The 72089-nt window shown below is 39.5% G+C and overlaps 1 protein-coding gene and 2 long non-coding RNA genes across 3 annotated transcripts; 2 read left to right on the top strand and 1 right to left on the bottom strand.

Moving 5' to 3' along the window:
- Positions 1–24601: 24601 nt before the first annotated feature.
- On the top strand, positions 24602–30444 carry LOC307151194. The gene is made up of 3 exons (XR_013819844.1): positions 24602–25549; positions 27782–28988; positions 29069–30444. It is a non-coding gene; the product is annotated as an uncharacterized lncRNA (long non-coding RNA).
- Positions 30445–33471: 3027 nt separating this feature from the next.
- LOC307151159 (uncharacterized protein) lies at positions 33472–38976 on the top strand. Its single transcript, XM_079859029.1, has 2 exons — positions 33472–37423; positions 37945–38976. Exons 1-2 carry the CDS (start codon positions 36041–36043, stop codon positions 38446–38448), a joined length of 1887 nt encoding a protein of 628 aa, XP_079715155.1. The 5' UTR covers positions 33472–36040; the 3' UTR covers positions 38449–38976.
- A 3939-nt stretch (positions 38977–42915) lies between these two features.
- On the bottom strand, positions 42916–43191 carry LOC307151191. Its single transcript, XR_013819841.1, has 3 exons — positions 43159–43191; positions 43017–43088; positions 42916–42940 (listed from the first exon to the last, which is right to left on the bottom strand). It is a non-coding gene; the product is annotated as an uncharacterized lncRNA (long non-coding RNA).
- Between the last annotated feature and the right edge of the window lie 28898 nt (positions 43192–72089).

Here is a 72089-nt window from a genome sequence, read left to right as displayed (position 1 = left end):
CGTTTTTTTAGCAAAAAAGAAAACGCTGGCAGCGTTCGGGTACAAATAGCAGCCGAGCGCGTCTTTTGTTGCTATAACAACAGCTGCAACAGTAGCCTAGTGCTGTGTGATGCAAAAAATGTCGAGAAAGAGAAAGTTGGCTCTTGCGATGGCTTTTGAAGTTACCGGGGAGGAGAATGTCGGTTCACAAAGACGTTTGTGGGTGCACGACATTATACGGGAAAGGAAACTGTATGGAGCTCCTTGTGCTCCGAAACAAGGACGATAAGTTTATCTACCGGCACCGTCTCCATTTTTTCTTGTTATTCTTGTTGTTATGGAAACGACAGGTCTCACTACTCGCTTGTCATTGGTCAGCTGTCAAAAAGGCGCTTGACGTAGGGCGTTCTTTTCATAAAAGTTGAACTTTTTTCAACTTAAAAAGACGCTCTGAGCTGCAGAAAAAGACGCCGGCGGTGGCGTCTAAAAAAGCGCTCAGGACTTTTTTGAAAAAACGGTTTACTCCATAGGGTTATAATGTAGAACAGACGCTGGTAGTTCGAAAAAAGACGCTAAGTGTGAACATAGCCTTAAGGTGTTTTTCATCCATGAAGTCATGAATGAAAGACTTTGAGCTTGTGTTAGTTCCTGATAATTCATGAGATTCACACTTGCCATAGTGTTACCATGTTTTGAATATGTATTTTATTTTTATTTTTTTAAAGATCATTGCATGAAGGACAAATATCACAGCAGGAGGGAGGAGCATGAACAACCTGGTAAAAGCACACAATCATATAAAGAAAGAACACTGTACTAGGGAATTCTCTAGATCAATCATTTTAGCTGGTTTTATAGTAAAGGAGGATTTTTTGCTAGAGATTTACAGTTTCCACTTAAATGTGTAGAATAATTTATGAAATGTTTGAGTATGTTCCATCAGAACCTTTATTCTGAGCCATTCTATTCATACCACAGGAATGAAGAAAGCTAGGCGGCCTGTTGTGAACCCTACAGGCACCTCAGATGGTATGAGCATCTACCTCACTCAGCCAGCATATCCATTAAGGTTTGATTCAATTCATGCAGACCAAGCAATACTACTGTTTGTTATAGTGTTTTATTTGTCTATTCACAGATATTGAGACTTCCTTTGGAGGCTCATCTCAAGGTATGATGAGAATACTACTAGTATAATGAGAACTACTTATCTATATTGGCCTGTCATGATAACTTTTTGTTGGTCGATATATTGCCCCTTAAAATAATTGTGATAAGTGATATTATTGTCATTTTAAGACCATTTTATGCCAGTGAATGTAAAATAATAATATAACAGCATAATAATGCAAGAAGGCCACACACTTTCAATTAATAAACAAACATTTAATTCATAAATGATTTAGATCATGAAAATGAAGTGTCCAAATATTAGATACCTTAAAAAACTTGAATAATAGTAAAAAAAAAAAATAATAATAGTAAATCCACATTTTCTTACAAATAGAAAAAAGACAAATGGACGAAGAACTGTTATGGAGATTTTTCCATCTACAGATTTTTCCTTTTTTTATGTTTTATGTTATGTTTTATGTTATTGTGTTTTTTATGTAAATATAAATGGTGATGTATTGCATTGGCAAAAATTGAGATCATGTACATTTATTGTGCGATAAGTCGATATATTGATTATCGTGACAGGGTGGGATGCAGCGATTATAGATTTTGGCTGTACGATTATAGTCTGAGGAATAATCACGGTTTCACAGTTATCACAGTAATTATTATTCATTAATTCATTTTAAAACACTATTAGTTAAAACAAATAATAGTCCATTTCCAGTCCTGCAATAATTTTACACTGAAAATATATAACAGAATAATGAATAAATAAATAAATAAATAAATAAAAATAAGAATAAAAAATAATAGTATTTGTCTGTATAAAATCTTAGCTAAATATTAGCTAAGTATTTCCCTATTAAAGAGGACAAATGTAGTTAAATGCACTTTAAGTTGTGATCAACTATATTACAAAATTGTTTGGTATTTTCATTTTTTTTGGACCAGAGTAGAAACATTGAAAATAAAAAAGCTCTAACTGGCTTTTGACTTAACAATATAGCCTCCTTTTGAAAATGAATAATGCAGTACAGTGAAAATAAATAAAAAGAAACACATCTCTGGTATTGAATATTAGCAAGCTATACATATCCTTTTGGAACAAAACAAGGAGTCAAAAGCTGCAGGACCCACATACAACATGGCCCTCAAATTGCACACTTATCTTCAGTCCTTTCTGTTCATATTATAGTGCAGAAATGTAAGCATGTTCACATTCTCAGTGCTCAGTCTTGACCTCTGAACTTTAAGCTAGCGCACAGTTGGAAAAACTTTTAGTTGCAGCAGTTTTATTCCGTGCAGAAGAAACGCTGTGTTGAGAAGCCTTAACGATTAATTAACCGTGACGAATTAAAGCACGGTTAATAGTGAAATCAGTTTATCGTTGCATCCCTAGTGACAGGCCTAAATCTATATTAGGAAATAAGCAACCATGTAGTCAGGTCTTTAATTTTATTCTTTTATTTACAATTTGATATTTGATGTATGAGGAATGTAACATTGGGCCAACAGTTAAAACCAATTTTACTCTTACGGATTAGTGACCTATACAACAAGACTTGACTAAAGACAAGGGTTGGTAAGAGTGTGGCTGGTTGGGAGAAGAGGGAGAGGAGCTCTGGCCATCATAGTGTTCAACCCAGGGTTCAGGAACCTGTTTTCCTCTTTTGTAGGGAATCATGAAAATTCTGCTGAAAAAAATCTGGATGATGCTAAAAGGAAGCAGAAACAAGCCTGGTCTCCAACTGAAATTGCAGCAGTACAGAGGCATTTCCGCGACCACATAGCAAGGGGTAAACTCGCCACTAAAATTGAATGCCAGCAGTGCAAGAATGCTGAGCATCCAGCTTTGGCTACTCGCACGCTCCAAAACATTAGGGATTTTGTCAGGAATCGCGGCTTAACCCTAAAAAAGAAACAGTCTCATTAGGTGTTTTTGTTTTTTACTTTTTGTTTATATGTAAGCAGAATATTCTTCTGCTGTTAAAGTTTGTTCATGGATTCAGTATGCTTTCAGCAATGTTTAGTTTAGCTGTTATGCTTAGGAACAGTTAAAATATTTAAGTTGTTCTCTTTACACTTACAGTAAGAGCGTTTGTTTTTTCATTACACACAGTACACACAGGATGTTTCTTGATACACAAAATGATCTTGTGATGTAAAATATTAAGGGCAACTACAGTAATTTTGCTGTAAACAAGAACAAAATAAACTTTGCTCTTTGTTCACAGAATGTGCATACTGTTATGTCTGCACCGCTTGTTTGAATGTTGTTTCTTCGCTTAAATATGATCACCCACTCTGGGTTTTTCTGCAAACAACCGGCTAGATTTACATTATGTGTATAGATAGATAGATAGATAGATAGATAGATAGATAGATAGATAGATAGATAGATAGATAGTAGGGGTGTAACGGTTCACAAAATTCACGTTTTTTTTTATTACTTTGAGCAATTCTGGAGCTATGATTGACTAGGAGCATATAAAACAAACAGCTCCTTGGAAAAAATTAAATGTAATATTGTAGTAGGCTAGAGTTATAAACGGGTTTGTTTTAGTTCATATATCCATAGTGAATGTTGCTGATCTGTGGACAAGTTCATTCAAGGCACAATGTTTCTTCCTGGTTTCCACGTCAGCGCTGTTTGATCCGTTAATAAAGGAGAAATGTAAATGTTTATTCTGTGGAGAATTCAAATGCTTTCTTTACCGGATCTCTTATTAGCGCTGTGTAAGTAACAGTGTCGCTTGATCATGTCCGGCTCGCGCTCATAGATAATATGCTCGCGCTTATAGACAATATGCTCGCGCTGCACAGGTCCAAACTGATAAACGGTCCTTCAACCACGCAATAATGAGCAGTTTCGTTCCGTTTGCATTACGTTTGCCATTTGATGTTGGACAATGTTGTGGTCGCGCCGGCGTCTCTTACATTATGAGCGCGCTTGCCATGCGCCTACATTTGAAATAAGCAAATTTTGGTCGGCAGGAAAAATGGTACAACGAACCGTTCGGTTTGAAAATGCGTACCGAAAACCGAACCGAAAGCCAAAATGCGTACCGAAAACAGAACCGAAAGCCTCGTACCGAACGGTTCGATACGAATACGCGTATCGTTACACCCCTAATAGATAGATAGATAGATAGATAGACAGACAGACAGACAGACAGACAGACAGACAGACAGACAGACAGTCCCTTATGTCACTCCCAAATAGTACATCCTTGAATACACACTATAAAAGGTAAGGTAGCATATTTACAGCACTATACAAAAATATTTTACATACTTGCACAATACCTGCACCATGTTCTGAGTCTGATCATTGGTCCTCAAATATCAGGTATGTCCCTTTAATACACAGTCTTTACTATTGTGTATGTGTTAAACCATTAGTCCTCATATATCAGGTATGTCCCTTTAATACACAGTCTTTACTATTGTGTATGTGTTAAACCATTAGTCCTCATATATCAGGTATGTCCCTTTAATACACAGTCTTTACTATTGTGTATGTGTTAAACCATTAGTCCTCATATATCAGGTATGTCCCTTTAATACACAGTCTTTACTATTGTGTATGTGTTAAACCATTAGTCCTCATATATCAGGTATGTCCCTTTAATACACAGTCTTTACTATTGTGTATGTGTTAAGCCATTAGTCCTCATATATCAGGTATGTCCCTTTAATACACAGTCTTTACTATTTTGTATGTGTTAAACCATTAGTCCTCATATATCAGGTATGTCCCTTTAATACACAGTCTTTACTATTGTGTATGTGTTAAGCCATTAGTCCTCATATATCAGGTATGTCCCTTTAATACACAGTCTTTACTATTGTGTATGTGTTAAACCATTAGTCCTCATATATCAGGTATGTCCCTTTAATACACAGTCTTTACTATTGTGTATGTGTTAAACCATTAGTCCTCATATATCAGGTATGTCCCTTTAATACACAGTCTTTACTATTGTGTATGTGTTAAACCATTAGTCCTCATATATCAGGTATGTCCCTTTAATACACAGTCTTTACTATTGTGTATGTGTTAAACCATTAGTCCTCATATATCAGGTATGTCCCTTTAATACACAGTCTTTACTATTGTGTATGTGTTAAGCCATTAGTCCTCATATATCAGGTATGTCCCTTTAATACACAGTCTTTACTATTGTGTATGTGTTAAGCCATTAGTCCTCATATATCAGGTATGTCCCTTTAATACACAGTCTTTACTATTGTGTATGTGTTAAGCCATTAGTCCTCATATATCAGTTATGTCCCTTTAATACACAGTCTTTACTATTGTGTATGTGTTAAACCATTAGTCCTCATATATCAGGTATTTCCCTTTAATACACAGTCTTTACTATTGTGTATGTGTTAAGCCATTAGTCCTCATATATCAGGTATGTCCCTTTAATACACAGTCTTTACTATTGTGTATGTGTTAAGCCATTAGTCCTCATATATCAGGTATGTCCCTTTAATACACTCAAATGACACTTTTGTGTGTTGTATATCTAGTGTCCTCAGAAATCACTTTAGTCCTTATAATAACGTTTTGTGTCATAGGTGGGGCTTGTGTATCAAATTATAAATTGTCCTCATAATTGTGTATATTTTCAGGTTGTTACATTATAGATTGTGTTTTGTGTAAACAAACTTTAAAGTGAAATCTGTGTTGTATGGGTCAAAATAGATTTTTTGATCTTCACCACATCTCTGTACAGCAAGTGGAAAGGGGTGTCCCCCTAATACACCAACACACCTGTTTGGGCTGCAGTGTCCTGGTAATTCACAAAAACCAGTATGTGTGTGTGTGTGTGTGTGTGTGTGTGTGTGTGTGTGATCTTTCAATCTGCTGTGTTTGCTGCAACATTCAATAAAGCTTCTCAACAAGTTCACTTTGTGTCTGACAACATCATTCAACTAACAGATGAAGATGCAGGTGCTTTTCAGAAGGTTGATGTAGCAGTAAATGTCAAATAAAGCTCTTGGGGTTTGAACATGGTCTCTGGAGACAGAGCTGCTCTATTCTGAGAGGATCACAATCACTCCACCCTGACAATGCAAATGGGGTTTCTGTCTCACTATTTGATTGGTTACATGATCTGGACTGGAACACTTTCACTTCTGCAAAAGCAGGTGATGGTATTTTAAATATAAAAATATAATAAAAATAATTTAAAAAACATGATCACAAATCATCCGTTGTGACAGTAATTGTGTAAGAATGTAAAAGTTTGTGTGTCTCAAATGGAAAGCATCACGTCCAGACAGCAGAAGTGACTGAATGCAGTCTGTTCAGTTTGATTGACAGGATCATATATTACACCTAAAACATGATGATCATATTGAAACACTGACTCATTCTCTTCATAAACACAAGAGTGATGTTGATTGTAATGATATAGTGTTATTAGTGTTTGAAAATACAATCATAAATCATTATTCAAACCTGAACTAAACACTAGGGTTGGATCTAGATGGCACAGGATCAGGGGCAGATTAGCAATCGGGAATACAGGGAACAATCCCGAACAGCCGGTCCATTTCAGGCTGAACCGGACAGTGGTCAAAGAGTTTTTTTAAAAGTTTTTTTTTTGTGCGACCGGCCTGGGGTGCGTTTCCCGAAAGCATCATTGGCCAACTATGGTCGCAAGTTCATCGCAATGTCCATTGAACTCTATTGGTAACGACGGAACTTGCGACCATAGTTGGCCAACGATGCTTTCGGGAAACGCACCCCTGGCCGTGTGTGTTTCAGACCGGGCCAAACCAATACTTTCAATCTTGAGGGGGGATACGAGCAGCTTGGACTGATCCTCATTTTTCCTGACAATCGATTGGCTCAAAGGCACCGATCAAAGGAGTTTACTTTTGGTCAGGTTTGGGTTTGTGTGAATGCAACAGAGACGGACGAAAAAAATGGCGAAAAGAAGAGAAAGAAATGGGTGGGGCCGAAATAAAATGTTGGCACAAGAGGCAGCTAAATGTGCCAAATTAACAGACCTTTTCCGTAGTGAAAAGAGTGGTGTGGCAGGAGGTGCAGATGAGTAGTGATCTTGAATCTGAAACTCTCATACATATATTTTGTAATTGTAAATATTCTGAAGACTTTTGGAAGCAGGTCTCTATGATGGTTTTTGATACATTCTACAAAATAATTAGAATTGATGAGGCTATGATATTATTCTTGGACTGCAATACTGGCTCAGATATAATTGATATTAAAGTTAATAATTCTTCTTGGGAAGTTTCATATGCATAAAGCTAAAGTAATGTCTATAACACCCTTCATTTAATTTTTTTTGTAAGGATCTTAAAAATATTCTATGACTCACTGAATTCAATCACTAGAAATAAGAAGTGCATAAAAACATCTCTTATATTGAAATTTATTTTTTTTTAGAATTTAATGTTTTACTCTGTGCAGTGTAAGATCTGTTATATGTTTTCCCCAGTATCTGTTTGTCTTATGTTTGATGCATATGTTTGATATGTCTGTAAGCTTTTTTGAAAGTTGAATAAAAAATAAATAAAAAAGGAGGTGCAGATGAGGAAGGACCCATCAGCATGGACAGGACAGGTGCACGATTAGTGATGCATTTATTATACACTGAAATTATTTATATTTGCATTTAAATATAAATATATATTATATATTTATAGATATATTATAAACAGCAGTTTGCAGTGTGTCATCACACACAGACAACATCTCTATAAGCAAGGAATCTCTGTATGTCTGTATGTATATTAGCTGTTATGGTCAGTGATGGAGAGGGACAGGTTGATGATGACCTCTGCAGTCATATTGATGATGAGGAGGAGCAGGAGGAAGGAAAGCAGCAAGAGAAAGCAGAGCAGGAGGAGGAGGAGAATGGAGTACAAAAACAGTGACAGGTACAGGTACAGTGACAGTGACAGGTACAGTGACAGGTACAGTGACAGATACAGGGGCAGTGTGCAGGGCTGGGTAGGCAATCATATTAGGCACATCAATAAATCAATCAAAGCTTTATTAAGGACACACACACAAAAATAGAAAAATACAGCACAATATTACATATTTACATATAGGATAAAATGCCAATAGTTACACATACTAGATAATAACCTGACTGAAGCACAGATTGAATTAGAAAATGTATTATTCTTAGGCCGGCTACACACTGGCTGCGTGGCGTGAGCGTCTCAGCTGCGTGGCGTGTCCGTTTTTATTTCGGCTCCCATGTTAACAGGTTAGAGCTTGCACACTGCCTGCGTGACACGCGCGTCTCAGGCGCGGCTCGAGCCGCGCGGAAAACGCGTGCCTGCTAGAAATAGAACCGACGCCTATTTTTCACGCGACACGCAAGCGTCTTGGAAGCGTTTCCAGGCAAAATTGAATAGGAAAAGATGTTTATATGACATTTTGACACGAATACATATTAATAAATGTCATTTTGATGTTTGAAAGTGTCTAGGGTTTGACATAAATGCAAATATAAATGCAATTTAAAAAAATATTATTGATTTTCAAATACTGCACCTGTCAATACAGAACGAAATATTCTATAGTTTATATTGCCGTCAACACTGCCGACGTTGTCTTTGCTGCTATATATTTATGTTTAACATGAAGTATAGGCCTTACACAACTCTCTCCCCATGTCACCAATATGTCACCTAGCAGCAGCAGCGCCGCGTCAGACACGCTTCTGGTGTGCAAAGACACAGAAAACGCGACGCAGCCGCCACGCATCTGACACGCTTCAGAAACGCCACGCTCACGCCACGCAGCCAGTGTGTAGCCGGCCTTAGTCATATTTATTACTGATGTTCTTCTCATGCATATGTAGCTGTACAGTCAGTAAGCAGAGGCAGGGTCCAGCACAGGGGAAGCTGAGCCAGGGAGAGTTGAAAGTGAGGACACACACACACACACACACACACACACACACACACACACACACACACACACACACACACACACACAATCTCTATTTTATGGGACTGCATTGTAGTTTTTGAGGATCTGAGTGGGTATGTGTGAGTATTTGTAACTATTTTATCACTCCGACTGACTGTACACATGACATGCTAGTAGTTAGCAGTATATTGTGACTTTGTGTTTTTTAGGTTTAGGTTTATACTGTAGATTAGGTTTTGCTGACCTGGTTGTGTTCAGTGCAGTGGTGACTTGCTTATACAACATGAGGAGGCAGGTGTCATCCTAAAGTTTCTTGAAGGTCTTCAGCGTAATTTGATTCTCTTTGTACCATAAAAACACTGTTAGAATTAAAATAACTGCAAAAAATCCTTCTGCTCGTGCACCAAGGGCACTCGCGTAAAAGGCCTCTCCATCTTAAAGTCCCGGGCTGAATTTCAGTCCCAGTACGTCCCTGCACAGGATGATCAGTCCTTTACATGCAGTCTGTAAGCAATGACATCATTACTGCATGGCACAAGCTGATTGGCTTCTGATGATCCTGCAGCCAATGAGATTCCTTGCTCAACATTTAAATAGTCTGGTTCAATGTTTGCTGTAGGATAGTTCCTCTGAAATTCAACATCTTAGGATAATTGAACTGTGTTTTATCATTCCACACTAAACAATGTTTGATAGTCAGTAGCTTTTTATTTTACAGTCCTGTTCCCTATGTTCTTACTATGTATAGTAATTGAAATAACTGGGTAATAACTAGGTACTAACTAGGGGTGTAAGAAAAAATCGATGCACTTGAGTATCGCGATATTTTATTTTGCAATACTGTATCGATTTTCAAAAACGCAATATCTATTTTTTTAATTTTTTTTACGTCCAAAAATATTCATGGTAAGACCGTAAAACAGTGGTTCACGTTTATGTTGTTTAAATCCCTACCACTAGATAGCTATGCTGAGACGCACCACTAGTGTCCTCGCCAGGCTCGCCTATAACGGTGCGTGTCCACTGGACATTTTAGGATTGACAGCGGACCGGAGAAAGCGTTGAGAGCGACCGAGAGCGTCAAAAAGTTGGGCAGTTCCTTTATCCAAATATCAAGCGAAAAACGCAGTCGGCAGCCAATTGCTGTGAGGTTCGGGATGTGACGTCTGTCTTGAGAGTTTAAACATATGCAAATTGTGCCGGAGTTTATGCTGGATTTAGTGCGTAAATCATTTTGTTTACAAATTAGACGTTGTGCAGTTGTTATATATATGTTAAATATTTCATTTTGGATGTGTTTATTGTGATTATATTGGCTGGTTTTACAAAAGTTTATACAATTGAAAGGATATCTTTGCTTGGTGCATTTGGAAACAAAGCTTGTCTATTTCTAAATGTAATCTCGTGCATCATTCACACCAAACGCGAATAGAGCATCTGGCGCGAGTGATTTCAATGTTAAGTCAATGCAAAGACGCGTTTATGCGCGTCTGGAGGTCCTGCGGCACGAGGCGTTTAGCGCGGCGCGGTTCGCCACATTCGCGCGTCCATATCTTTTAAAATCTTTTATCACATAAAACTTGATTTCAATATGACACATTCATTTTGTTCACTTTCATCGACTTTCATTCATTTTCGTCCAGTTCACGTTGTTGTTTTGTATTGTGACTAGGGGCTATGTAGGCTACCTATTTTCTTTTATTATGGCCTACTTGAGCATATAAAAATTTGCTCACTAAGAACCTGTGAACCACAATCCCAAACTGGCAGTTTGATTTTCTGTGTACTGAATTGTTTACCTAAAGTAATCTTCTTTGACTTTTATGCACATTGTCTTTTTTAAAATATTTTTAATATATTTTACTTTAAGAAAATCCCAATATATCGCCTTATACACAGTATCGAAATATATTGCAATATATTGAATCGTGACCCATGTATCGTGATACGTATCGTATCGCCAGATTCTTGCCAATACACAGCCCTAGTACTAACCCTGAACCCATGTAGTTACCTTATATTACCCAGGACTTTTCTTAGTAGGGGAGAGCAGGGCACAACCTAACACATTTGTGACCGATCACGGAAAGTAGGGACGGTCGGTTCTGGGGCATTTTGAGTTATTCACAGATTCTGAAAGTGTAGTCTCCAAGCTTTCCAACAATGTGTAACACATGGAAATCTGATAATATTTGGAGAAGTTGTGGCCATTTGAAGGTAGGCACTCAAAAAAGCTCAAAGGGGAGAAAACAAGCCTCTAAAGATTGTTCAGTTCTCACCTCTCTCTCCTGCTGGGAGTGACAATAGAGGCTCATTTACATCTCATTTAGATAAGCCATACCCCCTGTAAAGCTGTAAAGCACAGGGGGGAGCAAAAAGGTCAGGAAAATGTGCCATCAAAGAAAAAAAATAAAATAAAGTTTGCAAACAGGTAATATATAAATAAATGTCTCTTAGCATCTACCGATAAAACTGTATAGGCAACTCTTGTGTACACTGCCTAGAGTTTATCTTATTTTTTATTCAATGTTCAAATCAAAAACAGGATGTGCTATGTGATATATATATATATATAAGTAATCTTATATAATGCAAACATAATGCAAACGTTTGCGTGTCCCTGCTTGATATACAACCACTGATGAACATAATCGTTTTGATGAGAGAAAAAAACTATACTAGAAAAAAAAACTATACAAAGGTGGATTCAAACTCAGACCCTCTGACACGGCTGGCGAAAGCTCTACCACTGGACCATTAAGATACACATTGGTTAACCCTCTGGGGTCCGAGGTGTTTTCTGGGCCCTGGAGGTGTTCTGACATTTGTGCTTTTTTCAGTTATTTATAAACATGTTAATGGCAAAGGTGTAAATTCACTCTATATAGCACAAACAGGGCTACCAAAATATGTGATCACCATGCATGTATATTTTTTTATTTTTAAGAGAATAATGCTTATGCGTGGTTATTGAAAAAATTAAAAATGAAAGTTGCTGAAATAAGACCACAAAACTCATAATAAATATGCATGAATAAGACTTTTGACTAATGGATGTTCTTCCTTCGAGTTCTGGCTTCAAAATTATTTGAAGATAGTCTTGCTTTATCGTTCACATAAAAAAATACATTGATTTAAATTGATGTAAAACAGGTTTTGCTTGGAAAGCCAATATGCGAGTGGGCGTGAACGAGGAGTGGTTTACACCTTAGAATACAATGTCCCACCCACTCTGCATAATGACTCTGCATAATGACTCTGCATAATGAGCCATTCATTCAGGTGGGACACTGACTGAGCCACAATGCAAGGACAAAAGATATATTTAGAAGAAGACTTTATTGACCATTTAAGATTTTGCTTACATCTATCTTGTAAATATGTTTTGCTATTTTATTAAAAAGGTTACAATTACAACAGTAATTACAATTTCAACAATATTTCAAGTGTAATCTTTCTTTGTAAAAAAAAAAAAGATTATGGGCCTACATTTTAGGCCTATCTATGTATTCATTAGTTTGAATATAGCCAAAATTGGAACAGCTAACATCTTAGTTGATGACTTTATTTTATATATATATAAAAATTGCTAAACAAAAGCTTATTTGATATATATATTCAGTATATTCTACAGTAAAAACTGTACTCAAATCTAGTCAACAAAATGTTGTCTTTCATATTTCGCCTGACTGTAACGTTGTTTTTATGAAATATTAGGGCATATAAATGTTAATTTGCAGTTTAATACGTATTGCTTATACAAATAGCCTACATTTTATTTCAACATATTTCAGTCGATTTTTACTCATCTCAGTATAGTAATACAGTTTGCTAAAACATCCTCATTCATTCACACACGCGATTTAAATTTAAACTGTCTTTTTGCGAACTGTGGTAAACAGCGCGCATCTCTGCCGTTCATTCATTCATAAACAGAAACCCGATTCACGTGAGAAGAAAAAAAAACTTACAGTATTCCTCAGCTCGCTCCTCGATATACCCGCACTTCTGAGGTACTTTTTTCATTATTGTTATTGCTCACAGTGCTGCGAGACGGTGTTAAAGTAATGATCTGAATAAACTGATATGTGGGCGTTCACAGGTTTGCTTGGATTGCCTCATTCATTTGCGTTTGAATAGTGCGCGCTCTCCGTAGGCGGAGTCACATTACATTTGAATTAGCTCTAATGAGGTCAACTGGAATCGCTCTCTTTTAATACAGATTTCACAACATGAGAATATTTGTTTTTATATAAATTACTTCATTTAAGAGAAGAGAATTCAAGCTTCATGCCTGTATGTCTGTTTGCCTGTTTGACTGAGTATTCGCTGAGTTATTGTTCATTTTCGGACGCGTTTCAGAATGGACGACACTGGCAGAGAGAAGGCAGAACTCGCATCACGTTTATTTTTCTTTATTTGGCAAAAAGCACAACACTTTGTTTTTATTGTGAGTATACACAAAAATAATACACATTTAACAGAATCGATTGATGTACAAAACAAGCCTAAAAGATAAAAATTAATATTTTTATTTTATTATTTTTTTGCACTCATACGGAAAAAAACGAGCCTATCGCGCCGGCGCGATAACCGACCTCAGGGGGTTAAATAGGCGGATCTATGAATTGGCACTGACAACATGTATTAGGCTGCATCTCATTAAACGACAAATTAAACCCCATGTAACCTACTATTTAAATCGATTGCTGGACATCGTAATGTTATTGGCGTCCATCTTCATTGAATTTTGAAATCAGATAGAGCCGGCCAGAGCGCTGCATAATAAGTAGTCACGCCGGCTTATTCAGTATGGAAATACACACCGACAATGACACGCCCCTACTGCGTGCTAGAATCTCCGAAAAACAAGCCGATTTCAAACTAAAAATGTACGCTTTTAAATATACCAATACTGCTATCTCAAACATGGAGAGGCTTCTTCGTGATCTCAACTAACAGATTCTGCAAAAAAAAAAACGAAAATCACCAATTTGGAAAAAAAAACCCGCTTCTTTCTCATTTTGCTTGAAAGTTGTGCTGCCGACTTGTGTCCCTGGTTTCCGTGACGGGTCACTTTTGGTTTTGGCCCAATTATTAAATTATTAAAAAAAATTGTTAAGTTAGATGAATCTTTTTTTAAACATACACATACATACACATCTAATATTTTTTTCTAGGACTTTCCATTTTCATAACGGCTACTGTAGTTGCAACACGCATTTGAAAAAGTGAGGCGCTAGAGAGCACTATTCGTTTGAATGCAAAATACAATTTCACCACTAGATGGGAGAAATTCCTACACAGTGTACCTTAAAACTATAGACTTCAATGACCCCTGTGACCATAGTCGTAAGGGTACCTCAGAAAAACAGATGTGCATTGACACTTTGAAGACACGTTGAAGGTTCGTGTCTATATTTTAAATGGTCAGCCGGGTCCGGATCGGGTCCCAATCTATTACTTCGGGTCCCGGGTCTGTTTAAAGGAACACGCTGACTTTTTGGGACTTTAGCTTATTCCCCGTATCCCCCAGAGTTAGATAAGTCCATACCAAGGTTATAATCGTTAACGAAAACTAACGAAAAAACGAAAACTAGGTGGGAAAAAACATTGCCGTTAACTGAAATAAAAATAAAAACGAGGCATTACAAAAAAACGATAACTAACTAAAACTGTAATGTGTGTTTGGCAAAACTAACTAAAATAAAATAAAATTATAGAGTAAATGTCCTTAGTTTTCGTCTTTGTCAAGGTCTTTCATTTTTTTAACGCTATTTAAAACACGCAGCATATTCGTTCAGCTGCATTTCCTTTCCCTGCTCTCCCTCTGTCTCTGTCACTAATGAGTCTATCACATGGCGCGCGCACACACACACACACACACACACACACACACACACACACACACACACACAGCCCCTCCCCTCCATGCACACCGTGTTCGTTCGACGTTGAAAGCAAGTTCGCTAAAGGTTAGTATCTCTATCTCGTGAACACCTTACAATCACACATTAAAAAGTGATATCAAAATATTTTAAATTCTGAATATAATTTTCCCAGTGTGTTAATGTCGACCCGAGAAGCGATTGCGCCTTTTTTAGAAAGTTAACTAGTCGCAAGTTTGAGGTAAAATGCACTTTTTGGTTGTGGTTGTCGATGTCAAAACACTATATAAGCTTTGATTCAAATATTAAATAATGTTATGTCATTTTTTTACTTTTACACTTAATGTTTGCTGCTTCAATCCAGATGAGTAGGCTATTGACTGTAGGGAAAGTGGGGTGAGTTGTGCCAGTTTTTACTCAAAGTGACTTTAAAGTGAGGCCATGGCAGTAATTCCTTCAACTTAACGATGTACATATATTTCAGGATGTGGTGCATCCCTGAGAACAATAACTTTGGATCTGAAATAAATTGTTTCAGAAATATAGCTTTTGGGGAAAAAGTGGTCTCATGGCACAACTTGCCCCTGATGCGGGGGAAGTTGTGCCTTTAGGGGAATACATTGGGGTAAATTGTGCCAGTATGTAATGCTTAATATAGCATTACAGTTCATAACATTAAAATATTCTGAAGTAAAACAGAATATTTTAATGTTATGAACTGTAATGCTATATGAAAGCGAGACAAATTCAATACAGAATTACTAATTTAAGGTTTATTTAGATATTGTCACCCTGGAATACCATAGCATGCGTTTTTCCTACTATGGTCAACTGCGATTTTGTATTGAACATAACTCTGGATCACAGTGTCATAGAGACAAGGGGGCGGGCTCATTTTACTCAGACGACCAATCAGTCTCTCAGGATCATTGTGAAGCTATCAAGCTACGCCCTAGCAACCATTTAGAGCACCATAGCAACACAATATATGATATTTGTGACTCATTTCAGGCAAAAAGGCTTTGGCAATAGATGCCTGTTGACATAGCGCTGTCTGTCAATTATGTAACATTTAAGAATAAAGTGACTAGGCTAATTTCTAAACATCCTATTGTGACATAGGCCACTTAGAAACGGAATAAAACTTCTCTTTAATAACAGTGCAAACTCAAAACTGAAATCAGTGTTAGCTAAATTAAACAAATAGCAGGAAGGCCTAAGTCAAACACTGATGAGGCATGCCCATCTCCTCACTTCTCAAGATTATCCCCTGTGAGTATGTAGGTCTAGGTGGTCTGGATCTGGCACAACTTAACCCAGGCCCTTTGGCACAAATCACCCCAGACCCACAAGTTTGAAAAACTAGCATGATCCAGCAGTTAAGAGCTAACATCATGCTAACTGTATAGACTCATTGTGTAGCCTACTAAAGCACTAAAACATGTGTGAAATGTTTTCAGACTTGTCTATAATTGTTCAGACACTACAATCAAAAAACCTTAATCATAGAAATTTTACTTTGAAAGGGAAAAAAGTTTTTTTGCACTAAAATGTGCTTAACTCTCATGCTCTGTCTCTCTTCTTGTAAGAGGTAAAGGAATTTAAATGGGGTGTGAATTTTTTTCTAAAATTGTATTATGTTTTTATTATTACACAATACTTTTTCTGATTTTTTCTAATCTTGCCCCTGACAAATAATCCAAATTACAAAAAAAGACTAAAACTAACACTAAAACTAATAAAAACTAAACTAAAACTAAGCTTTTTCAAAAAATAAAAAATAAACTAAACTAGCAAACCTACTTTAAAAACTAATTAAAACTAAACTGAATTTGAAAACAAAAAGTCAAAACGAAATAAAAATTAAAACTAATGAAAAATGCAAAACTATAATAACCCTGGTCCATACATACCCTTCTCATCTCCGTGCGTGCCGTAACTCTGTCTGACGCACCTAGCCTAGCTTAGCACAAACACTGGAGGTAAATGGCTCCAGCTAGTATACTGCTCCCAATGAGTGACAAAATAACGCCAACATTTTCCTTTTTACATGTTGTGATGTGTATTGTCACAGCATGTACAAATAACAAGGTCGCATGGGATACAGCCATCTTCTAACCGTATACACACTGGGAAATATATTCTCAGAAGGTGAAGCACTGCTACTTCTGCGGAGGGATTTATTCGCAGCAGCTGAGAAGCCCCGTGGTGAGGAGCCGAGACTTCGCTTAGAGTTGTAGGAAATCACTCCGCAGAAGTAGCAGTGCTTCGCCTTCTGAGAATATAGGTGCAGAGAGCACAGAGATGATAGCAAATAAATAATGCTAACGTCAGCGGCCATGGCACTAAACGAGCAATGGTTATTATAGTTCAAAAGGGCAAACAGCCAAAGTTAACTCGGGTCGAAATGCAAATCTGCAAAGTTGCATTTGTCATCTGTCACCGTGACATCAAGTGCACTTTTGAAGCTGAAATAATAAGTGGATTAAGCTTGGAATAACGAGAGGAATAACATGGATACAACTTTCTTGTCTGAGAATTGTAATGAATCACAGTCAGTCAGGTGCAAGGAAGGGAGACGACGACTACTAAAATTAGGTAAGACAAAAAGTTTCATTTTTTGCAACTTGTGTGGAATTTGTGACAATTTGGTCCAGTTGGGTCTGTGTCTTCCCGCTGGGTTCGGGTCCACCTTTTAACCCCCTGAGGTCGACAATCACGCCGGCGTGATCTGCTCGTTTTTTTTTTATATCAGTGCAAAATACTCTGTTGATTTTGATTTTACATACTTGTATTGTACATCATTCAAAACTGTTAAATGTCTTCTTTTATTTGTGTACACTCATAATAAAAACAAAATGTTGTGTTTTTCGTAAAACAAAGAAAATAAACATGATGCGCGTTCTGCCGTCTCTCTCAATGTGAAACTCATTCTGAAACGAGACAGAAAATGACCTGTAACTCAGCGAATGTTTGTCACACAGACTTGAAACGCATGTCTATACAACGCTTGGAATCTCTATTTTTAAAGTATATAAATTATATAAAAAACAAATATTCTATTTTTAAGTAATCCATACGAAAGCAGCGGCATGTACAGTTTCTCAAACGCGTCCTCATTAAATTTAATTTGAACACGCCTACGAGCGCACGAGAGATTGACATGCAAATGATCCATGCGGAGAAGCAGACCTGTAAACGCCCTCATCACCTCAAAACAAAGAAGCAGAGACTTCGTAACTTACTCCTTACTGTGTTTGAAAGACGCGCCAGAGCTTACATTGGATTTAGGCTACCTCAGAAGAAGAAGGACACGATTTGAAGACAAGAAAGATTTAAGGTAAGAAATTTTTACATATTAGTTTATGATATGTCGGATATTAACTTCAATTATATTAAACATCTGAATCTAGTCATGCCAACAAATGGAAACTCATTTTTATTTACCTTTAACAAAATATGAACAAGCCTTTGACTCAAAATATGACATTTTCACCTGCATCGTGAAACACGGATGTTGAGGAAAGAGCAGCAGAATGGTTTTGTGGTTTAGGAATATCAGCACTAACTCTTATTTCATATGAAATAAATTACTATCGATAAATGTATATTTTTAAAGTCTTTAGAAACTTTGAACTAAACATTGATATTGTGTAGTTTGTGATCCTCCATCAGCAGCTGCAGTTTCTCTCAGCTGTATCAGTGCAGTCACTGTGACGTCTGACTGACAGAGGTTTTTGTACGACTCTTTATCACTGTGTGAACACATACTGACTGTTGATCCAGTGATAACTCTGACAGTAATAATCTCCTGTATCTTCAGTCTGGACTCCACTGATGATCAGAGTAAAATCTCGTCCAGTATTTGCTGATCCACTGCCACTGAATCTAGATGGAGTTCCAGTATAACGGCTGTTTATGTAATAAATCAGGAGTTTAGGAGCTTCTCCAGGTTTCTGCTGATACCAGGCTAAGTAGCTGCTGTATATTCCTACATCTATATTACACTCTATTGTTGCTGTTTGACTCTGTTGGACAGTTTTAACTTCAGGTTGAGTCAGAGTCACTCCTCTGGATTCTGAAGAAGAGAAAAGAAAAACTATTTGTGTTTAAATCTATTATCATCATATACTTTTACAAAAACAGCAAAACCAGAGTCAGTTTTTACATCTTACCTTGAATAAACAGTGCAATGGTCCAGATGAAGATGTTGATTGTGTTCATTGCTGTAGTTTAGTCTTGTGTGATGATGAAGATTGTGTTCTGCTCTCAGTCATGAAGTGTTAAACTCACAGCACTATAAACACTCTCAGAGCACTGAAGCATGTGCTGACAATGCAAAGTGACTCTCTCTATTTAAATCATTATCCTGAAGACTGTAGATCAGTCACAAACACATTATCAAACAACTTCCTCATGATGGGAAATGCTAAGCTATTATACACACATTTCTGAAGAGTCTATTGACAGAATCATACATATTATTGATTCAATCATTATTAATATTAACATTGCACTTATTTAACAACTGACGAGGAAACTACTGATTTGAAGACATTAATATTAAATATTGATATATTAATTATATTAAGTTGTAAAACGTTTCATTCTCATATAGCTACCAGTCGTGCTTCATTAAACACACACACTTCTCAAGATTTGTTAAACATCGTTTTCTTGACAGCATTGCTTTAACTGTGTACAAACATCTGATAAACGTTTGTTTAAAAAAAGTGCAGATTCACTCGTAACCAAATGCAACATAGACGTTTCCTAATGTGTGTTTAATATTTGACAGGGGACATTTGACAGACGTACAGTACGGCAGATAAAACTCTTGAAAATACTGTACATCTTCCAGATGAAAACACATCAGATAGCCGTGTGTGTGTTGAATGTGTGCTATAATGTCATCCATTTGGCCTAAGCTTTTGTCAACACTTTACATTACACACATAAATGCTTATTTTACTAATTTACATAAAGATTTACATAACTGAAGATAATTTTTAGATTTTATATGTCTATGATGTAGTAGCCTTTTGATCACATAAATGACAGATCTAACATTAAATCTTGTTTGGATGTTACAGGGACCGATGAACACACGCACAATCAAAGGTTTTGAGTAAGTATTCTATAGAAAACAATTATTTAAAAAAACACAGTTAATGACTATGTAAATGGAGTGATTAAAATGAGTGATGTATTGTGAGCACTGAGGATGAGGAGCACAGCAGAGTCCTGGAAGTGGACGAGACCCTCCATCACTCCACCGGCCCTTATTGCCTCATCCGGCCCGATGTTGCTGTGGGCTCTTCATCCTCAGTGAGACCAGAGCCAGCGAGAGAAAGAAGACACAAGTTTGAGGACCTGATCCAGGAGAGAGCGAGAGAAGCAACAGAGAGGGAGGAGAGTCGATGGCGGGAAATGGAGGAGGAGGAACGTAGATAAAGAGAAAGACGAGAGCGAGAGGACAGACGGGAACGAGAAGACCGAAAGATAGAAGAAAGAAGACATCAAGAAGCAACTGAGAGAGAATAAAGGAGAAAGAGGGAGACCAAGGAAAGGGATGCATGATTTCTTTGCCTTCTTGAGTTTATTGTCAAAAGATAAAATACTTATTTTATAAAATGTGTTTTGATGGAAAGCATCCTCAAATCAATCACACATTTACATTTCTGTAAGCAACAAGCATCAATACTCCAAACCGCTTCTCTTTTTATTAGTGGTGGGCCGTTATCGGCGTTAACGCGCTGCGTTAACGCGAGACTCTTATCGCGCGATAAAAAAAAATATCGCCGTTAATCTATTCTCCAAGTTGGGTTGGGAGCGTTGGGAGCTAGCTCATGATGACGCAATCTACCCGCGGCCGCGAGGAACACCCGGCTGCAACGCATCATATTCGTCGTCATCTTAAGTAAACACGGCTGAAAGTGAAAGCTGGTGAAAAAGATCGGTGCAACCCTTATTTGGACTTGGTTCGGATTTAAGCCGTCCGACGTAGACTGTGTGGGGTAACAGTTCGGTAAGTTAACACACGACTAATCCGTTCTACCACCTCAAATTCAAAACGAAACATATCACTGAATACCAGCGCGCGCGTATTATTCCCAATATATCTTAGTGAGTGGTGTAGCACATAATCTCTTTTTATTAAAAGCGCCCGATTTTAAGAATCGTTGTTGTGTTTCTTTTTAACTGAAAAGACATCAGTTAGACAATATTCTAATTTTAAATTTGGGGTTTCATAAGCTCCAAGCCATAATAAACATTAGACCTAGGCCTACTTAAGTCTCTGCAGCTAGTGTACTTAAATTTTATTTATCTGCAAAATTATGTTGTATACTTACAGTTTTGCACAATATATGTTCTCAAAACTACATACACCCTTTCAAAAAAAAAAAAAAAAAAAAAAAACACATTTAGCAGTTGTTTAGCAGGGTCTGTGTAACCTGTTCTGAAATGGTTTTATTTTAATATCGTTATCGCAAGAGGCTGCAATGTATATCACAATATGGATTTTAGGCCATATCGCCCATCCCTAATTGATTGCCTATAGTAGTTGATAATAACATAGGCCTACCTAATGTTGCCTACGTACGGTAACAGTACAGTAGTAACCTTTTACAGTCTATGAGTAGAACAGCTTTCTCAAGCAGTTTGTGATGCATTTTGGAAACAGGAGATGAGCCCCTGGTCTAATGCGCCACCTGGCTTGAGAAACCCGTTCTCAAAGACTTACTTTTATAGTCATTATTTTGGTAGCACACATATTCTGAATGCCTTCGGCAGAATTCAAATGAGCCATTTTAATCTAGATTAATCTAGATTAATTTCAAAATTAATCTAGATTAATCTAGATTAAAAAAATTAATCTATGCCCACCTCTACTTTTTATACGTATAAGTCATGGTTTGCTTTGGTTTTTGGTTCATGTTTCATGTCACTGTCTTGTCATGTGATTCCCTGTTCTAGACTTGTGATCCTGTCATGTGTCTTGTCATTGGTTAATTGTCTTGATTATGTTCACAGGTGTCCCTTGTCTTGTCATTTACCCTTGTGTATTTAAGCCCTCATGTTTGCCTTGTTCCTTGTCAAGTATTGTCCATGTACCGCTGTTGGTGAGGTTATGGTCTTTGTGCCGTGTCAGGCCCCCGTGTCATTGTATTTAGTTTATGTTAATTAAACTGCACTTGGGTTCTGCAAGCTTGCTTGCAGTGGATCCTTAAAGAATACTTGGCCTTCTCCTATGAACCCAGCAGTGGCCCTCCTGCATCTACGCCGGGGAATCGTCCCGTGGAGACGTATGTGGAGGAACTCTGTGAAGTGTGGACTTTAATGATGCTGCTCTCAAAGGTATTTTTCGGTTTGGTCTAAATGACCATTTGAATTATTTAATACCCAAAAGCAATGTTCTATGTATTATTGTGCAACATCTTAACTATGCCCTGTTACTGAGTGGCTCATCATATACTGTAGGTTTTGCGGATGATGAACCCCGCAATCCCACAGTATACAGCAAGCCTCCCAGCCGGCATTTCAACGTTGATTCACTGGTTAATCAACGTCAGGGACCAAGGTTGAATCAATGTTGAAATATGCTTCGGTTTTGCAAATTGTATCAACGTTGATATTGTGACTTTAATTAACTGTCTTACCATTCATCATGGAAGAATTCAATTGTACATTCAATTACAAACAAGTTTGAAGTTGGAACATGAGTCATGGCAATGCTGACTGAATTTGTGATTAACTGTACATACTGTACACTAAAAAATCAGGGTTCTCAAGTCTCACGCATTGCCCGTGAGACACACGCAATTCAACCAGTTCACACGCTCACATGCCACACCGTGTATTTCTCACGCTGAAAAGGCAATGCCAACCAAGTTGTCCTGCAAGCTTTATATATAACGTTGTATACGAGGCGCAGGCACACGAGAAGTTTCCTGCCGCCAGCACGTATCTCGGCCAGATTGCGTTCGTTACTAGGCAACACAGATGCGCGAACACGCGGAAGTTGACTGCACATTCTCGGCCACCGTACGTTCGTCACTAGGTAACCAACAACATTGCGCGAACACGTCATGATGGAGAAGGTAAGTTGGAAGAAAGCTATATAATATAATATAATAATTGACGACAGGCCATGGAATTATTAGAAAAATAATGCACACCCGAGGTGGTAATGCGGTCACGTCGCGAAGCGGAGTGGCCGTTACACCTCGGGTGTGCATTATTTTTCTAATAATTCAACGGCCTGAAGTCAATTATTCCGCTTATACTACAGTTACCACACCTCGAAACATTGTTCAGATTTTGTATTTCAAGACGTTTGTAAAGTTGTTGTCATTAAAACGCTCTTGTATGTAGGACTAATTTCTTACGCATGTAATACCATGCCTCCTTTGCTAACTCCAAAACGGCATTTTAGAGTTAGTAACAGAGGTTTGAGCCACTGATAGCAGACTAATGCTGGAGACACACGACTAGCTGACACATACTCTGACTGTTTTCATCGACTGCAGCAGATTTTAAACACCGACTCTGAACACAGACTGAACGCGCTGAACACGCGTTTGGACATGATCAGTCATATCAAATTACATTCATAACCGGCCTTAAAGTGTGTCCCCGGCTTAATGCAGTTATTAATGCAGTTATTAGAGAGAAATGATGCAATAATGAGACAGAAAAGCATGTGCGTCAATGTTATTATTTATTTATTAATTCAATTCGTTTTAATTAATTCGTTCATTTTTTTCTATTATTGACAGATGACAGTAGACTAGCCAAATAAATGAAACACAAAGCCATTTTAACAAGTAGGCCTATCAATAATTATTTATTGCAATAAAAATCCGTGCTGCAGGACTATCCATTTATTTAGCCTATATTCAGTTTTATTTTCTATTGATTATATAGGACTATATACTTTATCTATTAAAATTAAACTGCATGTTTCCATTGATTGTGAAGCTAGACATTGAAAATTGTAGATGAAGCGCATGCGGCTAAATGTTTTTTCTTGTTATGAATTGTATCCTATTTTCCGTTATTACAGTTGACAACGCGAAGTGATATGGAACTGTAATGCGGTCAAGACCTGCCTGGAACTACTTTAGCTGTGCGTTTCCCTGAAAATAATGCACGCCTTAGAACGTTTGTCAACCAATCAGATTCAAGCATTCAACGGCCCTGTAGTATAAATTATTATTGATGCAGTTAAAAACTCTACAACTACTTTGCAACCAGGCCAGAAGCTTTGGCTCAGTTTGGCTAGCTTATGTTATCTGAAACTAAGGGAAATGTTTGTGGGTATGGGAAGGAATGAAGATTTCTTCATTTTATTTTAAATTATATATTATATTGTATTAATAATCTTGCTAGTTACATTAAGGAGCCACAGTGCTTCAAGCGGGAGCCCCCTACCCCTGTTATCAAGGCATTAAAATGTGCAACAAACACTTACAACTAGGGCTGAACGATACATCGAATTTTCATCGTCATCGCGATATGAACTGTTGCGATGAACACATCGCAACAGACAGCCTCGACACAATGAATAAGGGAAGTTTATTACATGCGCCAAGCACATGTAATAAACGTTTGACCTATCACGTTTAGCCCTGAAGACATGGTTGGCGTGTTCATGCTATTTGGCCAATCAGGTGAAGCCCCAGGAAGTGTCAGCTACTCTCAGATTGATTTGTGAGGTGTCAGTTTAGTTGCGACACTGTGCCGTTAGCAAGTACGATGGCGGAGGGAGGAGAGAGGAGTGAGGAAAATGTGGTGGCTGACGAAGACCTTGTGGTGAAAAAGAACAGCACTTCAGCTATATGGAAATATTTTGGATTTAGGAGAGATGACTTGTTACAAACACAGGTACTGTGTAAAACATGCCGAACAGTGGTGGCAACTTCAAAAGGAAACACGACGAACCTCCATCACCACCTGCAATACAATCATAAAGACCTACACGAACAATTCAAAACTAGCCAAACAACAAAACCAAAAACATCGAGTAGCAAATCTAAAACTTTGCCATCACTACAACAACAGTCAATTGCTCAGAGTTTTGCGAGTGTGACTCCTTATGACACAACATCCAAACGCCACAGAGAAATCACAGCAGCCATAACTCGTTATTTGGCGAAGGACATGATGCCTATAAACACAGTGACTAAAGAAGGTTTTGTGAGCCTGATAACCAATTTGGACTGAAGATACCAGATTCCATCACAGACTTATTTTTCGCAAGTCGCCATTCCAAAAATGTATGACGCATGCAGGGAGACCGTGGAATCGGAACTGAGTCAAGTTGAACACTACGCGTGTACCACAGATCTTTGGTCCAGTCGAACGACAGAGCCCTACATCAGCCTCACTGTGCACTTTCTGGATCAAGACTTTGAACTTAAAACGCGATGTCTACAGACAGCCTACTTCCCCGGACAGCACACCACAGAAAACATTGCCTGTGGACTAAGTGATGCTTTGGCCAGCTGGCATTTGCGGGAAGAGCAGCTGGTTTGCATCACCACCGACAACGGGACAAACGTCGTGAAAGCCACAGAACTCATCCACTGGGTCAGACTTAAGTGCTTTGGCCATAGCCATCTTGTCATTGGTAAGTGTAAATGATATATTCTTTACGTAAGGGATGATAGAGCGAGGCGGCAACCGCTTATTACATGTCTACCTTCCAAATAAATAATTTGACACAAAATATTGATTTAAAAAGGAGTTTATTGATTTAAAAACAATTGTATTGCTTCCGCTAAAGAAAATAGTACGCTCCGTCTCTACGGTTAGAATCCTGTGTGTCCATGGCAACGCTCTGTTTTTCATGGCAACGCTCTGTTTTTCATGGCAACACTGTGTTATTCTCAGCAGCGGCTGTTATCAAGAAATAACAGACCGCATTCTACAACCAAGCCACGTAATAAATGGTACTATTGTAGGCTATTGCAAGTATTATTTTATTACTTGAACAACAGACCATATAGGCCTTATTCGCAAACACCGGAAGTAGCTAACCGCAGCCATATTGTTGACATGACATCTGTCCTGCCCCTAGCCACACGCAGATTTGAGTTGAGGGGAGCAGTAGCCTAATGGCTTCATCTCGTCGGTATCAAGAGAAGATAAGCTTGATTGGTGTGGACCCATATCAAATAGACCCAATAGCCTTAAGTAAAGATCCGTCCTTATTGCCAGCCGTAACTTATCCGGATATTTATTCAGAGCTACCAACTCTCATGCATTCACCGTGAGACACGCTCTCACGCCACACATCCATTTTCTTACGCACAGAAAAATCGCGAAGCAAAGAGGACACGGAGACCGACAGACTAGACAGAGCAGGTTGATATAAAAAAAATCTCAGCTCTCAGATTCTGTCAATTTTATTACGAAATTCAAACAATAAATACCGTTTTGGGGCTTGTAAAATTTGCCGCGACAGATCCCTAGTGGCACGTGAACCGATCATCTCTAGTAAATAAACACGAATGAACACTGTTGAAAGATACAGTACAACTTAACGAAATGTATATGCCTCATACATAATATCGACCAATCAATCAAACAAAGGGGTCAATAAAACAGCTTTTCTTTTTTTTCAATTATGTCACATAACATTTACCTCAGGAAAGCCATTTGATGACCATAATAACATAGGCTATAGCACGTTAGTTAGCTAGAAAAAAAAGAGCTATAGAGTTTTTTTTGCTAAATATGTGTACTATATTACATATTTATTATATTTTTACTTATATCATTAAATAAAGTAATTATAATAAAAAAATGCATTATATCTCTCTCTGTATGTTTACAACATTAGGTGAGTGTGCATCTTGTGTAGCCTACCTAATATTAAATCAAATCACAATAATTGAATTGAAATAATAAAAAAGCGTAGCTTAACAGAAATTGTACCATGTAAACATTGTAACATGTTGTCACTAAACCTAATAAAATTGTTTAGTTACTAAAATGTTTTGACAATCACAATACACTTATTGTGATGCAATATTTTTTTTAACATCCCCCCAATCCCCCCTAATGTGATAAAATTATGGGAACAGACTTTGTTGTGGGGAGTTGGCTGAAAGTTTAGCCTATATTTATCCTAGCTAGCCACAAGTCTCTCCTTCACTTCACGTTTTCTGACAGTCGGTATCTCATAAAACTAACTCCGGGGTTCTTATTGCTGTTGTTAGAACAGCCGTGTATTACACAACACACCATCGCGCTGTTTTAAAAAAATAAAAATACAGCGATAATACCGACGCTGCCTCGCTTGTCAATTGACAGACTGACAGTTGCTGTGGTTTCTATGTCAACAACATGGCCGCCGCGAACATGGATGACGTAGATCAAATAAGAACTATTAGTCATATCATAAGATGATTATATCTGCCCTGGTTTATTACGTAATTTAATTTTTGTCAGTTGCACTGTGTTGACAAAGATCGAGTTATCGGTGGGGAAAAGCATGTGATGTCAAGTAGGCAACTGTCTGAATATTACTAAGTTGAAATAAACAATAGCAAACACTGAGCACTTGTAAAATGAAGCATATTAATTTAAGTTGTATTTCCCCACTGCATGGTCAGCATTTATCTAACAGGGCTAGTGCCTATAGTACTGGATTATCACTGTGTAAGAATTGTAGTTAATTATGCAGTCTTTGAAATATTACTTTATTACAATAATTAAATAATTATATTATTATTACATTTTATTTTATTTAGTTAAATTATTATTAATTCTAAATAATTCAATACTAATTAAATAATTGGCTACAATGATTACTGGTAGTTTGAATAGTTTGTAACAATTTATTTCTTCTTTCCAGGAAATTCTGTTAAGGATGACAGCCGCATTGACCGTGCTGCTGGGCTGTGCAAAAAATTGGTGGGACATTTTTCCCACAGCTGGAAGCAGAAGACGGCACTGAAAAAAGCACAACAGGAGCACAACCTCCCTGAGCACTCACTCATCACAGAATGTCCAACTAGGTGGGCTCAAGGCAAAAGATGATTGAGAGGGTCTTGGAGCAGCGGCGGGCCATTTCTGATGTCCTATCAGCAGACCGGAAAACACGGCATCTGGTTCCCTCCTGGCAGGACGTGGATGTGCTAGAGTCTGTAAACCTGGCATTACGCCCTTTGCAGGAATTTACTGATGCTCTTTCCAGGGAAATCTATGTCAGTGTTTCATATGTGAAACCCGTCCTTCATCTTTTAAAGACATCGGTTCTTGTAGAAAAGGAAGATGACACAGATTTAACCAAGTCCATTAAAGTGAAAATCCTGGATTACATGAATACAAAGTACCCAGGAACACAAGAACTTCTGGACATCGCATCCTTCATGGACCCCAGGTTCAAGGTCACATACATCAGCAGTGAAAAAGTTGAGGACATCAAGAACAGGATCATGTCAGAAATGAAAGACTCAGCACAGAAGGAGGGGACACCTTCTGAGAACACAGAGGCCCAGACCATGGAGCCACCCAGCGAACAAAGCGATCATTGGGCAGTTTGCTCAAAACGAATCCAAGCCCCACTCCAACAGCATCTTACATGTATCTGGAGCAAGCTGTTGAAGTTGAACTTAAAGGGATAGTTCACTTTGAAATTTTGAACTTGAAGGCGACATCTAGTGTACATAATATCTATATCCGCCCGCGTGAGGGTATAGATAACTCATTAGCCAAGTTCATTAGCCAAGGCGACATCAGTGTATATATCTATACCCACCCGCGCCGTCAGATCAGTTGGACGCGGCTTTGTTCAAGAGATAACAACGATATAAATACTGTTCGTTTTCTCACACAAACCGCTCGTTTCGTGTCTTAGGCCATCCAAGTGTACTTACGATGGGGAATTGTTTCATTTGGACGATGGGAAATTGTTTTAATTTGGACTTTGTGCATGCTCTCTGAGACCGTGACCATAGACTTGCATGATATGACTGTCAGACAAGAACGGTTTGACCTAAAAATATCAAAATGAAAACTACTGCGGAAAAAAAGACACCTACATCTTGGATGCCCTTCAGGTAAGCTAAAACATAACAAAATTTAATTTCAAAGTGAACTATCCCTTTAACAGCTACTTGTTCTCCCCCATCATTCACAGTGAAGCAGACCCTTTAGCCTGGTGGAAAACTCCACCAGGTCACCTACCCTAAGCTGACCAAACTTGCTCGGAAGTATCTTTGTATACCTGCGACCAGTTCTCCCTCCGAGAGGCTCTTCAGCACTTCTGGGAATGTGGTAACATGTCAACGTACATGTTTGAAACCTAGCAAAGTTAACATGCTGGTGTTCTTGGCCAAGAACTTGCCCTAAAGAAATAACCAAGGCAGTAACTTGTCCTAAGGGGCATAATATTTGTTTGCTGGTTTTATGAGCCATTACAGTTATTTTAAATGGCCATTTTTATTTATATTTATTTGTTTGAGTATAAAAGTTATTTTCCCCACATTTGTTTTTTTCAAAGAGAGATGTTTTTGTTGAGTTTACAAGAAAATATGTTAAAAGGAGCAGGGGAAATTGAACGTTAATTTCTTATAGCTATATATCTTATAGCCCTCATTTATGTGTAATTTGTTCAATAAAAGCATGTCAAAAATTATCTATTTGATTTCTGGTAACACTTTAAAATACGGATCCTTCGTTAATGAATAACTACACAGGAACAAATGAGTAACACAATATTAACAATCTAGTAACTACAATTAACTAACAAGTAACTCTGATTAATAAATTAGTAAGTAATAGCACACAGATTTAAGTGGTAGTTCACTATTAACTAATCAATAACTACTATTTTTTAATACTTCACAGAGAACAACTGAATTTTTTTTACAGATTTAAGTCGTAGTTCACTAATAACTAATCAATAACTACTATTTTTCAATACTTCCCAGAGAAATAATGAAAAAAAATTTACAATTCATGCAAAACTAATTAATAACTAATGCAGGACAAATTACTAGCACTAGATTAACATTACTGCTAGATACTGTACACTAATTATAAATATGTAATAGCGTAGCAGACTTATGATTTGGGAAAGCTGTCAATAATTAGCCTATGCACTGCTGTCTTTTAGAGAACTATTCATAAACTAAATAATTTTTAAGAATTGTTTTTATAAATGCACTTGTCTGGAACACTTACCCTGTGGCCGATTTTCCGGCATTCCTCTGGACTGGCTTTGAATAACTAGACTCATCATGGTGAGTACTGGAACATACTGAGTCATCAGACATCCAAATACCAGTTATTTTATTATTTAACCTACCTCTCAAAATTGTTTTTATGTATGTCTTTGCTCATATGTAGATATGTATGTATGTATGTATGTATGTATGTATATATATATATATGTATGCATATGTGTGTGTATATATATCCTGTGAATGATTAGATGATTCTACCCTTTCGGGTTGGCTTACCGTAACTACAGCATGGAATCACAATAAATAGTAATGACTCAAGTGTTACTACATACTTCTATCGGAACTACTAATTATTTGGATCCGTATTCTAAAGTTCTAAAGTGAAGATCATGTTAACTAACTAGTAATGACTCAATGACAAATTGAGTAATGACAAAAATTGTAGTTATTGATTAGTTATTAGTGAACTACCACTTAAATCAGTAAAAAATTCAGTAGTTCTCTGTGAAGTATTAAAAAATAGTAGTTATTGATTAGTTAATAGTGAACTACCACTTCAATCTGTGTGCTATTACTTACTAATTCGTTAATCAGAGTTACCTGTTAGTTAACTGTAGTTACTAGATTGTTAACATTGTGTTACTCATTTGTTCCTGTGTAGTTATTCATTAACGAAGGATCCGTATTTTAAAGTGTTACCTGATTTCTTTATTCAGTGGCAATAGGCTATTCAATGTTTAGGTTCGCAAATAACCTATTAAAGCACTAAGACATGGGAACAGTATAGCTAACATTCACATTTGAATATTTATCGCCAGTCATATCGTCATCACAATATTAAACAATGTTATCGCACATCGCGGCTTTTCCTCATATCGTGCAGCTCTACTTACAACACAAAACACATTTCATAAGCTGGAGTGTGTACTCTTGTGTACACACACACACACACACACACACACACACACACACACACACACACACACACACACACTCCATTAAGGCTCCTCCCCTAACCACATTCGATCTCACTCCAAGCTTTTGATAAAACTTGAGAACCCTGAAAAAATTGTTAACTGTCAAATGACTGGCAGCAATGGCTTAATTACAAACACATTTAATAAAGAGTTAACACATGCTCAAGATTGTAAAACAAGTTTTATTTTGGAAAACAAAACAAAAAAAGTCTAAAAATACTTTCTAAAATAGATGAAAAACATCTCAAACTTTAACTTTATCTTTAACTTTAAAATGATGTTTTCGATGTAATGTTAAAAACCTGTAGAAGTAGAAATCTAAATGGAGTATTTAAAGAGTTTTTGTTCAATTACAGTAAACCTTAAATTAATTACAACATTTAATATTTAAAATGAACAGTAAAAAAAGTTTTTTAAATTCTCAATAAAATGTGAAGCCTTGTGCAGTGCTCGAGTCCCAGCCTTCTTCTCGCTCCCTCTTCACTTCTCGTCCGCTGTCTGCACTATCCTGAATAAATAAAAGCAAAAACCCTGAAAACTGAATACAAAATAAGTCATGTACAAGATTTTCACTTTACAGTTCAATTACAGTCGGGTAGAAAACAAAGTATACAACATTATCCATTCTAAAACACACATTTGATGTATTTAGATGTAAATTTACAATATCAACCATTTATTTACAAGCAGATCTTCAGATCCCCAAGGTGGAACTCAGTTATTTTAATATTACTCCATGTGTCAGTTACGGTTACTATCATCATAAGGTCATGATTTCATCTTTAAAACAGACGAAGAAATCAACAAATGGTGTTGAGCTGAGAGGGTTGAGGTCTGTTGTTCTTTAGCTTATATCTTTCAATGCAGGTTTATATTGTTCAACAGTTTTCGCCTGACCCCTGGGCCCTCTGTATATATCTGATAATATTTGTGGAGAAACATTACACTGTTTTAATTCAGAGTCCTAACTATACATAGTACTAATTAAATAAAATTAAGCATGTTTTTATTAAATTAAGTCAAATCAAAACATATCACCAAAGGTCAATGAATCCGTACCAGTAGTGATAGTGCAATGTAGCAGTGAAAGAAAAACCCTCCACCAAACTGCCAGTAATCAGCCGGATCCTTGGAGAATCTGGAGGGGGAACGAAGACATGATTCACTGAAAAGTCCTTAAAGCAGGATTTTTTTTTTTTTTTTTTACCATTCCTTTAAACAATCTTAAAATTGATTGTAAAATTTCAATCGTTTGTAAATTTTATATTCGACACGCCCATTACTCCAAGCTGCAGCTACCCCTGTCTCGGTTGCAGTAGGCCTATGACCGTTACCCGTGTCCTTAAACATTAGACTGATAAGGACTGAAAAATGTTTTCTTACCTGATATCGCCAGTATTTTTACAGACCACGTACGACAGACCTCTTCCTCTGTTCACATTCCAGCTTTTGTTCTTCATTGACATTTCAACTCAAATTCGTTAAGAATAAGAATTTGACAGGCAAATGTAAAATAATCCAGGTCTGAAAGAGTAAAGGCCCTTGCACACTGAGGGCCCTATCTTGCACCCAGCGCAATTGACTTTGTACAGCGACGCATGTTTCATTCCTATTTTGCACCCGCTCAAAGCGCGCTTTTCCCTCCACAGAAGCACGTCGCTAAACTAGGGAATGAACTTGCGCTCCCTGGGCGGTTCAGCGCAAAAAAGGAGGCGTGTTCCGGTGCAAACGTTCCCTGGTGCTATTTTACTGTTCCATAAAACAATTGCGCCACTGGCCAGAAAAAACCTAGTCTAAAGTCAGTGGAGCGTTGCGCATTGTTCATGATGCTATTTTAAGAGCGCATGCTTGACCATAATCAATGTAGCGTGTGCACAACGCGCATATACTTTGATTCTCTAATCTACACAGAAGCAGCAGTTTTCATTTTTGCAAATCATATTATTACAAATGATAGATAGATAGATAGATAGATAGATAGACAATGTATTATAAAAGCATACATCTAGCTTACACATTTACCCAAATTATTATATGCCTGTTTAACCGAAGCTAATTTGGGTGGGTTTCTCCATCCCCAATGTCACTTCTCTCTCTTTGGCCATGTCCACACTAATATGTTTTCGTTTGAAAACGCATCTTTTTCTCTTCGTTTTGGCCTTTCATCCACACTGAGACGGCATTTTTATTAAGGAAAACGAAGCTTTTTGAAAACGCACTCCAAAGTGGATACATTTGAAAACGCTGTGTTCCCGTTGTAGTGTGGACTGTGAAACCGGAGGGATTTAAAAACGATGACGTAAATTTAGTCATGTGACGCATATTGTACCAATAGATATTCATGTTTATACCGGTATTGTGCCTGTTATGTGCTATTCACTTTCACACTGTTGCTAAAAATATTCTACATTGCACACTCTTCATATCACAGTCCTGCAAAGATGACAGAATTTACTCACATTTGCTGTCCTGCGGTAATACATGAGAGCAGTCGCGTTTTAGTCCAAACATATGGTGTCTGCGTGCGACCTGGACACATCAGTGAATGGTGAGATATTTTACTAAATAAAATTATCCTGTCAGAAGAATTGCGCAATTACTTCATTATTTATTTTCCATCTTAATCATATCAGTGAGCTTTAAAGGTGCGCAGTAAAGGTGAATTTAGCGTTTTCAGGCGTTTTTCAAAAGTTTCTCATCCACACTGAAACGTCCGAAAATGCTTGAAAACGCTAGTGTGGATGGAGAGCGTTAATAAACGAAAACGCCGTTTTCAAATGTATCCGGATTAATGTAGACGTAGCCTTTTACGGCCGTGACGAGAACGTCAGTCTCTTCAGCTGTGAACCGCTCCTGGCGCGCGCCTGCAAATCCGCCATTATCATAGCAATACGCCAAGGAAAAAGCGCGTCTGCTCTTAAAGGGAATGTGAGATTATGCTCTGATTGGTTTATTTCACGTAACGCCCAAACCACACCTATGAATAATGAAGCTCTTCAGACCAACCCATTTTAGATTTGCGCCTGGCGCAAGAGTCATTTATCAAAAATGATCAAAAAAGAGTCACGTTAAAAAATAAATACGACCTCACGTTATGTCAGTCACGCTTGTACACTGCCTCCGAAACTTTTGTCCGTAAAAAAAAAAAACCGAATCGGGTTCGATTTTCTGCGTTTTTCGCATCCGTAGCAAGCATTTTGAATGGTGTTTTGACAATTCAGAGCCACCGAATCACGAATGCGAAAAAACGCATGCGATAATTTCAGACTCGGTGTGCAAGGGCCTTAAGCAATGCAAGCAGCAGCTGCTCACACACCGGCCGACAGTAACGTATGAAGGTATTTTTGGTGCAAATCAACTGTTAACTCCATCCACTGGCCCAAAAACAGAATCCAACGCTGTGGTCGAAGGTATTCAGTGCTTCAGGTATTCAGTCTTTTCTGGCACTTCTGGAAAAATCACTTTAATTTATTAAACAGTTGATTTCTAATTTTAATTCTGACTCCATGAATAATTTAATCTGACTCCAAATTTAAATGACTCTTTATTTTTTACTGATTTTCTATCTTAACAGCTTAGAACAGATTATGATTTAACAGATCATAAGATTAATTGTGATTTGATTTAGATTGTTTATTATTCTGAGGATCTCATACTTTAAGTTATTAATTCATTATGGACCCAATGCCGCATAGAGATCACGTCGGCCGGATCGTGTTTCTCATGGACACAAACTTGTCAGTTCTGACTTTAGTCAATGGATGCAGGGTTGGCTAATACCTCTTAAGTCGGTTGTCTACCGCTCACTCAAAAGTGTAGTTTATTTTAGCCACTTCCATACAACTTACTAAATCAGTGACAGACAGAAATCAAAAGGTCTTCAGATGACGTGCTACTGCTCCGTTCATACATGAGCCTTTAGTTTGACCTACCCTGACTAAGATCTGCGGTAGCATCTGCCTCCTTATAATCTACTAAAATAATGATTTCAGAATAAATCAAGATGTAACATTTATTTTGCCAGGCAGAGTTAAACATCAATTAAAAGGATCAAAAAGAATACACAATACTTAACTGATCAGCATAAAATACAAACATAATTCAAAATGCAATATCAAAAATAGTTTAAAAGAGTCAGCATTAGGGTCCGAAATTAACTTTTTGGCTCACCTGCCACAGGGACTGGTAGATGAAAAAATCCACCAGCCAAGCATATTTGTTACCGGCCAAAATTATAAACAGACTTTTTTTTTGTCACATATACATTCATTTCAGTACATTTAATTGAGATAAGATTTTATGTTGAATACAAACATAAAAAAGTTGTCCAGAGCAATGTTTGAAATGTATAATAATAAAAAAAAAATCTATATATTGATCAAAATGTAATCAACTTTATTTCTAAAGCACTTATAGCAACTGTAGTTGACCAAAAGTGCTGTACAGAGTACAAAAATGCCAAACAAGTAGACACACAATGAAAACAAATGAAACATGTCAGATACAATTAATAAGAGTACATAGAAGTCAAAACAGAGCAACAAATGGTAAGACATGGAAGATGTGAGCATGGAACTAGTGCTCATAACAGTACATTTGAAGGTTTTGTAAAACTATCAGATGCTTAATCTAATGAACTTAAACCTCATCCGACTCCTCACTCTCTACCGCAATTACCTCTTTTGCAGTGTTGGGGGTAACACGTTACAAGTAACGTGCGTTACGTAATAATATTACTTTTCTGGAGTAACGAGTAAAGTAAAGCATTACTTTATAAATTTACACATTAATATTTGAGTTACTTTTAAAAAAAAGTAATGCGAGTTACTTTTCAGTTTAATTAATTTGCATTAAAAAAAGTACAGAATTAAAGTGAACGTAGTCACGTAGAACACTGATACGTGCGCGCCCTGCGCGGGAACAAACAAACACTAGTCAGAAACTGAGATGGCAGGCCAGAGCATTACATTACTGCGATGGAAGTATTCTCATTATTTTGAAATCGTCGAAGAAAAGGAGAAGGGAATAATCGTTAAGTGTAAATTATGTGTTGGTGAAAAGCTCTTGTCAACTGCAAAAAACACAACTTCAAATTTAAAAAAACATCTGCATGCAAAGCACAACACTACAGAATTGGAAGAGAGAGCGCCGAATGATACTTGCACCCCGTCCCCGCCTCAAGCTAAACAACAAAAGCTTGATTTCAGTTCATCATCACCAGGTAAAACAATTAGTTCCACTGAACTCAACAAATTGGTTGCTGCTTTTATTGTTGAGGAGATGCAGCCGCTGTCCACTGTGGAGGCGCCCACATTTAGAAATATCATCAGCAAAATCTCTGTGACAGGCAAAAGGCCGGGAGGCGTGCTGCCCGATCGTAAAACCTTTGCAAGCTTTTTGGACAATGCATATATGGAAATGGAGACCGAACTAAAGAAAACTTTTGTCGACTTGGAATATGTTGCAACCACTGCAGATCTATGGACTGCTCAGAATAAAAGTTTTCTGGGAATTACAGTACACTGGATAGATCCTGCTACTCTGCATCGCAAAAAAGCTGCAATCGCCTGCAGACGATTTCGTGGGAGACACACGTACGATACCATCGCAGCGGAGTTAGAGCAAATTCACAGCTCATATGCTCTTTGTGGTAAGATAACTGCCACGGTCACTGACAATGGCTCGAACTTTGTCAAAGCTTTCAGAATGTTTCAAGCTGACGATGATAATGAAACAGAGAATGATGAAGACGAGGTCATATTTACGGACTTGCACGCAGTTTTACGAGATGACATTGAGTCCAGCGAACGGTATGTTCTCCCTCCACATTACCGGTGTGCATCGCACACCCTTAACCTTATATGCTTGAACGACATAGTTAAATTTTTGACGGCGAAGGCAGATTGCAAAGCAGTGTACAGAAGTGCAACTGGAAAATGTTCAGCCTTGTGGTCAAAAGTTAGTCGATCAACTGTGGCATCAGAGAGCCTGGAAGAATTTAGCAAAAGAAAGTTGCTGGTCCCTTCAACTACAAGGTGGAACTCTTTCTATGATGCACTTAGCAGAGTCACAGACATGCCCTTAGTGGACCTCAATCAACTTTGCACTCGCCTGGACATCAGATGCATTACAGAGAGAGAGTATCAGTTCATTAAAGAATATTGCAAGGTTCTGAAGCCTGTCTGTATGGCACTGGATATACTTCAAGGTGAAGATCAATGTTTCTATGGAACCCTTCAACCTACCCTTGAAATCCTGATGACAAAAATCTTGGCACTGAAAGAGGGCCTCTCTCATATGATGGCTGACCTCCCAGACCTCATAGTTCAGGTAATTCTGTTCAATATGGTCTTATTATTATTATTATTATTATTATTATTTATTGTAGTTTTATTTGATGTCAAGTCACTTTTATTTTTAAAGCACTTTATACAATATAGATTGTTTCACATCAGATTTACAGGGATAACAGGAAAATAATGATTCAATAATGCAAACAGAATTCATTTTAGCTGTAAAGAAGCTCTAAAAAGAAAATAGTAAACAGTCATTAGACAGTTCAAATCAGTTCAGTGTTTATTTCGTTTGGTTTAGTATAATAGTGTAGTTCATCATCAACTATGAAATGAGTTCAATATAGCTATAAAGCAGTTCTGGAAAAAAACAGTGATGTCATCATTCAGCTCAGTTCAGTTCTCATAGAATAGTGTCAGTGCTTTCAAGTCAATATGTTTGCGTGTTGTTAAGTTTAATTCTACTTAATTTTGTCCTGACATAAATTGTATTATTCTGGTATGAATTCATGTCTATTAGTGTATTAACTCTGTAACCTATCTAAAATTCTCTTGCAGGCTATCAAGACACGGTTTAGCTCCATCCTTGACAGCGATGAAGCTTTGATTGCTGCGGTAACCCTGCCAAAATTCAAGCTGCGGTGGCTGAGGGATGAAACAAGAAAAGACAACATCAAGATGATTCTGGCAGCACAGTGTCGTGCTCTCACCATTGAGATACCACAGAAAGAGCCACTGCAGTCTCCTGAAAGCAGAGACCATGAAAATGACTTCTTTGCATTTCCTGAAGAGGAGAATCAACATGATGACCAAGCAATTACTGTGGACGTGGAGATATGTGAATACCTGAAATCAGCAAATATGGAAAATTTACATGATTTCCCCAGGATTTTGAAGATCTTCTTAAAAGCCAACACAGCAACACCTTCCAGTGCACCAGTTGAGAGGCTGTTTAGTATTGGAAGTCTCATCCTCACCCCAAAAAGGAACCGTCTCTCAGACCAGCGTTTTGAGAAACTACTCCTGCTGCGCTACAATCGTTACTTTGAAAATAAAACCTAGATGAAATAGTGACCTCTTATTAAGATAATACTCTAAAATTACATTGACAATACATTTTTTGCATTGTATTGCAGAAGTGATCTGGACTTTTTTTTTTTTTTTTTTGCATAAAATAATTTTGTTTTGAGGGCACTTAATAGAAAGCTGACAGATCTGTTTAATTGGTGATGTTGTTTGTTCATTAGTATCATCTTATTGTTCTCTAATAAGTTAATGAAACCATCTCACAGACCAGCGTTTTGAGAAACTACTCCTGCTGCGCTAAAATCATTACTTTGAAAATAAAACCCAGATGAAGTAGTGGACTCTTATTAAGATAATACTCTAACATTACATTGACAATACATTTTTTTGCATTGTATTGCAGAAGTGATCTGGACTTTTTTTTTTGCATAAAATAATTTTGTTTTGAGGAGGACACAATAGAAAGCTGACAGTGACATCTGTTTAATTGGTGGTGATGTTTGTTCTCAAGTATCATCTTATTGTCCTCTAATAAGTTAATAAAACATTTTAAATGTTTAAGATATGTCTTTTACCCTGATATAACTTATTTCATAATGGCAACTTGCTAGTATTAGACTCATTATTATTACAATGTATAGTGAATTCACTTTATATAGTCTACTCTACCCACACAAAGTACAAAAGTAAAGAACACATTACTTTCCATAATCTGTAATGTTTATTGATCTTTTATATAGCATGCATAGCTATGGGATCAGGAAGTTATCTGAATATAATATTATTCTATATTATTATTCAATATATAGCCTATGTGTTTTTAAAAGAAAATGAAGGTGCTTATATAGGCTGTTGTCGAATATATTACTGCTTTAAACACTAGTACAATAACTTCTCAGTCGAAAAAACACCTGTAAGACCTGAGAGAGATCAAGCCTCAGCCAGGTAAGAAAAAGTAACTGAAAAGTAACGCAAAAGTAACGTAACACATTACTTTCCATAAAAAGTAACTAAGTAACGCAATTAGTTACTTTTTTGGGGAGTAACTAAATATTGTAATGTATTACTTTTAAAAGTAACTTTCCCCAACACTGCTCTTTTGCATGGTCCATGAACTCTGGCCTCCTACTCCTGACATAGTCTTGGTGCCACAGCATCACAGCTTTGCTTGGATCATACTCCCTGATCTCTGGAGAGGACAGCAGGACCATAAGGAGATCTGACAGTGTATCAGACTTTAGGTTGGAGCGCCAATCGGTTTTCACCTGTTTCACGGTACTAAAACCTCTTTCACATTCAGCTGTGGAGGCAGGGAAGGACAGGACTAGGTCAACCAATGCCAACAAATCAGGGCAGGAATGCTGATGGCTCCTGTTGACATGGAACCAGGATATCTTCTCCAGGGCCTGGGGCTCTTGGTATATCAGCACCTTCAGGACTGTCCACTGGTCAGGGTTTCTTTTAGCATGGATGCCAGAGGCCTCCAGGACAGGCTTGAAGTGGTCCACCAAGGTTTCCAGTTCAGTGTCACCAAAATCTAGAATAATGTTATACAACATTACAACAAGCATCATGCAGTTTTACTTCTCAAACTATAAAAATATGATCATGAACCTGAACCTAACCTGACTGCCCTGTAATACAAAACATAAAGTACCCTGCTGCTGCATCTCCTGACTCTGGCCAGTTGGTGAAGCTGACCAGCTTGGTTGCACACAGGACCCCTACACTGGCATCCGGGAACCTGTCAGTCATACTCTCCACTAGACTGTCAGCATTTTGTCCTGTGAGACGACGAGGCCGAGGGTCTTGCTGTCACCTCTGGTCAGCGAAATTCCCTCATAGCTGTTGGCCATTGTGGCCTTCATCATGGGCCCTTTCCTGATGATAAAAGGCTCATACTCTTTCATATTCTCCCTCTATATTTATTGATGCAATCATTTCTCTTAATTCTATTTAAGTATTTCTTATTGCAGCTTAAATGAACATACTTGGTTTTGTACTGCTTAAGTTCTGCCTGTGTTGAGCACAAGGAGCTGTGGGCTTCTGCTATGGTGATTGTGGACCTCTGCAGACAGGCAGACAGGTGCTCAGGTGGGTTTAGTGTGTCATGCAGGAAGCCACAGAAGCAGATAACAACAGCCTCCCTCACAGTACTATAGTATTTCCTGGCCTTGGCTTGCTGGACAACTCTGACATTTTGGGCATCAGCAGATTGAGTCTAAAATGCATAAAGAACAAAGACATACAAATAGACAATTACTTGCTGTTAAAAAAGAATAATGACATGTTTTATTAGTGTATAAAGCATTGACCAATTGTAATATTACTTATTGTTATTTACTTGACATTACATATTGATGATGACTTTTGGAGTACATCATATACAGTAGCGATCTAGACCAATACCTGTTCCAGGTGCTGGACAAGCCCCTGGTAACCTCGCAGGAAGTGATCCAGTGCACGCAATAGGTGTCCTACCCATCAGGTCCCGCCAATTCTGGTGGGCACCAGTGGTGTGAGCCCAAGAGCCTGGAAGCTGTTTACAAGGTTTGCCCTGTTCAGTGAACTGGTGTGGTAGAATGTGTAGAGTCCACTGAGGAGGTCTTCTATTATCTCAAACATCACGTTGGAACGGATGGCATCAGAAAAGGCCAGTTCTCATTTCTGTATGTTGACCCCACAGCAAATCCTTTTTGTTCATCCAAACATCCAAAAATCAAGCATCCAAATGAATTCAATAATATTTACAATCATGTTATCCAACATAGCTGGTAGTTGATTGTGAAAACAGCCTCCTAACCTTAGTTTATTTCAGGGTCAACACTATAAGTCTGATAAGTAAATTGTGTCACATTGCTTTAGAGTTTAAACAGTATCTGGAGACAAACATTAACCTAATGTCACAGAGCCATAGGAAAGCATGGAGCTCTCAATGTCAGCATCAGCAGGCCTATTATTTTGTGACAATTGCTGTGTTCATGGTCACGAATGTTCTCAAGTTTCATCGTGTAATTTCCGATGACAAATGAGCTGTTTCTGTTTTTATCTTTAGCATACTGGCGACACACAGAATAACTCATCACGACAGCGTCAGAATCATATTGTAGCCAGCCTCCTGAAACTCGGTTATCTCCAAACCTCCATTTCTCACAAAACTTTCTTTTTTTTTGTAATTCGTCCCCCTTTTCATCTGTGGGTTTTTGTTTCAAAGGTTGGGTCACTCCTGGTAAATGTTGTTACATATCAGCTAATAAGCGGCAGCTAGCTGCAGACCGGAAGTTAGCAAAGTCTCACGGCACTGTTTACCTTCCGGCCCCAGAGACAGTGCTGTGAGACTTTTAGCGCTAGAGATGTTCTGTGGCTAGCTAACCTCGTCCCCAGATTAGTGACTGGCAAACACAACAACTCCAAGCCATTGTGGCAAGCGGGCGGTATTACAGGTAGAAAGAATCTCGACTACGCCACCTGGGGAATTTCGCCCCGGGAAATATGGACAACACTCAGATTATCATCATTAGGTCACTCAGGTTCACTTTCTCTAGTAAAGGTAGGCAGAGACATGGGTATCAAAAATACAAAAGATTTATTACAATTTAATTTATAGCAAAAAGACAAATCACATTAAAAGGCAACCATTTCATAAAATAACATCTGGAACTAAGAAGAATATACTGACACAAGGTCAACAAACGACATATACACAAAACATTAATACAGTTGACAAAAACCCAAAAAGACACAAATTGGCAGGGCTGAGGTACACCACGGGAGACGCAGTCACTACGTTTAATTTACCAAAGCACACTCACACACCATAGTGCACTCAGGTCACACCATCAAGCACTTCAACAGTGTCACACGGCAAACACTCGAAGAAACACCACCACCAGAAGAGACCCTCTACCCGTGGGACCCCAGCTCCTGAAAAGAAATAAGAAAACTAATACACAAACTTCAAAATAATAATAATAATTACAACAAACCACAATTAGAATTTGTCCCAGTATAAGCAAATAAATGATGCTAGTAATTTAATAAACACTCACAATTAGTACACAAAGATCTAAACAAACTCGCATAGAGCCACGGACGGTTTTGTGCTCTGGTTACAGACCCTAATGAGTGTTAGGTCCACATGTAGCAAATGGTAATATTACACCCTCAATAAATAAAACCAAACCAGACAGCAGCGAGAGTAAATGCCACAGGTGTGACTGGAAAGCGGCAATCCTTCTCTTTGCAGAAATATATGATGTTCTTGTAATATGGCAGCAAGGAATCGACAAGATTACAATGGCTATTTATAGCATCAGTAGAGAAAAATGATCGCCCGGACGAGAGGGAAAATCCTGGTCCAAAGACAAAGAAAACACCAAAATGTTATGCCTCAACGCTAAATGTTAAACTCAACTCAGTTACATGCGCAACAAACTTACCAAAAGAAGATGATCTAACCACCCATGGTGTTTATCCTTTCGTCGCACAGACGCTCTGAATTTGTGCACTCAGCTGGAGCACAGAGACACTGCACACAGCCCAAAACATCAGTCGATCCCAAACAAAAACAGACAATTCGCCCTCCACACCCAATTTGCACATACCTGATTGTAAAGCAAGCACACGAATACACCCACTAAGACGATGCCACGGACAAGGCAGAGAGAAAAGACAGGCTAAACACAACACAAATAGTCAGTGCCATACACAGAGAAGATAACCATTGCTATATGCTAACCCACCTACCTACAGCCACTGTCAACAACGAATCAGGAGGCGGAGTCGGACGTGACGCATGCCAGGCTACTGCCAACCAGCTCTTAAATAGGGTGGATTATCTGCTGATAGGTGCTCACTAATGTCAATCATCTCATTTGGTTACACCATCATGCCAGATATTTTATAACATTACAAAATGCAATTGTAATAAACATTGTATTACATTACTATTTTGGTATGAACATTCACCCACCAGTGTGGCAGATAGCCTTTTGAGATTTGCTTGCCAAACGGAAAATCTACCTGCATTTGGCGCTTGGCGACCACACGTAATTATTTATTTATTTTTTCACATTGCGGTGCCGATTCAGGGCTTCCATAGAACTCAGTTATGTAAAAAAAATATTGTAGTGGAAAGTTTTACAGCGACAAGCACTACTCACATTTTCTCCACATTTTAGTCCAGTTTAGTAAGAGATGTTAGATTGAGTTACTTATATTCTATGTGTATGTAGCAAGGGGCTCAATTTCAACAACTACGCCACCCCAGGTTAACGGGGAAAACAACCCAAATAAAGCACACAAGTACGTTCCACCTAGAAAAGGCAAGAGGCATGGGCTTCCGTACAAAAATGTTTTATTAAAGCTAAAAGTTGATCAATGATTTAAAATCAATAATTCACATGGGTCATGATTGAATTGGACAAAGCGAAAAAATAAACTTCACAAGATTCACAATAAACCTTCACAAGATTCACAATAAACCCTCACAAGATTCCCAATAAACCCTCACAAGATTCACAATAAACCTTCACAGATTCACAATAAACTTCACAGATTCACAATAAACTTCACAGGGGCTGAGGCTTCCGGTCAGGAGCAGGCTAGTGGGCTGGCAGCAGGGCTACCATAAGAAGCACGCCAACCCAACGTACACCCACCAAATTCACTGCAAATAACCAAAGGTAGTGACACGGCAATAATGAAACTGCAATAACACTCTTAGTGAAGCAAAACCTGCAGTAAGACCGACAACCAGCCCGCTCCGGGAAGTCCTCAGCTCCTAAAGGAAAGAAAAAAAGAAGAAAAATATAGATAATAAACAAAACAATTTTAAATAACCAAACAAAGAAAACAAACAAACATTCAAAGTCAATTTATGGACTCTAACATGATGAAAACCAACAAGAAAATAAACCATTTACAATGCACCCCAAAACAAACAAAATATAAATACTCTGAACACTCACATTCAAGAAAAACTCACATTCACAATCTTCCAAAAACAAAAGTAAAGGAATGCCAACTAGTAGCAAACAAATAATAATAATAATAAAATAATCTTTCAAGCCCGCATAGACATGTTTGACTTTAAGGGATAGTTCGCCCAAAAATGATATTTAAGCCATGATTTACTCGCCCTCAAGCCGTTCGAGATGCATATGTCAATCTTTTTTCAGACGAACACATTTTCAGTTATTTTAGAAAATGTCTTAGATCTTTCAGTGGTTATAATGTGAAACTATGGGGCTCACCTCATTAAAGTTCGAAAATGTACATGTATCCTTCACAAAAGTAATCCATCCGGCTCCAGTGGGATAAACGAAGGCCTTCTGAGCGTAATCCGTGCGGTTTTGTCGTAAAAATATACATATTTAAAACTTTATAAAGGAAAATAACTGGCTTCCGGTGGCGGTTGGCGCGCGTTCATGGAGATGGATTCTGGCGCATGACGTAGGACGCTACGCAGGAAGCGTCGTGACGTAGAACCGCAGTCAGAGAGCAGAGCAATCAAAACTCAACGTTCGTTCTACGTCACGACGCTCCATACGTGGCGTCCTACGTCATACGCCAGGATCCATCTCCATGAACGCGCTACTACTATTTTCGTTTATAAAGTTTTAAATATGTATATTTTTACGACAAAACCGCACGGATTACCCTCAGAAGGCCTTCGTTTATCCCACTGGAGCCGGATGGATTATTTTTGTGAAGGATACATGTACATTTTCGAACTTCAATGAGGTGAGCCCCATAGTTTCACATTATAACCACTGAAAGATCTAAGACATTTTCTAAAATAACTGAAAATGTGTTCGTCTGAAAAAAGATTGACATATGCATCTCGAACGGCTTGAGGGTGAGTAAATCATGGCTTAAATATCATTTTTGGGCGAACTATCCCTTTAAACGTAATGGTGTGTAGAAAAAGCAGCAGCGTGGCTTTAAAGAGCGAGTGACGGAGAGAGAGCGCGCTCGCGCTGTTCAAGGCGACTGCTCACTTAACCCACTTTAGCGTCCGTGAAGACCTTCAAAACAATAAACAAGGGTTACGACTAATAAAGTTATCGACCAGTTACCCACCCGGTAATACAATAAAGTACTATCCCAGTTTACCTACCAGAGAATACGATCGTTACACTTCAAATACCGTAAGAGAACCATGTAACAGCCTTGTTGATTGCAACAGGTGGTGTTCCGATCAGTTAAGCTGCGATGCCACACCGATGGAAGCCCTGAAGGCACACCATACTGCAACAAATTGTCACAACGTCAGGACAAAAAGAAAACTTCCCACTACACTCCAAGATGGTACCAAGCCTACCTGGGAGTAAGCAGCAACCCATGCGCACAAACCCTCAGCCACCCAGCGGCACACTCAGTCCATAGTTGCGACAGGAAGGGGCAGGCTTTCAACCTTGACGCACCTCAGGAGGCATGAATGAACGGTTTATATGCCCCAATGGGTGAATGCTCATTGGCCACCAACCAAATTGTACTGACGTCACACAACTTCACTACATGTAGATATGTTTACTTACAGTACATCATAATAAATAAATAAAGTCTCTGAAAGTTTTGATATTGTGTAATTTGTGATCCTCCATCAGCAGCTGCAGTTTCTCTCAGCTGTATCAGTGCAGTCACTGTGACGTCTGACTGACAGAGGTTTTTGTACGACTCTTTATCACTGTATGAACACCCATTTACTGTTGATATAGTGTTTACTCTGACAGTAATAATCTCCTGTATCTTCAGTCTGGACTCCACTGATGGTCAGAGTAAAATCACTGCCAGATCCACTGCCACTGAATATAGATGGAGTTCCAGTATAACGGGTGTTTATCTCATAAATCAGGAGTTTAGGAGCTTCTCCAGGTTTCTGTGAGTACCAGGCTAAGTAATATTGATTACCACTACTACTATATAAAGCCACATCACTGCTGGTTTTACAGTTTATTCTGACTTCTTCTCCTGGTTGAACTGCTGGTATTGATGGACTCTGAGTTACAGTGATCTGTCATCTACACTCTGAAAGAAAACACAAACAAAAATTAAAATGATATAAATATGATATACAGTATATGATAAATATATACATTTCACATTTTAAGATAATTAATAATCATTGTTAAAGCAGTATTGTCTACACACTTAAATACACCAGCCCTAATTACCTCATCCACTGTAAAAGTTTATCCAACGATTAATACCGTTCCAAATTATTTTACATCCTATCAGGACATATAAATAATCCCGCGGTAACTAAAGAGCCTATCCTTTAGTCGTACTTTTAAGAGTTAGGTGAACAGTCTCTTCAAATTCGTGTTTTATTATAAAGATAATAAGGATTATAAATATAATAAATATCCCCTTCGTAGTGTAAATCTACCTTTTTAGGTACTCTTCAGCCGTGTTTGCTATACAACAATAACCCTGTTATAAGTTGTTTCTTTAGCCAGGCTTATCAATCAATCAAAACTCACACTGATTTACTTATATCAGAAAATCATGCTCACCCTCTGTAGTTTTCCCCCGATTGGGACCGTCCTGGCCCAGAAAAGGAAGGTGAAAATGTACTAAAAAATTCCAAGTTCCAGTCAGATGATTTAGAATAAATGTTTAACAATATTTATTAAAAGAATCAAAAATGAAAAGAATACTTGTTACAGAATATTATAGAGTACTTAACTAACAGAGTAATATTAGCTAGGCGTTTACAGCTTCCTGCACCCAGGAACTGCTGGCGTCCTGGGCTGTTGGTTGCAAGGATGAGCAGTTTATCCGTCTCCAGTTCGTTTCTTTTATACCGTTCGTCATATTTACTGTAAGGCAAATCACATGTACAGATGCTGATCCCAGCAAATGTCTTGACACCCCTGTCAGTGGCCGCGTGACTGTCCACTCAATCGGCAATCCCCGAAGATACAATAGCTTCTCTGTATGTGTGGACAAAGACCCTTGTCACTGCTCTCTCATGTGACTTTGAGAGTAGCAGCGATGGACAGAAAAACTTTTTATACAAAACAATTATCATTTGACAGTCATATGCTCTAGTAAAGAAGAAAGTGCGTCTGCAGCATTATTGGTTACAGGCTTCTTATTGTGACCCTTTCTGCGTTGTCGTCGACTTTGAGGTATTTGAGAAGTGAATGAAATGCCACACTCAGATGGAGCCTCGTGACTCATCACCACACCACCCATTCCCATATAAGGGTAACGAACGCAAAAAGGGAAGGGAAAATGCCCTATTACTAAACCAGCTTTCCATATATGTCTTAAAACTGTGCCCAACATTATTTATTAATCATTGCATAAGCAGTCACCCTGCCGATTTTCTCTTTGATACACTAACTGGACTTTGAGTTACAGCCATTTGAAATATGCATTTGTTTGCTCTTCTGGGGGCCGTACAATCTACACACACTATTACTATTACACAAGGGTAATGCACCATTCAGTAAAACAAAAAAACAAAAAACAAAAAACAGTGGCAACATTTCCTTTTCACCCTCTCTGATTGCTGCTTATATGCCTGACATCAGTGATATATGCTTTCATTTGAAATGCAGTAGTAGATGTGCTAGAATGATCAACATGGATCATCCTTCAATTATGCTTGAAGTGTTTATAGCAAGATAGCCACTGGAGCCTCATGCTATTCACATCACTTCCCTTTATTTCACTGAAAACTGGCATACATGCAAGTATGTGCAACTTTTGTGCAACTTTTGTCCCAAATGTCATTAACCCTTAGAGGTCGGAGATCACGCCGGCGTGATCTGCTCGCTTTTTTTCCTTATGAGTTGATTGAGACCCAAAATTCTCTTTTGACTTTGATTTTACAAAACAAGTTTCATACATCAATCGATTCTGTTAAATGTGTATTATTTTTGTGTATAGGCTACTCACAATAAAAACAAAGTGTTGTGCTTTTTGCTAAATAAAGAAAAATAAACACGAAGCGAGTTCTGCCTTCTCTCTGTCCGTGTAGTCCATTCTGAAACACGTCCGAAAATGAACTGTAGTGAATTTACACCTTTGCCATTAATATGTTTATAAGCAACTGAAAAAAGCACAAATGTCAGGGCATGTCAGAACATCTCAAGGGCCCAGAAAACCGCTCAGACTATAAAACTAAATTCACTCTATAAAGCACAAACAGGGCTACCATAATATGTGAGCCACGTGTATGTACATGTTTTCATTTTTGAGAGAATAATGTTTATGCATGGATATTGAAAAAACTAAAAACTAAACTTTCTGAAATAAGGCCACAAAACACATAGTAAATATGTGTCAATAAGACTTTTGACTAATGGATGTCCTCGCCTATAGTTTTTTCTTCAAAATTATGTGAAAATAGTCTTGCTTTATCATTCAAATAAAACCATACATTGATTTAAATTGATGTAAAACAGGTTTTGCTTGGAAAGCCAATATGCGAGGGGGGCGTGAACGAGGAGTGGTTTACACCTGAATTACCACCCACTCTGCATAATGAGCCATTCACACAGGTGTGAAACTGGCTGAGCCACAATGCAACACAATGCCAAATTGACCATTTAAGATTTTGCTTACATCTATCTTGTACATATGTTTTGCTATTTTATTAAAAAGGTTACAATTACAACAATAATTACAATTTCAACAATATTTCAAGTGTACTCTTTCTTTGTAAAAAAAAAAAAAAAGATTATAGGCCTACATTTTATCTATGTATTCATTACTTTGAATATAGCCAACATTGGAACAGCTAACATCTTAGTTGATGACTTTATTTTTGACAAAAATAGTAGGCTATTTTATATCTAGAAATTTCTAAACAAAAGCTTATTTGACGAGGCAGTATATTCTACAGTAAAAACTGTACCCAAATCTACTAAACAAAATGTTGCCTTTCATATTTCGCCTGACTGTAACGTTGTTTTCATGAAATATTAGGGCATATAAATGTTAATTTGCAGTTTACGTTGCTTATACAAATAGCCTACATTTTATTTCAACATATTTCAGTCGATTTTTACTCATCTCAGTATAGCAATACAGTTTGCTAAAACATCATCATTCGTTGACGATAGGCTTTTGACTCGCGATCTTCGCAGTAGGCTAGTGAATCTCCAGTTCAAGCACCTTATGTTGTGATTGCTAGCCTATATTTACTTTAAATCCAGGAAATTTGTTAATGAAAAAATTAAGATACAATTGATACAAAACGAAATTTGTTTTAAAGAAAGGATTTGTACTTTCTGTTTTGAGGTCTCTGTGAAAGTTTGAAAGTCTTATAGTGTTTTTTTTTTAGAGCGCTCGCGTCCATAATGGAGAACTGTCACGTAATATTGTTTTTTGCCAGCTGTGGTAAACAGCGCGCATCTATGCCGTTCATTCATTCATAAACAGAAACCCGAGAATGAAAAACTTACTAGTATTCCTCAGCTCGTATTCCTCGTATTCCTCAATATTCCACACAGCGCTGCGAGACGGTGTAAGCAAGTAATGTTCTGAATAAACTTGTGTTTTGGTTTTCTCGAGCAGAAATTAGGGCGTTCACAGGATTGCGTGGATTACCTCAGCCATTTGCGTTTGAATAGCACGCGCTCTCCGTGGGCGGAGTCACATTACATCTGAATTAGCTCTAATGAGGTCGACTGGAATCGCTCTCTTTTAAAGTGTAAGTTGCAGGTAAAAATTTTCACGAAGAAAATGCAATAAACATAAAGATAAGAACCTCCCACCACTGTTTTGTATGTTTTTCATACCAAAATGCTGAATATAATATGAAAAGTTGGCACTTTTTAGTGGTTTTAAGCACTCCCTCTCCCTTCCACTAGGCTGAGCGTGACGTCACAAAAGGAACTCCAAGCCTAGAGTCACTGTAGTCTAATGGCAAGTAGGCTAGCAGTTATATTGAAATAACTCAATTGTAAACATAATCGTGTGTGCTGGCTTCAAGAGGACCGTGATCCTGCCTGAAATGAGGAGTAGTATGATAATATTGTGGAAATGAGAGTAAGCTATTCGCAAAACAAACGGGTTCAGGCAGCATGCACGCAAAGTTAAACCGAACTTTTATTTTGACGGGTTGCCGTGAAGACCTTTGAGTTTCTGTGTGTGTAGCTATGATATGACGATCGTTTTTCTCAAATGAAACGGTAAAATGACTCAGAGTGGCTCTGGAGATGAATTTCATCATGTCATCATATCGTGACTGACAGCAGCTAGACTGAAAACAGCGCGCGCATCACTCGTGCTTCAGTGTGTGTGTGTGTGAGGTAAATGACACCGCGCGTCTGCGCCATTCATTCACACAGAGACAAACAGAACATGCAATGTTAATATTTAAATAGTATTTCTGCAGTTTAATATACACAGACACTCGTGATATCGGCTACAGTGCTCATAGTAATAAAAGTTAGTCTGGAGCCCCGTGCTTAGATAAACATGCAAGCGACTAAACGCAGCTGCCAATTACTGGGTAGTGTACCGAATATACCCGGTACTACAGAAATGCTGGTACCGTCACATTTTCAGTAGCCTACCGAAGTACCGGTACTTTGACAACACTAGTTTCCCACCTCCTCCGTCTCCCAGTCGTTCTCCATAATCGAGCCACAAACAGTGGGAGTCTAGCAGAGTATGGTTGCAACTTCCTTCTATGACGTCATCACCCAGTTGCTGTAAAAACGCGCTACCTTGAAGAAACCCCAATAAATGTTATTTTAACGCATTTTAAGACAGAAATGTTTACATATATACATATTGAGCACTTAATTTACACATTAATTGGTTGTGGTGGTTAACCTGCAACTTACACTTTAATACAGATTTCACAAGATGAGAATATTTGTTTTTTATATAAATTACTTCATTAAAAAGAAGAGAATTCAAGCTTTATGCCTGTGTGTCTGAATGCCTGTTTGACTGAGTATTCGCTTTGTTATTGTTCATTTTCGGACGCGTTTCAGAATGGTCTTCACTGACAGAGAGAAGGCAGAACTCGCTTCGTGTTTATTTTTCTTTATTTGGCAAAAAGCACAACACTATGTTTTTATTGTGAGTATACACAAAAATAATACACATTTAACAGAATCGATTGATGTATGGAACTCCTATGGAAAATCAAAGTCAACAGAGTATTTATGAGTTTCTTTTACACTGATAAAAAAAAAAGCGAGCTGGTATCGCCGGCGATACCGTCGACCTCTGGGGGTTAACGTTGATCCATCTTTTAAAATGGCGAATATATCAGATGTTAGTAGTCTACCTTTTGGTGCAGGTGAAGATACATTTGAACTTCACGCACTTCAGTCTGAGCTGGAAGCTGTTGAGAAACAGATCCACAACCTTTTAGTGAGACAAGCAGAGCTGATAGACCGGCGTTTAACTCTTGAAACATCACGCGCCGATGCACACAAATCAGTGATTAACGTTATTAACCCGCTGACTCCGACCTCGTCTACTCTGTGCGTTTCTCAACATCGGTCCTGAGCGTCGAGGTCGCGATCAGCCATGGTCTCGTTCACTCCGGCTCCAACACGACTTCAGGAATCTGATCGATACGGTACGCAGCACATCGCCTGAAATAACGATCATTGTGTCAGGACCGCTTCCCACGTACCGACTAGGTCATGAAAAGTTTAGTAGATTATTCGCGCTAAATGAATGGTTAATGTCATGGTGCAATGAGCAGAAACTGCTCTTTGTAAATAATTGGTATCTGTTTTGGGAGCGTCCTAGGCTTTACCGTGCTGATGGCTTACACCCAAGCAGATTCGGATTGGATCTTCTGTCGGATAACATCTCCAAAATGTTAAATACCTTTTGACTAGTAACCAAAAGTCCAAATCATAGTCTCTGCTGCACCAATTTAACTGATATAAATACTAGTGTTGAACATTGCATAGAAACTGTGTCTATTCCTCGTTTAGTGAGATCAAATAATAAATCTACTGCAGGATCTAGGAAAAATCTAATTGTTATTAAACCAGAAAATGTTGCTATTAGTAATCAAAAACAATTTCTAAAGCTAGGTCTTCTAAACATTAGATCACTCACACCTAAGGCAGTTCTGTCAGGTCCATTAAGTCAAGAACACACAGACAATAAAAATAATTTAAGAATTTTTATTGAATCGATTGCAAACAGGTTGATGTTCCTGAATTGAAATTTGGCGGTATGGCTCTGTTCAGGGAGTCCTCTGACCTTTCATGAGCACCATGAAATAGCAGAGAGTCAGAGGACAGCAGCAGCAGCATTAGGGAACGTTCACACAGTTTAGGACTGTGAGAGCTAAAATATCCCCCTGTGAACAGAGCAGGCAACATGACATAAAGCAAATGCCACGTTATGCATAAGGAGGATCTGGGGAGGTGGTGGGCAGCAGAAGCGAGCAGCAAGCATGTATGAGCAAACTGAATGTGCTTTAAATAGGGCGCCTTGTTTGAGCTTGGCCATTGAGCAGCGAGGAGAGCTAACCAGCTAATGCAGCTCAGCTGAAGCAGATCAGCTGACGGGACAGTGTTGTTAGCAAATAGCATTAGCAGCGTCTTGACTACCTGGCCTGCCAGAACTGACGCTGACGCTCAATTTCTGTCAGGTCCATTAAGTCAAGAACACACAGACAATAAAAATAATTTAAGAATTTTTATTGAATCGATTGCAAACAGGTTGATGTTCCTGAATTGAAATTTGGCGGTATGGCTCTGTTCAGGGAGTCCTCTGACCTTTCATGAGCACCATGAAATAGCAGAGAGTCAGAGGACAGCAGCAGCAGCATTAGGGAACGTTCACACAGTTTAGGACTGTGAGAGCTAAAATATCCCCCCAAACAAAACCACACCTGGCAATCCTCTGAGATACAGAGGATGATTTAACAATTTAGTAATCTACGAATATACGGATAATTTGCAATATGTTATAATCAGATGAGTCCCCTGACCATTCATGAATTAGCAGAAGTCAGGGGACAGCAGCAGTATGAGGAGATAGCAGCAGCATATAGGGACAGCATTATCAGCATGAGAGGGTGCAGCAGCACATAAGGGCACTTACGTATTTTGACTAAATGAGCCACCCCCCCAAAACAGAAATTGAGTGTCTCGAACGGTGTCGTCTGAGCCGCCCTAATTTAGCGATTTATATTATGGTAAAAGTAATTAATTACTGAAATGACTATTCGAGACCGCAATAGCTAAAACATGCTGTTACCTAGAATCATCTGTCTTGAACTGTTTGACGGTCTAGTGTAAGCGCTAAGAAAAGATAACTAAGCCACCTTCTGAGAAACGAGCTAGATGAAGGAATTAAACAGCTGGTAGCGCATCCAGGGGCGTTATACTGAGCAGAGCGCGAGCAAAATAATGATCAAATGTGTTGATTAGCGAAACAAATCAGAGACTTGAGCTCATGGCTTTCTGGGCGTCAAGAATAGCCCGAACGTCGGGACGGAGCGGATTTCTTACCAGCGTACAGATCAGCAGAAGCGAGCAGCAAGCATGTATGAGCAAACTGAATGTGCTTTAAATAGGGCGCCTTGTTTGAGCTTGGCCATTGAGCAGCGAGGAGAGCTAACCAGCTAATGCAGCTCAGCTGAAGCAGATCAGCTGACGGGACAGTGTTGTTAGCAAATAGCATTAGCAGCGTCTTGACTACCTGGCCTGCCAGAACTGACGCTGACGCTCAATTTATTGTAAATGAAATAGTCACAGATAATAGCTTCGATGTACTTTGCCTTACTGAAACCTGGCTTAAACCAAATGATTATTTCAGTCTAAATGAGTCTACTCCATCATGATACTGTTATAAACATGAGCCCCGTCTGATTGGTTGTGGCGGCGGTGTTGCAACAATCTATAGAGATATTCTCAATGTTACTCAGAAAACGGGCTATACGTTTATTTCGTTTGAAGTACTTGTTCTAAATGTTACGCTCTTAGATGTTCGAGAAACTTCCCTATTATCTCTAGCCTTGGCTACCGTATATAGACCGCCTGGGCTTTACGCTGACTTCCTAAAAGAGTTTGCAGATTTTCTCTCAGACCTATTATTTAATGTCGATGAAGCATTAATTGTTGGAGATTTTAACATACACGTAGATAATCCAAATGATGCGTTAGGGGCTGCGTTTACAGATTTATTAAACTCCTTTGGGGTCAAGCAAAACGTTACCGGACCAACTCATCGTTTTAATCATACACTCGATTTAATTATATCACATGGAACCGATCCAAACGATATAGATATCATTCCACAAAGTGACGATGTCATTGACCATTACATGGTAACTTGCATATTTCATACTCCTGTAATATATCATGCTGCGCCACATTATCGATCAGGCAGAACAATCCTTCCATCCACCATAGATAATTTTTCAAATTGCTTATCTGATCTTTCTCAGCTGCTCATTGAACCCAAACAAACAGATGAACTAGAGGAATTAACTAGCACTATGACCACCATTCTCTCTGGAACATTGGATATTGTTGCACCCATCAGATTAAAAAAGGTCAGAGAGAAAAGTAAAGCACCATGGTACAACAATACTACGCATGTTCTAAAGAGAGAAACCCGTAATTTAGAGCGTAAATGGAAAAAAACAAATTTAGAGGTCTTTAGAATCGCATGGAAAGACAGTATGTCCCGTTATAAAAAGGCCCTAAAAGCGGCCAGGGCTGAGCACCTCCGCAAACTAATAGAAAACAACCAAAACAATCCTAGGTTTTTATTTAACACCATGGCTAGACTAACAAATAAACAGATGTCACCTGAACAAAATATTCCGTTACAGTTTAGTAGTAATGATTTCATGAAGTTCTTCACTGAGAAAATAGAAAACATCAGAACCACAATTGTAAACGTTCAATCCTCAATTGCGCCTTATAATTCAGCCTCAATTATCACTCCTCAAGAACAATTACAGTGCTTTACAACTATAGAACAAAAATAGTTAAATAAACTTCATCTAAAACAACAACATGTTTATTAGATCATATACCAACTAAACTACTGAAAGAAGTGTTACCTATAGTGGAAGAGCCTCTCCTCAATATTATTAACTCATCTTTATCTTTAGGTCATGTTCCTAGAACATTTAAACTGGCAGTTATAAAACCTCTCATTAAGAAACCACAATTAGACCCACATAATCTAGCAAATTATAGACCCATTTCAAATCTACCTTTTATGTCTTAAATACTAGAAAAAGTTGTGTCCGCCCAACTGGGCTCTTTCTTGCATGAAAATTACATCTATGAAAAGTTTTAGTCAGGATTCAGGCCGCATCATAGCACTGAAACTGCGCTCGTTAAAATCACAAATTATCTACTTTTAGCTTCTGACCAAGGCTGTATCTCAATATTAGTTTTACTTGATCTTAGTGCTGCATTCGATACTATAGATCACACAATACTCAAGCATTAAGCTGGTTTAGATCGTACTTATCTGACTGCTACCATTTTGTCTATTTAAATGGAGAAAAATCGATCAGAACTCCAGTAAACTATGGAGTGCCGCAAGGATCTGTGTTAGGCCCTCTATTATTCTCAATATATATGCTGCCACTTGGAAATATTATAAGGAAACATGGAATTAGTTTCCATTGTTATGCTGATGACACTCAAATATATATTTCATCACGGCCAGATGAAATTGCTAAATTATCCAAATTGACAGAGTGTGTTAAAGATATAAAAGATTGGATGACGCGCAATTTTCTTTTATTAAATCCAGACAAGACAGAGGTACTAATCATCGGTTCAAAAAACCACCCACAAAACCTCTCACAATACAACTTTAACATAGTAGGATGTCCTGTTACTTTATCCTCTACAGTAAAAGACCTGGGTGTTATATTAGACTGCAACCTGTCTTTTGAAAATCATATTTCATATGTTACAAGAACAGCCTTTTTCCAATTTTGAAACATTGCTAAGCTACGTAACATGCTATCAGTTTCTGACGCAGAAAAGTTAGTTCATGCATTCATGACCTCGAGACTAGATTACTGTAATGCTTTGTTAGCTGGTTGTCCTGCATCCTCAATAAACAAGCTACAGTTAGTCCAACATGCCGCCGCTAGAGTTCTCTTCTAGATCAAGAAAATATGATCATATAACACCAATTTTATCATCACTACATAGGTTACCTATAAAGTTCCGTATTAATTACAAGGTATTGCTACTGACTTATAAAGCCCTAAACGGCTTAGCTCCAGTCTATTTAACCGATCTTCTATCGCCCTATAATCCATCGCGTTCTTTAAGATCACTAAATTTGAGGCTTTTGGTCATACCTAGGATATCTAGGTCCACCAAAGGAGGGAGAGCATTTTCACATTTAGCTCCAAAACTCTGGAATAGCCTTCCTGATACTGTTCGTTGCTCAGACTCGCTCTCCCAGTTTAAAACTAGATTAAAGACGCATCTCTTCAGCCAGGCATTCATATAATACTTTTAATCTTACAGTTAAATCCGACCTCTAGTTCATAAACGCCAGAGGAGAACTGGCCCCCGACTGAGCCTGGGTCTCTCCCAAGGTTTTTTTTTTTTCTCTCCATTAGGTCACCTGATGGAGTTTTTTGGTTCCTTGCCACTGTTGCCTTTGGCTTGCTCAGTTGGGGATATTTGGGGATATTTAATTTAATTAATCAATCAACAATACTATTGATCAGGATTACCAAACGTGGACGTTTTCCACTATAAACAAACATTGATGTATTGTTTTAATTTAATACTGTGAAGCTGCTTTGATACAATCTATGTTGTGAAAGGCGCTACATAAATGACACAGTAATTTATTCATCTAATGTGACTGGTTCTAAGATTCAATCCTCATTACAATCTAACTTCAATGCTATTCAACACTGGTTCCAATCTAACCATCTTCTATTGAATAAGAATAAATCATATAGTATATTGTTCCCCACTAGATCAGCTATACGGAAGCAAGATAATAATCTTTCAATTAAATTCTTAGATGATACTCTACTTGTACAAGTTGATGAACTTAAATATCTGGGCCTTTGGCTTGACTCCCAACTTTCCTTTAGGTGTCATATTAATTCTGTAGTAAAAAAGATTAACTGTAATTTACGAATATTATATCGTTCTATTAACTGTTTTACTCAATTAATCAGGTTAAGAATTGTGTCACAATTAATATTTCCCATACTAGATTATGCAGATGTTGTCTATCAAAACGCATCCGAAGCAAATTTGAAAGCATTAAATGTTGCTTTCAATAATATATGTAGGTTTGTGTTGAGATGCCCATTTACCACTCACCATTGTGTAATGTATGACTCATTGAATTTATTATCACCAAAAGCCAGAAGACAGTATCACTGGTATCAGGTCATCTTCAAATGTATGTACTATGATTACCCCTCTTACTTGAAGGAATACTTAATTCCATATAGACCCAGTTATAGATTGAGACACACTGAATATCTCTCCTTTACTGTGCCAAACATCTCTAAAGAGAGTGGTAGATGTGCCTTCAATTTTAAAGCCCCCTCAGAATGGAATAGTCTACCTGGGTCTCTAAGATCTGTTACTTCCTTTCGTTCCTTCAAAACATCTCTTTTTGTTTATTTGCAATCAAATTGTAACTGTTTTTCTTGATTTTGGTTTTCTATACCCAATATGTGGGTTGCTTTTTGTCCTTTTTTCTTATTTATGTGAATATATGTGAGTATGGGTTTGGGTGTGAGTCTGAGATATGTATATGTAAATGTTGTCATGCATCCAAACATCACAATGTGTTTTATACATGGATTTGTTTCCAATAATGACTTGTTGGGTCAGGTGAGGTGGGACGAGGGAGAGCTTTTGTGAGTGTGAATGTATATGTGTTGTATTATCTTTGTCTATGTTTCGAGGACCCCCTCGAAAACGAGATGTTTCATCTCAAGGGGTTATCCTCATCACTAAATTTCATGAAATAAATAAACTTGACTTGATCACTGATGTGGTGTAGCTTTTTCTCAACCAGAGGAAGAAGTCTCAACATCCCATTGTCAGGCGTTCTCCAGTCCTGGTCTGAAAGTAAAACAAAAAACACAAACCATTCAAATGAAGTTGTTTAATGGACAGTCAGGTCAGCTTATGTTCTGCGTTATTTAAAGCAGTGATGGTTTACTCTGGCCCTCAGCGTCCACTGTCCTGCAGATTTAGCTCCGACCTCAAACCCTCCTGCCTTTTGTCTAGAAGTAAACCTGAAGACTTTGTTTAAATTTCCAGATGTGCTCGATTAGGGTTGGAGGTTCACTCTCCGCCTCAAAAAGAGCCAGAGTTGACCGTTCCTGATTTAAATTTACAAAGCAGCAGTCAGTACATTATATAATATACACATTGAAGTATTATCTATATAATATTGCAGCACATAATATAATGCTAAGTACTGAACAAAAACTGTTTTACCCATATCAACAGCAACCTATTTTAAAAGATCTTTAAGAAAGGTGTCACCGGTGCGGCCCGGGGCGGACGCGGATGACCAGCCGCCCCTTGACCTTGACACACCACAGGTCCGCAACAGATGGACGACACAGACACAAGATAAGTTCCAAAGAATGACAATCTTTATTTATCACACAATATCAAAGGGCACAGATCATAAACAAATTTGATGTCTTCTAGGTCTTCGTCGTTACGGGAAACTCTCGTCGGTGCACAGTAGTGGGACAGTAACCAGGTTTCCATCCAAGTGTTTTTTTGCGAAAAAAGGTTTAGCGCATCAAAATGTTTACCGATATAGCTGATGGAAATGGCAATTATCGATATTTTTTTGCAAATGTTGACAATCCTTTTCCGTTTAACTTTAGCGCATACATTCTATGTCGATACTTTAAATGACGCGAAAAACTAGTTTGGAAACATTTTTTGTCGAAAAAAAGGGCTTTAACGCAAATAAATGTGGTGTCACATGATTTTCATCACGTGCGCACTAGCGGCGCCAGGATTTTGATTGTAGGTGAATCAAAGAAAACTGGATGGGCCAGTTAAAATAAGCCAAAAAAAAAACAAAAAAACGGGTTCCCCTTCATCTCCGTTTCAGCGCTTTTCTGCGGCACTGAGGACAGCGACTCAGTAGCCTACCTGAATTTAATGCGTAATTAGCATAGGTTTTAAAAAAAATAAACAGGAATTTTTTGTTGCTTTTTTAATACAATTACAATTTAATTTAATTTATTGTTTAATAAAATTATAGGCCTATTATTTTTAGTTTATTAACAGCAACAACAGCTGTAAAGATGAAGTTGACGATCGCCATCTCGTAGTAGTGAACGCGCATATAGAGAGAAATGCACATCATGAATTACATAACCAGAGAGTAGCCTATTTCTTTTCGTTTTAAATTGTTAAAAAGACATTTCAAGCTTTCTTAAGATAGGCTATATTTTATGTCTGTGAGGCATGCTGGGTTTCGTTAAGTTAGGATGAGATGCGCTCCTGATCACGAGCAATGCAAGTGACCGCGCGGGCACCTCTATGATTGTTGTCTGTTATATTTAAATATTTTTATTTATTAAATGCAGGCAATTGGTTGATAAAAAAATATTAAAATTAAGATACAATTTATACAAAACGAAATTCACTTTAAAAAAAGTCTTTCAGCAAAACTTAACTTAATGAAGTGGTCAAAATCATGTCTGACCCGCTCCATGTCTCTCAATATTGCTCATCCTATCTTACTCGTGCAGTTCACTTTTCATAATCAACATAGATGAAAAAATAACATTATAATATTTTAACAAATATGAAACTAAATGCGCTTATTTAATGGCAACAACACAGTAGGCCTACAGACTCTCTATTTGTACAAATTGTTGCACATTCATTTTATTCTGAATTTTGCACACATAAGTTGAAAGGCATTTGTTTGTGCATGCATGTAAAACATATCTGCAACATTCATCAAGTTCACTGATAATTATGCGTGCATTTATTAATTATTATCAGAGAGAGAGAGAGAGAGAGAGAGAGAGAGAGAGAGAGAGAGTGTGTGTGTGTGTGTGTGTGTGTGTGTGTGAAACGGCACAGGTTTTGTGATTTTGGCTAAAAACGGCATAATCATCATTTAAAGACCACTGAGAATGTTTAAAAATAGCTCAAAATATGATCAGAGTGGGACTTTAATGAATAATGTAACAAGGAGCATGTAAACTGCGTTGTTTGTTTATGGAATGGATCGCAAATAGATCTGAATGAAGAAACGTACAAAACCATAGTAGAAAATGTACCAGGCCCACCAGGGCCCAATGGTATCAGGACCAATGAATCCACACAGCATCTCAAACGTTGGCCGTGTCATTCTAAAATGTTGCACCCAGAGACTTTCTGTAAACTTCCTCCCAGAACGCCGTATTGTCTCTCCCAGACCCTTGGACTTCGTTGCGTAACGGTAGTTAATTCGAGCCCTATCAGATGAGCAACTGTTTAATTCTGCCGTCGTCTTCTGATATTTCGGACACTTGCAATTATTTGTGAAATTGAAATGACAGTAAGCTGGCAAATTTCAATTAACTGCCTGAATACTCTCTCCATTATTATTTTTTTTTATTATTTGTTTGTTTGGTGTTGGGGGTTGTGCTGACTGGAACCCCATAAGGTAGAATTTGCGATAAAAAATAAAATAAAATAAAATAAAAGATGTATGGAAACGGTTCAAGGGCACATTTTTTTTTGCAATACACCAAAACATATGCGACAAATCGCTTTTGTCATTCGTGACGTCATCACGCACACAATCTTATCGGTAAAAGGCCAATTGAATGGAAACAGTCTGGAGACGGCAAAGTTCGTAATGTTTTTTTATCGCATATTCACTTTGTCGATAACATAGCGCAAAAAGTGGATGGAAACTAGGCTAATGACTCAAGAGCTTACTTCGTCAGCAATGCTATATTCTGCGAGACTCGGTCAGTAAGTAGGAAGGTAAGGATTCTTCTCAGTACAAAGTACTTTCGTCGGTGCACAATAGTGAGAGTGGATTAAAAGCTTACTTCACCAGCGATGCTGCATTCTTCGGGGATCAACGGTGCGTAGGAAGGTAAGGATTCTTCTCAGTACAGGATACTTTCGTTGGTGCACAGTAGTGAGACAGTAGTTTAAAAGCTTACTTCATCAGCAATGCTGCATACTTCCAGACTCAGACATTGAGTAGAAAGGTAAGGGTTTTTCTCAGTACAGGATACTTTCAAGATTCAGGCAGAGAAGAGGTTAACCCTCTGGAGTCTGAGCTGTTTTCTGGGCCCTGGAGGTGTTCTGACATGCTCTGACATTTGTTGTTTTTTCAGTTATTTATAAACATGTTAATGGCAAAGGTGTAAATTCACTCTATAAAGCACAAACAGGGCTACCATCATATCTGATCAACATGCTTGTAAATCTTTGTGTTTTTAAGAAAATAATGTTTATGCGTGGTTATTTGAAAAAATAAAAATGAAAGTTGCTGAAATAACACCACAAAACATATAGTAAATATGTGTCCACAAGACTTTTGACTAATGGATCTTGTCCCCTAGTGTTTTTTCTTCAAAATGATGTGAAAATCATCCTGCCTAATCGTTTTCATAAAACAATACATTGATTTAAACCTTGTAAAACAGTTTTTTTGTCAGAAGAGGTTTATGCATGGGAGTGGTAATGGGCTATAAATATTAATGAGATTCAGACCAGGGGTGTGACATAGTCACCTGTGTCACATTACCAGCACTCCCTACAAAGCCCACGGTCTCCCTTCACTCAGTGTCTGGTCTCGTCAATTCATGACACACAGACTCCCGATTACCTATCTGTTACCTACCTGCTGTTATCCTCTCCGGTCTGTATCCTGTTCAGTCCTCAGCTCATCCAGTTCAGCCTTCTGTCATCCTGCATCTGCCAAAGGAACTAGAAAGAAAGACTTTACAATACCAGCTAAGCATTCACTGTTGATCTGTGTTTCATTTACTCACCATCTGTCTGCTTCTCCGCTATACTGCAATAAAACCCATAACCTTACCACCTTGTCTGCATCCTCTCTGATCCCTGACAATAACCTTATAAACAATAATATGTTATAAATTATATGCGATTTTTAATACTGTAGGGCAGTAGCCTATTCCCGGAAGCAACCTCTGAGTGACCCAGCCCATGGTCCCGTGTCGTCAAAAACGCGCATTCATACATAAATTCGAAATAGTGCGCGCAGAAGCACATGCGCAAAACAGTTCTCTTACGAGAGATACTCTCGTACTGCGTAGAATACGCTAGGGGAAAATCCTTTTCCACGAGAATACTGAAGCCAAAAAAATTATCCTTTAATTTTGTATTAATGTAAAACGCGTTGCGGCAGCATACAGACATAGGCGAGGCAGCTCGCGCGCCTATTGGCTGGTCTGCTGGCAACTGCTTAAGCCTATCGAGCGAGACCTAGAGTGACGTCAGACCCAATGAGGGCGCTTCGCGCCCTCTGCGTCACGTCCCGCCGAAACGGGCGTGGCTTAGGTCTATAAATACCGCTCGCAGGCATTATATCTCTGATTTTTCATCCTTCAGCGAAGCAACTCACATCGCTGGATCCGAGAAGAAGCCGCACTGTTGAAGAAGCACTTCAGCGGGACGAGTCGAGAAGCTGCTGGCCGCGCCGCCTTCATCGCCTTCCTGCTGCGCTATCCGGTGCTGTATCCTTTTTCTCTTTTACTATGCCTTGTGTGTGTGCTCGCCACCGCGACACACACTCTCATTGCACTAAAAGAGCCGGGCGTCTTTTTCAAGACGCCCCCTTTCCTGAGGATCACGCAGGTCTCGCGCTCGCTGACGGCGACTGCCCTCACTGCGAGCTAGGTACTGCCTGGTGACTCTGAGGACTCACCGGGCATCCTCTCCGAGACTGCTCCTCCGTCCTTCCAAGCCGCAAAGCTCGCCGGTTCGCCCGCTTGCCTTGCCTGCTTGGGGGACGATACCTGCTCGCCCTCTGTTCGAGCCGCGCAACCGCGCCGTTCACAGGGGATGTCTGGAGCGGACCGTCACGCGTCACTCACCGGCGAAAGGAGAAAAGTGTTTACAGTCCCGTCGAGACCGGACTGAACTCATTTCTCGCACACGTCTCAGTTCCCTGATCAGGCGACTGGAAGTGTCTATACTGCAGCAAACGTGCCTGTTTAATACACGCACGCCTGCAAGCAAACGCCGAAGAAAACATGTTGACGCTCTTTCATATGCTCGTGCATCTGAAAGCCTTTGTGTTTCCCCCCTGTGGCTCAGTGGCGGAATCCAAGGTTTTTTCACACGGGAGACCGGTGTTCGAATCCCGGTCTAACGGCAGATAAATTATGCCGCCAATGCTTCGTTCTGTCAGTTCCCTGGAAGGCGACTGCAGACGTGCATTTTGCAGCCGACGAGCGCGTTGTACAACCCGCTCGCCTGCATCCAGACACCGTTTCTATGGTTCCCGTGCGTCACTGGCGAAAGGAGAAAAGTGTTTACAGTCCCGTCGAGACCGGACTGACCTCATTTCTCACACATGTCTCAGTTCCCTGATCAGGCGACTGGATATGTCTATACTGCAGCAAACGCGCCTGTTTATTATACACGCACGCCTGCAAGCAAACGCCGAAGAAAACATGTTGACGCTCTTTTATATGCTCGTGCATCTGAAAGCCTTTGTGTTTCCCCCCTGTGGCTCAGTGGCGGAAACCTAGGTTTTGTCACACGGGAGACCGGTGTTCGAATCCCGGTCTAACGGCAGAAAAATTATGCCGCCAATGCTTCGTTCTGTCAGTTCCCTGGAAGGCGACTGCAGACGTGCATTTTGCAGCCGACGAGCGCGTTGTGCAACCCGCTCGCCTGCACCCAGACACCGTTTCTATGGTTCCCGTGCGTCACTGGCGAAAGGAGAAAAGAGTGTTTTAGTCCCGCTGCGGCCGGGCCGATCTCAATCTCTTACACATTTCTCATTCCCCTCTGATATTCAGGCGACTGGAAATGTCTTTATTGCAGTGAGCGAGCCTGTTGTTACACGCACGCCTGCAATCTAACGCCAGCATGTTGACGCTCTCTAATAAAACTCTCGCTGACTGAAATCTTATGTGTCTTCCCCTGTGGGCCAGTGGCAGATTCACAGATTTCCGCACGAGAGACCCGTGTTCGATCCCGGGTCTACCGGCAAATAAGATTATGCCGCCAATGCTTGCTCTGTCAGTTCCCTGAAGAGGCGACTGCAGATGTGTATTTTGCAGCCAACGAGTGCGTTGTACAACCCCCTCGCCTGCACCCAAACCTTGCCGCTCGTCCAGTTCCAAGAAATGTGACTGGTCCAGCGTATTTAGCAGCCAACAAGCCGGTTCCATTGCCCGCTTGCCTGCACAAAAAAAAAAAAAAAAAAAAAGCCATTTTACGGCTACCCAGATAAATCCCTTAAAGAGTGTATTTTCTGGTGTCCCGGCCACGGCCGTCGGTGTTTTCATGTGTAGAAAAAAATGGCCACTACTCAGTGCCCATTCCTACACACAAACACAGCCCTTCACACAGGGCTCGCGCACATAAAATCGACTCAGATCGATTGCGCTTTAAACGTAGCAAACGTGCACACTACCCAGTGCCCACAAACGCTACTTCCCACATGTCTCACGGTCTCTGTAAATACAGGACCAGTATGCATACGCTCTGCTCACGCGAGCAATGCTGTAAAAGTGGTGTATGTGCCCGCTGCTCTGCGCCCACGCCCACACACAGACATGAAACTAGCCCAGCCCTCCTCCTCTCAGCTAAACACTGCGGAGGAGTCGAGCGCGGGCATTCTGCCCGCTGTTATCAGCGCGCCCCCTGCCTCAGATGTCATGAGCGCGACGCTTATGTCACAGCACGCAAAAGCCGCTGTATCGCGAGCCGATCAGAGCGCGCTTCGCATCCGGCCCCTAGCTACTCGCGCACCTGCGTGGGAAAAGCTTCCCGGGGTTTTCGAGATGGGTGCTGAACATCATAAAAGGAGGCTATTCGCTGCAGTTTCGCCGACGCCCTCGCCGCTTCATGGCGCGCGTCGAGACCACGGTAGAATCGAAAGTAGCCCATCTACTTCGAGCCGAAATTTTGAAACTGTTGAGCAAAGGGGCTATAGAACCCCTATCTCAAGCTCAAAGCGAGGGGGGGCTTTACAGCAGATACTTCCTGGTGCCCAAAAAAGACGGGGGTCTCAGACCCATACTAGATCTGCGGCAGTTGAACAGAGCGCTTATGAAGCGCCAGTTCAGGATGCTCACAACCAGAAAAATCCTCGCGCACGTCCGCCAGGGGGACTGGTTTGTGTCAATAGATCTAAAAGACGCGTATTTTCAAATACAGATAGCGTCACGTCACAGGCGATTTTTGAGATTCGCCTTCGAGGGCCAGGCATATCAGTACACAGTCCTGCCTTTCGGCTTGTCCCTGGCACCCCGTACATTTACGAAGTGCATGGATGTAGCGCTCGCACCCCTCAGATACGGGGCATACGAGTGCTGAACTATCTGGACGACTGGCTGATTCTAGCCCAATCTCACTCAGAGCTCGTAGAGCACAGGACCATTTTACTCGATCACCTCGAGAATCTCGGTCTCGCAGTGAACTGGGAAAAGAGCTCGCTTTTCCCCAGACAGATTATATCTTTTCTGGGAATAGAGCTGAACTCGCTGCTAATGACAGCACGCCTGTCATCTCAGCGCACACTGGACATTCGGCGCGCAGCCGGCTCGTTTCGCTGCGGCGTGATAGTCCTTCTCGAAGCCTGGGGACTTCCTCGAGAGTGATGGTGGTGTCCACGGACGCATCCACCTCGGGATGGGGAGCGCTGCTCGAGGGCAGACCGTTTTTTGGCCTATGGTCAAAGCGGGAGATGCTCTACATATCAACTGCCTCGAAATGCTGGCAGTGAGCAAAGCGCTCACGCGCTTTTGTCCCCTCATACAGGGACACCACGTGCTAATACGTTCAGACAACGTCTCAGTGGTGTCCTACATAAATCGCCAGGACGGCCTCAGGTCCCTGTCTCTGTACAGGCTAACCAGGCGCCTCCTGATATGGGCCCGCAGCAACCTGCTCTCGCTGAGAGCAGCGCACGTGCCAGGGCTCCTAAACATAGGACCAGACAGACTGTCCAGGAAGCAAGTTCCGACAGGAGAATGGTCTTTGCACCCACAGACAGTCCAGCTGCTGTGGAAGAAATTCGGCAGAGCGGAAGTAGACCTGTTCGCGTCTCAGGGAAACGCTCACTGTCCAGAATTTTTCTCGGAGAGCAAGGACGCGCTGACCCATGAGTGGCCTCGCCGTCCTCTCTACGCTTTTCCCCCCGTCTCCCTCCTGACTCAGGTGGTAGAACGGGTCAGGGAAGAAGGATGCTCAGTGCTGCTTGTAGCCCCACTTTGGATGAGCCAACCTTGGTTCCCAATTGTGATGCAGTTAGCAAGCACCGCCCCGTGGCCAGTGCCTCTGAGGAGGAATCTCCTCTCTCAAGCCAATGGCTCGATTTGGCATCCTCACCCAGAGCTGTGGTCCCTCCATGTGTGGGCCATCAACGGGTACCCGCTGACCTCCCACAGGGAGTGCTAAACACTATCACACAGGCCAGAGCTCCGTCTACGCGACGTCTCTATGCCTCAAAATGGTCAGTGTTCTCTAGCTGGTGCACAGCTCGTGGTGTGTCACCCCTGCATTGCGGTGTGACGGAGGCTTTTTCCTTCCTACAGGAGCTGTTGGATAAGGGCAGGTCCCCCTCCACGCTCAAAGTCTATGTAGCGGCCATAGCAGTGTTCTCTTCGACCACGCTCGGCCAGTCTATTGGAAGGAATGATTTAGTTATTCGCTTCCTTCGTGGAGCTAAGAGACTGAATCCTCCCAGACCTCCCACAGTCCCTATATGGGACCTTTCTACGGTACTGGAAGCCATGAAAGGTCATCCATTTGAGCCCTTGCAGGAGATTGATCTTAAACACCTGTCTTTTTAGACGGCGTTTCTCCTGGCTCTCGCTTCAGTGAAGCGCATAGGGGACTTACACGCGCTCTCAGTAAGCGCGACGTGCATGGAATTTGGGCCGAATGACTCTAGAGTTATACTCAAACCTAAGCACGGTTATGTTCCTAAATCCCTCAATACACCGTTCAGAGCACAGGTCATTTCCCTGTCTGCCCTGCCGGTCACTGAAGGAAATATGGACGAAAGCTCCCTTTGCCCAGTCAGGGCGTTAAGAGCTTATGTGTCTCGCTCGTCTGTTTTCAGACAGACGGAGCGGCTCTTTGTTTCGTTCAGCGGGCGTTCCAAGGGACTAGCCGCTTCGAAACAGACCCTATCCAGATGGGTAGTGGACGCAATAGCGCTAGCTTACACAACCAAGGGCATGCAGTGCCCGCTGGGTGTCAAAGCGCACTCCACGAGAAGCATGGCTTCATCGTGGGCATGGTCAAGTGGGATTGCCTTGTAAGATATTTGTATGGCGGCAGGCTGGGCCTCTCCGTCTACATTTATTAGGTTTTACAACCTAGAGGTTCCCGCACTACAGGCCAGACTACTGTCGGTCTAGTATGGCCAAAATCTCATAACTGGCGCTGTCAGTTATGCAGCTATTGAGTATTGCAATCCTTGCTCTATGCTGCTATAAGGAAGATAGTGGCTAACCCCCCTCTCTTCCAGGATTCCCTGTGAGTCCCCTGGGTGATTATGTACTGTATGAACTCCGGGCTGTCGCCCTTGAGTCTATGGTATCAGATCCCAGCACGCACGGCGTTTTACAGTAGGTTCCCCTAGCGTATTCTACGCAGTACGAGAGTATCTCTCGTAAGAGAACGTACTCGGTTACTAACGTAACCTCGGTTCTCTCTAGAGAGAGGAACGAGTACTGCGTATCCTGTCGTGCTTGCACGCGCTCTGGTTGCTTCGACTATGAAAAACCAGAGATATAATGCCTGCGAGCGGTATTTATAGACCTAAGCCACGCCCGTTTCGGCGGGACGTGACGCAGAGGGCGCGAAGCGCCCTCATTGGGTCTGACGTCACTCTAGGTCTCGCTCGATAGGCTTAAGCAGTTGCCAGCAGACCAGCCAATAGGCGCGCGAGCTGCCTCGCCTATGTCTGTATGCTGCCGCAACGCGTTTTACATTAATACAAAATTAAAGGATAATTTTTTTGGCTTCAGTATTCTCGTGGAAAAGGATTTTCCCCTAGCGTATTCTACGCAGTACTCGTTCCTCTCTCTAGAGAGAACCGAGGTTACGTTAGTAACCGAGTACGTTTTGTAAAATGATATATGAATTATTTTTGTTTTATCATATGTCATTTTTAAAAAAAGGACATTTTACAAACCTACGTTTTGCACATGTGCTCCTGCACGCACTTTTTTAGTCAGAACACAACAATCAGAGGAGGACGCGCTGAAAACTGTAATGCTGTTCTCTCCCTTAATAACTCGTACTGAGAAGGTTTGAGTTGCAGAGGAATTTGTGACTGTTTCACCTGTTCAACCACATCAAAGTTTCGTAATTAGTAAGTCCGTGCTTTTTCTCTTTTTTTTTCTTATGTGCTGAAGGGCCGCTGTGCCTTTGGTGAAATGGTGTTATAGCCTACGTGAAGAGCTCTTTTCCAAAACGCCATAAACCTAAAAAGCTGCCTCAAAGATCCAGCAAAAATAATGATTATGAATGTAAAATATTGCAATAAGACATTTTAATTGTTTATTAACTTCTGGCAAAGATGAAGTTGACGATAGGCTATTGACTCGCGATCTTCAGCAGTAGGCTAGTGAACGCACCGGAGAAATGCACATTTATTAGGCTACATAGTTTTTTTGTTTTGGATGGTTTTGTTTAGAACCAGCTTTCTGTAAATATATTTCACATTTTTTAGACCTGTGAGGCGAGTAAGCTATGGTCTGGTTCATGATGATCTCCAGTTCAAGCACCTTATGATTGCTAGCCTATATTTATGTATTAAATCCAGGAAATTTGTTAATGAAAATAATATTAAAATTAAGATACAATTAATACAAAGCGAAATTTGTTTTAAAGAAAGGATTTGTGCTTTCTGTTTTGAGGTCTCTGTGAATGTTTGAAAGTCTGCTGCTTTCAGAGCGCTCGCGTCCATAATGGAGAACTGTCACGTAATATTGTTTTTTCCTCATAAATGCGAACACGTGTCAACTAATGCAAGTAAATTTAAAAAGACTTAGGCTACTCACCCGAAATATTATCCATGGCTGGATCAAGTCGCTCAACGTTCGTCGCTCAAAATACAAACATTCGTCGTCAGAGTCCAGCTCTTCTTCTGAGCAAAATTTGAACTCGTGTCATCTTCCAACAGCGCAGGAATGTGAATGAATGAAACTTGATGGTTTGAAGCAAAGAGGTTTGAAGGCATTTCAGGGGGCGTTTACCTTATTTTGCATAGATCATCTCAGCACATTATCTTATGAATAGCGCGCTCTGCGAGTGGGTGTGAACTGATTAAAGATAATTAGACGAGACGGGAGAAACTGTACTTCTCTTTAGTTTCATACAGATTACATAGCAGGAGAATATTTGTTTTGAATGTGAATTGTTTTATTTAAAAGTAGAAATTTAAAGCTTTCTTTAGACGCATGTTTCATGGTTGTGTGATAAGTATTAGCTGAGTTTCAGTTCATTTTCCAGACTTGTTTCAGAAAGATTTTTGCGGAGACAGAGTGAGCTGAAAGCGCACCCTGTTTATTTTATTTATTTAAAAATAAAAACAAGGTTTTGATGTTAATGTGAGTGTACACAAAAAAAAGAAGACCCTCTATAGTTTATAATCATGTATTTATTTTATTTATATGACCACAAATTATGGATTTTTTTAAGTTTATGTTGCTGCTATGAGAAAAAAATCCAGCAAAAAGCGCCGGCGCGTTTGTCTACCTCAGAGGGTTAATAGTACTTCACCAGCGTAGCTGTGCACTCACAGGGCTTTTAATGGAGAGAAGAGGTTAATAGTATTTCACCAGTGTAGCTGTACACTCACAGGACTCAGGCAGAGAAGAGGGTAATAGTATTTCACCAGTGTAGCTGTACACTCACAGGGCTCTGGCAGATAAGGGGTTAATAGTACTTCAGTGTATCTGTACTCTCACAGGGCTCTGGCAGAGAAGAGGTTAATAGTACTTCACCAGTGTATCTGTACACTCACAGGGCTCTGGCAGAGAAGGGATTAATAGTACTTCAGTGTATCTGTACACTCACAGGGCTCTGGCAGAGAAGAGGTTAATAGTACTTCACCAGTGTATCTTTACACTCACAGGGCTCTGGCAGAGAAGGGGTTAATAGTACTTCACCAGTGTATCTGTACACTCACAGGGCTCTGGCAGAGAAGAGGTTAATAGTACTTCACCAGCGTGCCAGCAGGGGTTGGGGCCGCTTCTCAGCAAAAACACACCACACTCGTGTTCACTTCAAATCCACAGCGATGAATCAATGTGTATCAATAAGGCAAAAGCACTGCAATTCACTCACACGATAGGGCTGATCAGAGGTCTCAATCCATCCATTACACTCCCGTAGGGGGATATTCAATCCTCAGTTCCTCTTCAGCACACTCTAAAAAACATAGCTTCCCCAACAGTCAGATTTACATTCACTGCATCCTCTTCGAGCTTTTCAAATGTTTGTAAGATGAAATCAATTCACTTATCTTGCTCTCTCTCCCTTCACAGCACAGATCCAATCGATATAACAGTCTAGCAGATTCCCACAGACGAACTCTGATCCAGCAGACTTCAATGGGCGGCTTTCACCCCAACGAGGCTTCCCCACAGCCAATTATAATTCCCAATGCGGACAATTTCAACAGGACACCTTTCCCTTGGAGACTTCAACAGGAGACCTTCCCACCCAGACAACTTCCCCGAGCCAACTTGTGCCCAAACTGCTCAGAGAGAACCAGCTCCCGCACACGCATAAAGAACCCCCAACAAACCACATCCACCTTCCCTCAATGGTTCTTTTATGTTTGATTTGTAAAGCGGAAAGCCTATGTGGGGGCTGTGTCTCTCTCTCTCGCACCTGCAGTGCATCAGCGCTAATCAGGCCGGGTAAAATTCCTGCCACACCCGGAACCGGAGTAGGACGTATTGCATACAAATCGCTCCCTCTGGAAACTTGTGGCTCAGAAGAAGGGTTCCGCTCGCTAAGCGCTTTTGTCACCCGTGACAAAGGCATGGTCTCTTTTGAGCCTTTGCCAGTGATGCTTGATTTCTTTCCAGACAACATACTCTTACTCTTTTGTCACTTGTTTTAAGAGCTTCACATGGTCAAAAACCAAGTGGTAACCTGTACAATGTAAAATTGTCAACATCAAATTATGTACTACATATTACAGCATATTACAGTATTGTTTCATTTCAAGACACACTAATGGCTTCGCGCAGCTTTCTGTCTTTGGGCACCAGATGTTCCTTCCTCAACCGAAACAAAGGACTTATTGGACAAAGGACAATTCGACTTATTTGATTAGCTTGCGTTGATATAAGGACTGGTCTTCCTTCTCTGCTGTAAAACAAGAAAGTCTCAACTCTATGTGCAATTACTATTGTTCTTGAAACATATCAATTAAGACGGTTATAATTAAGATAATTTACCATACAATTCCGTATTCGTCCATAGAGTGACGCCGGGGTGCTTGACCATGCTTCAGTTTTTGACGCCTTGGGAGTGAGA

This window comes from Squalius cephalus, assembly GCF_949319135.1.
Source record: "Squalius cephalus genome assembly, chromosome: 23".
Taxonomy (NCBI): Eukaryota; Metazoa; Chordata; class Actinopteri; order Cypriniformes; family Leuciscidae; genus Squalius; species Squalius cephalus.
The sequence above is the reverse complement of the archived record's forward strand: the minus strand, read 5'-3'. Positions and strand labels throughout refer to the sequence as shown.

Bases quoted from the DNA above. Each gene is read 5' to 3' on its own strand.
- LOC307151159 (XM_079859029.1), top strand. From the start codon at position 36,041: ATGGCAGGCCAGAGCATTACATTACTGCGATGGAAGTATTCTCATTAT. The intron at 37,424-37,944 runs GTAATTCTGTTC...ATTCTCTTGCAG, and splicing joins TCCCAGACCTCATAGTTCAG to GCTATCAAGACACGGTTTAG.